The following is a 72,089-nucleotide window of genomic DNA, read 5'->3' as shown; positions in this document are numbered from 1 at the left end:
ATCCGTTCAGGGGCTCTGATGCAACCTGGATTGACCATATCTAGACCCAGAGCTGGATGAGACATAAGGCTGGACACTCTTGAGGCTGAGAGGATTGGTGAGGTTGGGTGAGCAAACGCAGACCCTTTAAAGTAATACTGCGTGGTACCCATCCCATGGGTCCCAAATCTCCAGGTTCAAGGGCATCTTCCTACATCGAAAACATGCATGGGAAACTCAGAAGTTGGTAAACCGTGTGATCGGGAAAGTTTTCTAAAACGAACCTCATTTCTCCTATCCTTGTGCTCGGGTTCGCCATTCCAGCCCCTTTAATAACAATCTCCCTAGTTGGAGAATCAGCACCGTTAACCTCCTGTTTCGTACAGGTTGCAATTTGTCCTGAGGATGAACGGGAGGAGGGGGAACCAAGGAGAGACTAGCTCTAGGTGTTGGGACAGGCACAGGTCACTCTATTTTCCCATCAGGAAGAAGAATAAACCACAGGCTCAGCCTGCCCCCCCGGAACCAGAATAGGGCCTGAAGCAATCCTGCGCTTTTGCGGCCAGCTCCCAAACAAGCGAGTTGACAAATGGAGCTCAGGGGCACTGCAATTCACAAACCTGCAGAGTTCTAAATGATAACTCTCGTCCACAAATATATTGAGGGAAGGCAACGAAGAGGATTTGAAAGCAAGGCAGAATTGCAGGAAACAGATTTCAGGAGGTAGATTCGACTCGCCTTTAAAGCACATGAAAAGCGGCAAAACGTCGACAATGATGCCCTTGGCCAAAAAGGGCGTATGCGTTTTTTCCTGAATATATTCAGGAAAAAACGCATACGCCCTTTTTGGCCAACCAAGCAAGCCTGAAAGGCAAATCAGCACTACAAAGAAGTCTCGCTTGCCATCGGTCAAAAGCGCCATGCTGAAAAAAGTGTAAAAACCAGAAATGCAGGACAGGCCATGGACACATGGGAGCCTTGCTACGCTGATGGGCGGGATGTAAATTGACAACAGCCACTCTGGAGAAGTGTACGGTGTGTCCTGAAACATGTAATAAACACAGCTTAGAGAGCATAGGGCACTTCCACTCATGGGCGTATACATTGGGAAAACTGAAAATCCACAAGACACAGGCACACCAGAGTGTAGGGCTGCTCTGTTTACAAGAATCTCCACTTCGGTACACCTTCAATAGCCCAGGAAAGAGAAAAATGGATAAAGAGGTTGTGGTACTTATGCACAATGGAATATCACTCAGCCATGAAATCAATGTCACAAGGCTAGTAGCAGCATGATGAGTGGATTTAGGTACGATGACTCAAAGTGAAATAAGTCACACAGAAAAAGACACTTATCCTAAGATATCACTTATAGAGGGAATGTCAAACTCGCTACACTTGAACTGAATTACAAAACAGAACAGAATCACACGTTTAGAAAACACACTATGGCTGCTTAACGGGAAAGATCAGGTGGGGTGATGCATAAAACAAGGGTTTGAAATTAGCTCACATACCGTTCCATAAGCCAAATATGTAATAGACAAACCTACTCCCTGCTCAGTGAACTGGACTCAACATCCCCTATTCACCGCACAAGAATATATCTGACTAGTAAGAATCTTAAAACCTATGTATTGATATCTCTCTGGAAATGAATCAATAGGGTGTAAAGCGGCATAAACACAGCAGTGAAAAGCAGCTAAACCCCATAACAAAAATAAATTACTTTAAAAAAAACCCATAAAACAAAGACAGTGAAAGAGAGAGAAATTCTTACAAAATCCGTTCAGGGGCTCTGATGCAACCTGGATTGACCATATCTACACCCACAGCTGGATGAGACATAAGGCTGGACACTCTTGGGGCTGAGAGGATTGGTGAGGTTGGGTGAGCAAACGCAGACCCTTTCAAGTAATAGTGCGTGGTACCCTTCCCATGGGTCCCAAATCTCCAGGTTCAAGGGCATCTTCCTACATCGAAAACATGCATGGGAAACCCAGAAGATGGTACACCGTGTGATCGGGAAAGGTTTCTGAAATGCACCTCATTTCTCCTCTCCTTGTGCTCGGGTTCGCCATTCCAGCCGCTTTACGAACAATCTCCCTACTTGGAGAATCAGCACCGTTAACCTCCTGTTTCGTACAGGTTGCAATTTGGCCTGAGGATGAACGGGAAGAGGGGGTACCAAGGAGAGACTAACTCTAGGTGTTGGGACAGGCACAGGTCACTCTATTTTCCCATCAGGAAGAAGAATGAACCACAGGCTCAGCCTGCCCCCCCGGAACCAGAATAGGGCCTGAAGCAATCCTGCACTTTTGCGGCCAGCTCCCAAACAAGCGAGTTGACAAATGGAGCTCAGGGGCACTGCAATTCACAAACCTGTAGAGTTCTAAATGATAACTCTCGTCCACAAATATATTGAGGGAAGGCAACGAAGAGGATTTGAAAGCAAGTCAGAATTGCAGGAAACAGATTTCAGGAGGTAGATTCGACTCGCCTTTAAAGCACATGAAAAGCGGTAAACGTCGACAATGATGCCCTTGGCCAAAAAGGGCGTATGCGTTTTTTCCTGAATATATTCAGGAAAAAACGCATACGCCCTTTTTGGCCAACCAAGCAAGCCGGAAAGGCAAATCAGCACTACAAAGAAGTCTCGCTTGCCATCGGTCAAAAGGGCCATGCTGAAAAAAGTGTAAAAACCAGAAATGCAGGACAGGCCATGGACACATGGGAGCCTTGCTACGCTGATGGGCAGGATGTAATTTGCCAACAGCCACTCTGGAGAAGTGTACGGTGTGTCCTGAAACATGTAATAAACACAGCTTAGAGAGCATAGGGCACTTCCACTCATGGGCATATACATTGGGAAAACTGAAAATCCACAAGACACAGGCACCCCAGAGTGTAGGGCTGCTCTGTTTACAAGAATCTCCACTTCGGTACACCTTCAATAGCCCAGGAAAGAGAAAAATGGATAAAGAGGTTGTGGTACTTATGCACAATGGAATATCACTCAGCCATGAAATCAATGTCACAAGGCTAGTAGCAGCATGATGAGTGGATTTAGTTACGATGACTCTAAGTGAAATAAGTCACACAGAAAAAGACACTTATCCTAAGATATCACTTATAGAGGGAATGTCAAACTCGCTACACTTGAACTGAATTACAAAACAGAACAGAATCACACGTTTAGAAAACACACTATGGCTGCTTAACGGGAAAGATCAGGTGGGGTGATGCATAAAACAAGGGTTTGAAATTAGCTCAGATACCGTTCCATAAGCCAAATATGTAATAGACAAACCTACTCCCTGCTCAGTGAACTGGACTCAACATCCCCTATTCACCGCACAAGAATATATCTGACTAGTAAGAATCTTAAAACCTATGTATTGATATCTCTCTGGAAATGAATCAATAGGGTGTAAAGCGGCATAAACACAGCAGTGAAAAGCAGCTAAACCCCATAACAAAAATAAATTACTTTAAAAAAAACCCATAAAACAAAGACAGTGAAAGAGAGAGAAATTCTTACAAAATCCGTTCAGGGGCTCTGATGCAACCTGGATTGACCATATCTACACCCACAGCTGGATGAGACATAAGGCTGGACACTCTTGGGGCTGAGAGGATTGGTGAGGTTGGGTGAGCAAACGCAGACCCTTTCAAGTAATAGTGCGTGGTACCCTTCCCATGGGTCCCAAATCTCCAGGTTCAAGGGCATCTTCCTACATCGAAAACATGCATGGGAAACCCAGAAGATGTTACACCGTGTGATCGGGAAAGGTTTCTGAAATGCACCTCATTTCTCCTCTCCTTGTGCTCGGGTTCGCCATTCCAGCCGCTTTACGAACAATCTCCCTACTTGGAGAATCAGCACCGTTAACCTCCTGTTTCGTACAGGTTGCAATTTGGCCTGAGGATGAACGGGAAGAGGGGGTACCAAGGAGAGACTAACTCTAGGTGTTGGGACAGGCACAGGTCACTCTATTTTCCCATCAGGAAGAAGAATGAACCACAGGCTCAGCCTGCCCCCCCGGAACCAGAATAGGGCCTGAAGCAATCCTGCGCTTTTGCGGCCAGCTCCCAAACAAGCGAGTTGACAAATGGAGCTCAGGGGCACTGCAATTCACAAACCTGTAGAGTTATAAATGATAACTCTCGTCCACAAATATATTGAGGGAAGGCAACGAAGAGGATTTGAAAGCAAGTCAGAATTGCAGGAAACAGATTTCAGGAGGTAGATTCGACTCGCCTTTAAAGCACATGAAAAGCGGTAAACGTCGACAATGATGCCCTTGGCCAAAAAGGGCGTATGCGTTTTTTCCTGAATATATTCAGGAAAAAACGCATACGCCCTTTTTGGCCAACCAAGCAAGCCGGAAAGGCAAATCAGCACTACAAAGAAGTCTCGCTTGCCATCGGTCAAAAGGGCCATGCTGAAAAAAGTGTAAAAACCAGAAATGCAGGACAGGCCATGGACACATGGGAGCCTTGCTACGCTGATGGGCAGGATGTAATTTGCCAACAGCCACTCTGGAGAAGTGTACGGTGTGTCCTGAAACATGTAATAAACACAGCTTAGAGAGCATAGGGCACTTCCACTCATGGGCGTATACATTGGGAAAACTGAAAATCCACAAGACACAGGCACCCCAGAGTGTAGGGCTGCTCTGTTTACAAGAATCTCCACTTCGGTACACCTTCAATAGCCCAGGAAAGAGAAAAATGGATAAAGAGGTTGTGGTACTTATGCACAATGGAATATCACTCAGCCATGAAATCAATGTCACAAGGCTAGTAGCAGCATGATGAGTGGATTTAGTTACGATGACTCTAAGTGAAATAAGTCACACAGAAAAAGACACTTATCCTAAGATATCACTTATAGAGGGAATGTCAAACTCGCTACACTTGAACTGAATTACAAAACAGAACAGAATCACACGTTTAGAAAACACACTATGGCTGCTTAACGGGAAAGATCAGGTGGGGTGATGCATAAAACAAGGGTTTGAAATTAGCTCAGATACCGTTCCATAAGCCAAATATGTAATAGACAAACCTACTCCCTGCTCAGTGAACTGGACTCAACATCCCCTATTCACCGCACAAGAATATATCTGACTAGTAAGAATCTTAAAACCTATGTATTGATATCTCTCTGTAAATGAATCAATAGGGTGTAAAGCGGCATAAACACAGCAGTGAAAAGCAGCTAAACCCCATAACAAAAATAAATTACTTTAAAAAAAACCCATAAAACAAAGACAGTGAAAGAGAGAGAAATTCTTACAAAATCCGTTCAGGGGCTCTGATGCAACCTGGATTGACCATATCTACACCCACAGCTGGATGAGACATAAGGCTGGACACTCTTGGGGCTGAGAGGATTGGTGAGGTTGGGTGAGCAAACGCAGACCCTTTCAAGTAATAGTGCGTGGTACCCTTCCCATGGGTCCCAAATCTCCAGGTTCAAGGGCATCTTCCTACATCGAAAACATGCATGGGAAACCCAGAAGATGGTACACCGTGTGATCGGGAAAGGTTTCTGAAATGCACCTCATTTCTCCTCTCCTTGTGCTCGGGTTCGCCATTCCAGCCGCTTTACGAACAATCTCCCTACTTGGAGAATCAGCACCGTTAACCTCCTGATTCGTACAGGTTGCAATTTGGCCTGAGGATGAACGGGAAGAGGGGGTACCAAGGAGAGACTAACTCTAGGTGTTGGGACAGGCACAGGTCACTCTATTTTCTCATCAGGAAGAAGAATGAACCACAGGCTCAGCCTGCCCCCCCGGAACCAGAATAGGGCCTGAAGCAATCCTGCGCTTTTGCGGCCAGCTCCCAAACAAGCGAGTTGACAAATGGAGCTCAGGGGCACTGCAATTCACAAACCTGTAGAGTTATAAATGATAACTCTCGTCCACAAATATATTGAGGGAAGGCAACGAAGAGGATTTGAAAGCAAGTCAGAATTGCAGGAAACAGATTTCAGGAGGTAGATTCGACTCGCCTTTAAAGCACATGAAAAACGGCAAAACGTCGACAATGATGCCCTTGGCCAAAAAGGGCGTATGCGTTTTTTCCTGAATATATTCAGGAAAAAACGCATACGCCCTTTTTGGCCAACCAAGCAAGCCGGAAAGGCAAATCAGCACTACAAAGAAGTCTCGCTTGCCATCGTTCAAAAGGGCCATGCTGAAAAAAGTGTAAAAACCAGAAATGCAGGACAGGCCATGGACACATGGGAGCCTTGCTACGCTGATGGGCAGGATGTAATTTGCCAACAGCCACTCTGGAGAAGTGTCCGGTGTGTCCTGAAACATGTAATAAACACAGCTTAGAGAGCATAGGGCACTTCCACTCATGGGCGTATACATTGGGAAAACTGAAAATCCACAAGACAAAGGCACACCAAAGTGTAGGGCTGCTCTGTTTACAAGAATCTCCACTTCGGAACACCTTCAATAGCCCAGGAAAGAGAAAAATGGATAAAGAGGTTGTGGTACTTATGCACAATGGAATATCACTCAGCCATGAAATCAATGTCACAAGGCTAGTAGCAGCATGACGAGTGGATTTAGGTACGATAAATCTAAGTGAAATAAGTCACACAGAAAAAGACACTTATCCTAAGATATCACTTATAGAGGGAATGTCAAAATCGCTACACTTGAACTGAATTACAAAACAGAACAGAATCACACGTTTAGAAAACACACTATGGCTGCTTAACGGGAAAGATCAGGTGGGGTGATGCATAAAACAAGGGTTTGAAATTAGCTCAGATACCGTTCCATAAGCCAAATATGTAATAGACAAACCTACTCCCTGCTCAGTGAACTGGACTCAACATCCCCTATTCACCGCACAAGAATATATCTGACTAGTAAGAATCTTAAAACCTATGTATTGATATCTCTCTGGAAATGAATCAATAGGGTGTAAAGCGGCATAAACACAGCAGTGAAAAGCAGCTAAACCCCATAACAAAAATAAATTACTTTAAAAAAAACCCATAAAACAAAGACAGTGAAAGAGAGAGAAATTCTTACAAAATCCGTTCAGGGGCTCTGATGCAACCTGGATTGACCATATCTACACCCACAGCTGGATGAGACATAAGGCTGGACACTCTTGGGGCTGAGAGGATTGGTGAGGTTGGGTGAGCAAACGCAGACCCTTTCAAGTAATAGTGCATGGTACCCTTCCCATGGGTCCCAAATCTCCAGGTTCAAGGGCATCTTCCTACATCGAAAACATGCATGGGAAACCCAGAAGATGGTACACCTTGTGATCGGGAAAGGTTTCTGAAATGCACCTCATTTCTCCTCTCCTTGTGCTCGGGTTCGCCATTCCAGCCGCTTTACGAACAATCTCCCTACTTGGAGAATCAGCACCGTTAACCTCCTGTTTCGTACAGGTTGCAATTTGGCCTGAGGATGAACGGGAAGAGGGGGTACCAAGGAGAGACTAACTCTAGGTGTTGGGACAGGCACAGGTCACTCTATTTTCCCATCAGGAAGAAGAATGAACCACAGGCTCAGCCTGCCCCCCCGGAACCAGAATAGGGCCTGAAGCAATCCTGCGCTTTTGCGGCCAGCTCCCAAACAAGCGAGTTGACAAATGGAGCTCAGGGGCACTGCAATTCACAAACCTGCAGAGTTCTAAATGATAACTCTCGTCCACAAATATATTTAGGGAAGGCAACGAAGAGGATTTAAATCAAGGCAGAGTTGCAGGAAACAGATTTCAGGAGGTAGATGCGACTCGCCTTTAAAGCACATGAAAAGCGGCAAAACGTCGACAATGATGCCCTTGGCCAAAAAGGGCGTATGCGTTTTTTCCTGAATATATTCAGGAAAAAACGCATACGCCCTTTTTGGCCAACCAAGCAAGCCGGAAAGGCAAATCAGCACTACAAAGAAGTCTCGCTTGCCATCGGTCAAAAGGGCCATGCTGAAAAAAGTGTAAAAACCAGAAATGCAGGACAGGCCATGGACACATGGGAGCCTTGTTACGCTGATGGGCGGGATGTAAATTGCCAACAGCCACTCTGGAGAAGTGTACGGTGTGTCCTGAAACATGTAATAAACACAGCTTAGAGAGCATAGGGCACATCCACTCATGGGCGTATACATTGGGAAAACTGAAAATCCACAAGACACAGGCACCCCAGAGTGTAGGGCTGCTCTGTTTACAAGAATCTCCACTTCGGTACACCTTCAATAGCCCAGGAAAGAGAAAAATGGATAAAGAGGTTGTGGTACTTATGCACAATGGAATATCACTCAGCCATGAAATCAATGTCACAAGGCTAGTAGCAGCATGACGAGTGGATTTAGGTACGATGACTCTAAGTGAAATAAGTCACACAGAAAAAGACACTTATCCTAAGATATCACTTATAGAGGGAATGTCAAAATCGCTACACTTGAACTGAATTACAAAACAGAACAGAATCACACGTTTAGAAAACACACTATGGCTGCTTAACGGGAAAGATCAGGTGGGGTGATGCATAAAACAAGGGTTTGAAATTAGCTCAGATACCGTTCCATAAGCCAAATATGTAATAGACAAACCTACTCCCTGCTCAGTGAACTGGACTCAACATCCCCTATTCACCGCACAAGAATATATCTGACTAGTAAGAATCTTAAAACCTATGTATTGATATCTCTCTGGAAGTGAATCAATAGCGTGTAAAGCGGCATAAACACAGCAGTGAAAAGCAGCTAAACCCCATAACAAAAATAAATTACTTTAAAAAAAACCCATAAAACAAAGACAGTGAAAGAGAGAGAAATTCTTACAAAATCCGTTCAGGGGCTCTGATGCAACCTGGATTGACCATATCTAGACCCAGAGCTGGATGAGACATAAGGCTGGACACTCTTGAGGCTGAGAGGATTGGTGAGGTTGGGTGAGCAAACGCAGACCCTTTAAAGTAATACTGCGTGGTACCCATCCCATGGGTCCCAAATCTCCAGGTTCAAGGGCATCTTCCTACATCGAAAACATGCATGGGAAACTCAGAAGTTGGTAAACCGTGTGATCGGGAAAGTTTTCTAAAACGAACCTCATTTCTCCTATCCTTGTGCTCGGGTTCGCCATTCCAGCCCCTTTAATAACAATCTCCCTAGTTGGAGAATCAGCACCGTTAACCTCCTGTTTCGTACAGGTTGCAATTTGTCCTGAGGATGAACGGGAAGAGGGGGAACCAAGGAGAGACTAGCTCTAGGTGTTGGGACAGGCACAGGTCACTCTATTTTCCCATCAGGAAGAAGAATGAACCACAGGCTCAGCCTGCCCCCCCGGAACCAGAATAGGGCCTGAAGCAATCCTGCGCTTTTGCGGCCAGCTCCCAAACAAGCGAGTTGACAAATGGAGCTCAGGGGCACTGCAATTCACAAACCTGCAGAGTTCTAAATGATAACTCTCGTCCACAAATATATTGAGGGAAGGCAACGAAGAGGATTTGAAAGCAAGGCAGAATTGCAGGAAACAGATTTCAGGAGGTAGATTCGACTCGCCTTTAAAGCACATGAAAAGCGGCAAAACGTCGACAATGATGCCCTTGGCCAAAAAGGGCGTATGCGTTTTTTCCTGAATATATTCAGGAAAAAACGCATACGCCCTTTTTGGCCAACCAAGCAAGCCTGAAAGGCAAATCAGCACTACAAAGAAGTCTCGCTTGCCATCGGTCAAAAGGGCCATGCTGAAAAAAGTGTAAAAACCAGAAATGCAGGACAGGCCATGGACACATGGGAGCCTTGCTACGCTGATGGGCAGGATGTAATTTGCCAACAGCCACTCTGGAGAAGTGTACGGTGTGTCCTGAAACATGTAATAAACACAGCTTAGAGAGCATAGGGCACTTCCACTCATGGGCATATACATTGGGAAAACTGAAAATCCACAAGACACAGGCACCCCAGAGTGTAGGGCTGCTCTGTTTACAAGAATCTCCACTTCGGTACACCTTCAATAGCCCAGGAAAGAGAAAAATGGATAAAGAGGTTGTGGTACTTATGCACAATGGAATATCACTCAGCCATGAAATCAATGTCACAAGGCTAGTAGCAGCATGATGAGTGGATTTAGTTACGATGACTCTAAGTGAAATAAGTCACACAGAAAAAGACACTTATCCTAAGATATCACTTATAGAGGGAATGTCAAACTCGCTACACTTGAACTGAATTACAAAACAGAACAGAATCACACGTTTAGAAAACACACTATGGCTGCTTAACGGGAAAGATCAGGTGGGGTGATGCATAAAACAAGGGTTTGAAATTAGCTCAGATACCGTTCCATAAGCCAAATATGTAATAGACAAACCTACTCCCTGCTCAGTGAACTGGACTCAACATCCCCTATTCACCGCACAAGAATATATCTGACTAGTAAGAATCTTAAAACCTATGTATTGATATCTCTCTGGAAATGAATCAATAGGGTGTAAAGCGGCATAAACACAGCAGTGAAAAGCAGCTAAACCCCATAACAAAAATAAATTACTTTAAAAAAAACCCATAAAACAAAGACAGTGAAAGAGAGAGAAATTCTTACAAAATCCGTTCAGGGGCTCTGATGCAACCTGGATTGACCATATCTACACCCACAGCTGGATGAGACATAAGGCTGGACACTCTTGGGGCTGAGAGGATTGGTGAGGTTGGGTGAGCAAACGCAGACCCTTTCAAGTAATAGTGCGTGGTACCCTTCCCATGGGTCCCAAATCTCCAGGTTCAAGGGCATCTTCCTACATCGAAAACATGCATGGGAAACCCAGAAGATGGTACACCGTGTGATCGGGAAAGGTTTCTGAAATGCACCTCATTTCTCCTCTCCTTGTGCTCGGGTTCGCCATTCCAGCCGCTTTACGAACAATCTCCCTACTTGGAGAATCAGCACCGTTAACCTCCTGTTTCGTACAGGTTGCAATTTGGCCTGAGGATGAACGGGAAGAGGGGGTACCAAGGAGAGACTAACTCTAGGTGTTGGGACAGGCACAGGTCACTCTATTTTCCCATCAGGAAGAAGAATGAACCACAGGCTCAGCCTGCCCCCCCGGAACCAGAATAGGGCCTGAAGCAATCCTGCGCTTTTGCGGCCAGCTCCCAAACAAGCGAGTTGACAAATGGAGCTCAGGGGCACTGCAATTCACAAACCTGTAGAGTTATAAATGATAACTCTCGTCCACAAATATATTGAGGGAAGGCAACGAAGAGGATTTGAAAGCAAGTCAGAATTGCAGGAAACAGATTTCAGGAGGTAGATTCGACTCGCCTTTAAAGCACATGAAAAGCGGTAAACGTCGACAATGATGCCCTTGGCCAAAAAGGGCGTATGCGTTTTTTCCTGAATATATTCAGGAAAAAACGCATACGCCCTTTTTGGCCAACCAAGCAAGCCGGAAAGGCAAATCAGCACTACAAAGAAGTCTCGCTTGCCATCGGTCAAAAGGGCCATGCTGAAAAAAGTGTAAAAACCAGAAATGCAGGACAGGCCATGGACACATGGGAGCCTTGCTACGCTGATGGGCAGGATGTAATTTGCCAACAGCCACTCTGGAGAAGTGTACGGTGTGTCCTGAAACATGTAATAAACACAGCTTAGAGAGCATAGGGCACTTCCACTCATGGGCGTATACATTGGGAAAACTGAAAATCCACAAGACACAGGCACCCCAGAGTGTAGGGCTGCTCTGTTTACAAGAATCTCCACTTCGGTACACCTTCAATAGCCCAGGAAAGAGAAAAATGGATAAAGAGGTTGTGGTACTTATGCACAATGGAATATCACTCAGCCATGAAATCAATGTCACAAGGCTAGTAGCAGCATGATGAGTGGATTTAGTTACGATGACTCTAAGTGAAATAAGTCACACAGAAAAAGACACTTATCCTAAGATATCACTTATAGAGGGAATGTCAAACTCGCTACACTTGAACTGAATTACAAAACAGAACAGAATCACACGTTTAGAAAACACACTATGGCTGCTTAACGGGAAAGATCAGGTGGGGTGATGCATAAAACAAGGGTTTGAAATTAGCTCAGATACCGTTCCATAAGCCAAATATGTAATAGACAAACCTACTCCCTGCTCAGTGAACTGGACTCTACATCCCCTATTCACCGAACAAGAATATATCTGACTAGTAAGAATCTTAAAACCTATGTATTGATATCTCTCTGTAAATGAATCAATAGGGTGTAAAGCGGCATAAACACAGCAGTGAAAAGCAGCTAAACCCCATAACAAAAATAAATTACTTTAAAAAAAACCCATAAAACAAAGACAGTGAAAGAGAGAGAAATTCTTACAAAATCCGTTCAGGGGCTCTGATGCAACCTGGATTGACCATATCTACACCCACAGCTGGATGAGACATAAGGCTGGACACTCTTGGGGCTGAGAGGATTGGTGAGGTTGGGTGAGCAAACGCAGACCCTTTCAAGTAATAGTGCGTGGTACCCTTCCCATGGGTCCCAAATCTCCAGGTTCAAGGGCATCTTCCTACATCGAAAACATGCATGGGAAACCCAGAAGATGGTACACCGTGTGATCGGGAAAGGTTTCTGAAATGCACCTCATTTCTCCTCTCCTTGTGCTCGGGTTCGCCATTCCAGCCGCTTTACGAACAATCTCCCTACTTGGAGAATCAGCACCGTTAACCTCCTGATTCGTACAGGTTGCAATTTGGCCTGAGGATGAACGGGAAGAGGGGGTACCAAGGAGAGACTAACTCTAGGTGTTGGGACAGGCACAGGTCACTCTATTTTCTCATCAGGAAGAAGAATGAACCACAGGCTCAGCCTGCCCCCCCGGAACCAGAATAGGGCCTGAAGCAATCCTGCGCTTTTGCGGCCAGCTCCCAAACAAGCGAGTTGACAAATGGAGCTCAGGGGCACTGCAATTCACAAACCTGTAGAGTTATAAATGATAACTCTCGTCCACAAATATATTGAGGGAAGGCAACGAAGAGGATTTGAAAGCAAGTCAGAATTGCAGGAAACAGATTTCAGGAGGTAGATTCGACTCGCCTTTAAAGCACATGAAAAACGGCAAAACGTCGACAATGATGCCCTTGGCCAAAAAGGGCGTATGCGTTTTTTCCTGAATATATTCAGGAAAAAACGCATACGCCCTTTTTGGCCAACCAAGCAAGCCGGAAAGGCAAATCAGCACTACAAAGAAGTCTCGCTTGCCATCGTTCAAAAGGGCCATGCTGAAAAAAGTGTAAAAACCAGAAATGCAGGACAGGCCATGGACACATGGGAGCCTTGCTACGCTGATGGGCAGGATGTAATTTGCCAACAGCCACTCTGGAGAAGTGTCCGGTGTGTCCTGAAACATGTAATAAACACAGCTTAGAGAGCATAGGGCACTTCCACTCATGGGCGTATACATTGGGAAAACTGAAAATCCACAAGACAAAGGCACACCAAAGTGTAGGGCTGCTCTGTTTACAAGAATCTCCACTTCGGAACACCTTCAATAGCCCAGGAAAGAGAAAAATGGATAAAGAGGTTGTGGTACTTATGCACAATGGAATATCACTCAGCCATGAAATCAATGTCACAAGGCTAGTAGCAGCATGACGAGTGGATTTAGGTACGATAAATCTAAGTGAAATAAGTCACACAGAAAAAGACACTTATCCTAAGATATCACTTATAGAGGGAATGTCAAAATCGCTACACTTGAACTGAATTACAAAACAGAACAGAATCACACGTTTAGAAAACACACTATGGCTGCTTAACGGGAAAGATCAGGTGGGGTGATGCATAAAACAAGGGTTTGAAATTAGCTCAGATACCGTTCCATAAGCCAAATATGTAATAGACAAACCTACTCCCTGCTCAGTGAACTGGACTCAACATCCCCTATTCACCGCACAAGAATATATCTGACTAGTAAGAATCTTAAAACCTATGTATTGATATCTCTCTGGAAATGAATCAATAGGGTGTAAAGCGGCATAAACACAGCAGTGAAAAGCAGCTAAACCCCATAACAAAAATAAATTACTTTAAAAAAAACCCATAAAACAAAGACAGTGAAAGAGAGAGAAATTCTTACAAAATCCGTTCAGGGGCTCTGATGCAACCTGGATTGACCATATCTACACCCACAGCTGGATGAGACATAAGGCTGGACACTCTTGGGGCTGAGAGGATTGGTGAGGTTGGGTGAGCAAACGCAGACCCTTTCAAGTAATAGTGCATGGTACCCTTCCCATGGGTCCCAAATCTCCAGGTTCAAGGGCATCTTCCTACATCGAAAACATGCATGGGAAACACAGAAGATGGTACACCTTGTGATCGGGAAAGGTTTCTGAAATGCACCTCATTTCTCCTCTCCTTGTGCTCGGGTTCGCCATTCCAGCCGCTTTACGAACAATCTCCCTACTTGGAGAATCAGCACCGTTAACCTCCTGTTTCGTACAGGTTGCAATTTGGCCTGAGGATGAACGGGAAGAGGGGGTACCAAGTAGAGACTAACTCTAGGTGTTGGGACAGGCACAGGTCACTCTATTTTCCCATCAGGAAGAAGAATGAACCACAGGCTCAGCCTGCCCCCCCGGAACCAGAATAGGGCCTGAAGCAATCCTGCGCTTTTGCGGCCAGCTCCCAAACAAGCGAGTTGACAAATGGAGCTCAGGGGCACTGCAATTCACAAACCTGCAGAGTTCTAAATGATAACTCTCGTCCACAAATATATTTAGGGAAGGCAACGAAGAGGATTTGAAATCAAGGCAGAGTTGCAGGAAACAGATTTCAGGAGGTAGATGCGACTCGCCTTTAAAGCACATGAAAAGCAGCAAAACGTCGACAATGATGCCCTTGGCCAAAAAGGGCGTATGCGTTTTTTCCTGAATATATTCAGGAAAAAACGCATACGCCCTTTTTGGCCAACCAAGCAAGCCGGAAAGGCAAATCAGCACTACAAAGAAGTCTCGCTTGCCATCGTTCAAAAGGGCCATGCTGAAAAAAGTGTAAAAACCAGAAATGCAGGACAGGCCATGGACACATGGGAGCCTTGCTACGCTGATGGGCAGGATGTAATTTGCCAACAGCCACTCTGGAGAAGTGTACGGTGTGTCCTGAAACATGTAATAAACACAGCTTAGAGAGCATAGGGCACTTCCACTCATGGGCGTATACATTGGGAAAACTGAAAATCCACAAGACACAGGCACCCCAGAGTGTAGGGCTGCTCTGTTTACAAGAATCTCCACTTCGGTACACCTTCAATAGCCCAGGAAAGAGAAAAATGGATAAAGAGGTTGTGGTACTTATGCACAATGGAATATCACTCAGCCATGAAATCAATGTCACAAGGCTAGTAGCAGCATGATGAGTGGATTTAGTTACGATGACTCTAAGTGAAATAAGTCACACAGAAAAAGACACTTATCCTAAGATATCACTTATAGAGGGAATGTCAAACTCGCTACACTTGAACTGAATTACAAAACAGAACAGAATCACACGTTTAGAAAACACACTATGGCTGCTTAACGGGAAAGATCAGGTGGGGTGATGCATAAAACAAGGGTTTGAAATTAGCTCAGATACCGTTCCATAAGCCAAATATGTAATAGACAAACCTACTCCCTGCTCAGTGAACTGGACTCAACATCCCCTATTCACCGCACAAGAATATATCTGACTAGTAAGAATCTTAAAACCTATGTATTGATATCTCTCTGTAAATGAATCAATAGGGTGTAAAGCGGCATAAACACAGCAGTGAAAAGCAGCTAAACCCCATAACAAAAATAAATTACTTTAAAAAAAACCCATAAAACAAAGACAGTGAAAGAGAGAGAAATTCTTACAAAATCCGTTCAGGGGCTCTGATGCAACCTGGATTGACCATATCTACACCCACAGCTGGATGAGACATAAGGCTGGACACTCTTGGGGCTGAGAGGATTGGTGAGGTTGGGTGAGCAAACGCAGACCCTTTCAAGTAATAGTGCGTGGTACCCTTCCCATGGGTCCCAAATCTCCAGGTTCAAGGGCATCTTCCTACATCGAAAACATGCATGGGAAACCCAGAAGATGGTACACCGTGTGATCGGGAAAGGTTTCTGAAATGCACCTCATTTCTCCTCTCCTTGTGCTCGGGTTCGCCATTCCAGCCGCTTTACGAACAATCTCCCTACTTGGAGAATCAGCACCGTTAACCTCCTGATTCGTACAGGTTGCAATTTGGCCTGAGGATGAACGGGAAGAGGGGGTACCAAGGAGAGACTAACTCTAGGTGTTGGGACAGGCACAGGTCACTCTATTTTCTCATCAGGAAGAAGAATGAACCACAGGCTCAGCCTGCCCCCCCGGAACCAGAATAGGGCCTGAAGCAATCCTGCGCTTTTGCGGCCAGCTCCCAAACAAGCGAGTTGACAAATGGAGCTCAGGGGCACTGCAATTCACAAACCTGTAGAGTTATAAATGATAACTCTCGTCCACAAATATATTGAGGGAAGGCAACGAAGAGGATTTGAAAGCAAGTCAGAATTGCAGGAAACAGATTTCAGGAGGTAGATTCGACTCGCCTTTAAAGCACATGAAAAACGGCAAAACGTCGACAATGATGCCCTTGGCCAAAAAGGGCGTATGCGTTTTTTCCTGAATATATTCAGGAAAAAACGCATACGCCCTTTTTGGCCAACCAAGCAAGCCGGAAAGGCAAATCAGCACTACAAAGAAGTCTCGCTTGCCATCGTTCAAAAGGGCCATGCTGAAAAAAGTGTAAAAACCAGAAATGCAGGACAGGCCATGGACACATGGGAGCCTTGCTACGCTGATGGGCAGGATGTAATTTGCCAACAGCCACTCTGGAGAAGTGTCCGGTGTGTCCTGAAACATGTAATAAACACAGCTTAGAGAGCATAGGGCACTTCCACTCATGGGCGTATACATTGGGAAAACTGAAAATCCACAAGACAAAGGCACACCAAAGTGTAGGGCTGCTCTGTTTACAAGAATCTCCACTTCGGAACACCTTCAATAGCCCAGGAAAGAGAAAAATGGATAAAGAGGTTGTGGTACTTATGCACAATGGAATATCACTCAGCCATGAAATCAATGTCACAAGGCTAGTAGCAGCATGACGAGTGGATTTAGGTACGATAAATCTAAGTGAAATAAGTCACACAGAAAAAGACACTTATCCTAAGATATCACTTATAGAGGGAATGTCAAAATCGCTACACTTGAACTGAATTACAAAACAGAACAGAATCACACGTTTAGAAAACACACTATGGCTGCTTAACGGGAAAGATCAGGTGGGGTGATGCATAAAACAAGGGTTTGAAATTAGCTCAGATACCGTTCCATAAGCCAAATATGTAATAGACAAACCTACTCCCTGCTCAGTGAACTGGACTCAACATCCCCTATTCACCGCACAAGAATATATCTGACTAGTAAGAATCTTAAAACCTATGTATTGATATCTCTCTGGAAATGAATCAATAGGGTGTAAAGCGGCATAAACACAGCAGTGAAAAGCAGCTAAACCCCATAACAAAAATAAATTACTTTAAAAAAAACCCATAAAACAAAGACAGTGAAAGAGAGAGAAATTCTTACAAAATCCGTTCAGGGGCTCTGATGCAACCTGGATTGACCATATCTACACCCACAGCTGGATGAGACATAAGGCTGGACACTCTTGGGGCTGAGAGGATTGGTGAGGTTGGGTGAGCAAACGCAGACCCTTTCAAGTAATAGTGCATGGTACCCTTCCCATGGGTCCCAAATCTCCAGGTTCAAGGGCATCTTCCTACATCGAAAACATGCATGGGAAACCCAGAAGATGGTACACCTTGTGATCGGGAAAGGTTTCTGAAATGCACCTCATTTCTCCTCTCCTTGTGCTCGGGTTCGCCATTCCAGCCGCTTTACGAACAATCTCCCTACTTGGAGAATCAGCACCGTTAACCTCCTGTTTCGTACAGGTTGCAATTTGGCCTGAGGATGAACGGGAAGAGGGGGGTACCAAGTAGAGACTAACTCTAGGTGTTGGGACAGGCACAGGTCACTCTATTTTCCCATCAGGAAGAAGAATGAACCACAGGCTCAGCCTGCCCCCCCGGAACCAGAATAGGGCCTGAAGCAATCCTGCGCTTTTGCGGCCAGCTCCCAAACAAGCGAGTTGACAAATGGAGCTCAGGGGCACTGCAATTCACAAACCTGCAGAGTTCTAAATGATAACTCTCGTCCACAAATATATTTAGGGAAGGCAACGAAGAGGATTTGAAATCAAGGCAGAGTTGCAGGAAACAGATTTCAGGAGGTAGATGCGACTCGCCTTTAAAGCACATGAAAAGCGGCAAAACGTCGACAATGATGCCCTTGGCCAAAAAGGGCGTATGCGTTTTTTCCTGAATATATTCAGGAAAAAACGCATACGCCCTTTTTGGCCAACCAAGCAAGCCGGAAAGGCAAATCAGCACTACAAAGAAGTCTCGCTTGCCATCGGTCAAAAGGGCCATGCTGAAAAAAGTGTAAAAACCAGAAATGCAGGACAGGCCATGGACACATGGGAGCCTTGTTACGCTGATGGGCGGGATGTAAATTGCCAACAGCCACTCTGGAGAAGTGTACGGTGTGTCCTGAAACATGTAATAAACACAGCTTAGAGAGCATAGGGCACATCCACTCATGGGCGTATACATTGGGAAAACTGAAAATCCACAAGACACAGGCACCCCAGAGTGTAGGGCTGCTCTGTTTACAAGAATCTCCACTTCGGTACACCTTCAATAGCCCAGGAAAGAGAAAAATGGATAAAGAGGTTGTGGTACTTATGCACAATGGAATATCACTCAGCCATGAAATCAATGTCACAAGGCTAGTAGCAGCATGACGAGTGGATTTAGGTACGATGACTCTAAGTGAAATAAGTCACACAGAAAAAGACACTTATCCTAAGATATCACTTATAGAGGGAATGTCAAAATCGCTACACTTGAACTGAATTACAAAACAGAACAGAATCACACGTTTAGAAAACACACTATGGCTGCTTAACGGGAAAGATCAGGTGGGGTGATGCATAAAACAAGGGTTTGAAATTAGCTCAGATACCGTTCCATAAGCCAAATATGTAATAGACAAACCTACTCCCTGCTCAGTGAACTGGACTCAACATCCCCTATTCACCGCACAAGAATATATCTGACTAGTAAGAATCTTAAAACCTATGTATTGATATCTCTCTGGAAGTGAATCAATAGCGTGTAAAGCGGCATAAACACAGCAGTGAAAAGCAGCTAAACCCCATAACAAAAATAAATTACTTTAAAAAAAACCCATAAAACAAAGACAGTGAAAGAGAGAGAAATTCTTACAAAATCCGTTCAGGGGCTCTGATGCAACCTGGATTGACCATATCTAGACCCAGAGCTGGATGAGACATAAGGCTGGACACTCTTGAGGCTGAGAGGATTGGTGAGGTTGGGTGAGCAAACGCAGACCCTTTAAAGTAATACTGCGTGGTACCCATCCCATGGGTCCCAAATCTCCAGGTTCAAGGGCATCTTCCTACATCGAAAACATGCATGGGAAACTCAGAAGTTGGTAAACCGTGTGATCGGGAAAGTTTTCTAAAACGAACCTCATTTCTCCTATCCTTGTGCTCGGGTTCGCCATTCCAGCCCCTTTAATAACAATCTCCCTAGTTGGAGAATCAGCACCGTTAACCTCCTGTTTCGTACAGGTTGCAATTTGTCCTGAGGATGAACGGGAAGAGGGGGAACCAAGGAGAGACTAGCTCTAGGTGTTGGGACAGGCACAGGTCACTCTATTTTCCCATCAGGAAGAAGAATGAACCACAGGCTCAGCCTGCCCCCCCGGAACCAGAATAGGGCCTGAAGCAATCCTGCGCTTTTGCGGCCAGCTCCCAAACAAGCGAGTTGACAAATGGAGCTCAGGGGCACTGCAATTCACAAACCTGCAGAGTTCTAAATGATAACTCTCGTCCACAAATATATTGAGGGAAGGCAACGAAGAGGATTTGAAAGCAAGGCAGAATTGCAGGAAACAGATTTCAGGAGGTAGATTCGACTCGCCTTTAAAGCACATGAAAAGCGGCAAAACGTCGACAATGATGCCCTTGGCCAAAAAGGGCGTATGCGTTTTTTCCTGAATATATTCAGGAAAAAACGCATACGCCCTTTTTGGCCAACCAAGCAAGCCGGAAAGGCAAATCAGCACTACAAAGAAGTCTCGCTTGCCATCGGTCAAAAGGGCCATGCTGAAAAAAGTGTAAAAACCAGAAATGCAGGAAAGGCCATGGACACATGGGAGCCTTGCTACGCTGATGGGCGGGATGTAAATTGACAACAGCCACTCTGGAGAAGTGTACGGTGTGTCCTGAAACATGTAATAAACACAGCTTAGAGAGTATAGGGCACTTCCACTCATGGGCGTATACATTGGGAAAACTGAAAATCCACAAGACACAGGCACCCCAGAGTGTAGGGCTGCTCTGTTTACAAGAATCTCCACTTCGGTACACCTTCAATAGCCCAGGAAAGAGAAAAATGGATAAAGAGGTTGTGGTACTTATGCACAATGGAATATCACTCAGCCATGAAATCAATGTCACAAGGCTAGTAGCAGCATGATGAGTGGATTTAGGTACGATGACTCTAAGTGAAATAAGTCACACAGAAAAAGACACTTATCCTAAGATATCACTTATAGAGGGAATGTCAAAATCGCTACACTTGAACTGAATTACAAAACAGAACAGAATCACACGTTTAGAAAACACACTATGGCTGCTTAACGGGAAAGGTCAGGTGGGGTGATGCATAAAACAAGGGTTTGAAATTAGCTCACATACCGTTCCATAAGCCAAATATGTAATAGACAATCCTACTCCCTGCTCAGTGATCTGGACTCAACATCCCCTATTCACCGCACAAGAATATATCTGACTAGTAAGAATCTCAAAACCTATGTATTGATATCTCTCTGGAAATGAATCAATAGGGTGTAAAGCGGCATAAACACAGCAGTGAAAAGCAGCTAAACCCCATAACAAAAATAAATTACTTTAAAAAAAACCCATAAAACAAAGACAGTGAAAGAGAGAGAAATTCTTACAAAATCCGTTCAGGGGCTCTGATGCAACCTGGATTGACCATATCTACACCCACAGCTGGATGAGACATAAGGCTGGACACTCTTGGGGCTGAGAGGATTGGTGAGGTTGGGTGAGCAAACGCAGACCCTTTCAAGTAATAGTGCGTGGTACCCTTCCCATGGGTCCCAAATCTCCAGGTTCAAGGGCATCTTCCTACATCGAAAACATGCATGGGAAACCGAGAAGATGGTACACCGTGTGATCGGGAAAGGTTTCTGAAATGCACCTCATTTCTCCTCTCCTTGTGCTCAGGTTCGCCATTCCAGCCGCTTTACGAACAATCTCCCTACTTGGAGAATCAGCACCGTTAACCTCCTGTTTCGTACAGGTTGCAATTTGGCCTGAGGATGAACGGGAAGAGGGGGGTACCAAGGAGAGACTAACTCTAGGTGTTGGGACAGGCACAGGTCACTCTATTTTCTCATCAGGAAGAAGAATGAACCACAGGCTCAGCCTGCCCCCCCGGAACCAGAATAGGGCCTGAAGCAATCCTGCGCTTTTGCGGCCAGCTCCCAAACAAGCGAGTTGACAAATGGAGCTCAGGGGCACTGCAATTCACAAACCTGTAGAGTTATAAATGATAACTCTCGTCCACAAATATATTGAGGGAAGGCAACGAAGAGGATTTGAAAGCAAGTCAGAATTGCAGGAAACAGATTTCAGGAGGTAGATTCGACTCGCCTTTAAAGCACATGAAAAACGGCAAAACGTCGACAATGATGCCCTTGGCCAAAAAGGGCGTATGCGTTTTTTCCTGAATATATTCAGGAAAAAACGCATACGCCCTTTTTGGCCAACCAAGCAAGCCGGAAAGGCAAATCAGCACTACAAAGAAGTCTCGCTTGCCATCGGTCAAAAGGGCCATGCTGAAAAAAGTGTAAAAACCAGAAATGCAGGACAGGCCATGGACACATGGGAGCCTTGCTACGCTGATGGGCAGGATGTAATTTGCCAACAGCCACTCTGGAGAAGTGTCCGGTGTGTCCTGAAACATGTAATAAACACAGCTTAGAGAGCATAGGGCACTTCCACTCATGGGCGTATACATTGGGAAAACTGAATATCCACAAGACAAAGGCACACCAAAGTGTAGGGCTGCTCTGTTTACAAGAATCTCCACTTCGGAACACCTTCAATAGCCCAGGAAAGAGAAAAATGGATAAAGAGGTTGTGGTACTTATGCACAATGGAATATCACTCAGCCATGAAATCAATGTCACAAGGCTAGTAGCAGCATGACGAGTGGATTTAGGTACGATAAATCTAAGTGAAATAAGTCACACAGAAAAAGACACTTATCCTAAGATATCACTTATAGAGGGAATGTCAAAATCGCTACACTTGAACTGAATTACAAAACAGAACAGAATCACACGTTTAGAAAACACACTATGGCTGCTTAACGGGAAAGATCAGGTGGGGTGATGCATAAAACAAGGGTTTGAAATTAGCTCAGATACCGTTCCATAAGCCAAATATGTAATAGACAAACCTACTCCCTGCTCAGTGAACTGGACTCAACATCCCCTATTCACCGCACAAGAATATATCTGACTAGTAAGAATCTTAAAACCTATGTATTGATATCTCTCTGGAAATGAATCAATAGGGTGTAAAGCGGCATAAACACAGCAGTGAAAAGCAGCTAAACCCCATAACAAAAATAAATTACTTTAAAAAAAACCCATAAAACAAAGACAGTGAAAGAGAGAGAAATTCTTACAAAATCCGTTCAGGGGCTCTGATGCAACCTGGATTGACCATATCTAGACCCAGAGCTGGATGAGACATAAGGCTGGACACTCTTGAGGCTGAGAGGATTGGTGAGGTTGGGTGAGCAAACGCAGACCCTTTAAAGTAATACTGCGTGGTACCCATCCCATGGGTCCCAAATCTCCAGGTTCAAGGGCATCTTCCTACATCGAAAACATGCATGGGAAACTCAGAAGTTGGTAAACCGTGTGATCGGGAAAGTTTTCTAAAACGAACCTCATTTCTCCTATCCTTGTGCTCGGGTTCGCCATTCCAGCCCCTTTAATAACAATCTCCCTAGTTGGAGAATCAGCACCGTTAACCTCCTGTTTCGTACAGGTTGCAATTTGTCCTGAGGATGAACGGGAAGAGGGGGAACCAAGGAGAGACTAGCTCTAGGTGTTGGGACAGGCACAGGTCACTCTATTTTCCCATCAGGAAGAAGAATGAACCACAGGCTCAGCCTGCCCCCCCGGAACCAGAATAGGGCCTGAAGCAATCCTGCGCTTTTGCGGCCAGCTCCCAAACAAGCGAGTTGACAAATGGAGCTCAGGGGCACTGCAATTCACAAACCTGCAGAGTTCTAAATGATAACTCTCGTCCACAAATATATTGAGGGAAGGCAACGAAGAGGATTTGAAAGCAAGGCAGAATTGCAGGAAACAGATTTCAGGAGGTAGATTCGACTCGCCTTTAAAGCACATGAAAAGCGGCAAAACGTCGACAATGATGCCCTTGGCCAAAAAGGGCGTATGCGTTTTTTCCTGAATATATTCAGGAAAAAACGCATACGCCCTTTTTGGCCAACCAAGCAAGCCTGAAAGGCAAATCAGCACTACAAAGAAGTCTCGCTTGCCATCGGTCAAAAGGGCCATGCTGAAAAAAGTGTAAAAACCAGAAATGCAGGACAGGCCATGGACACATGGGAGCCTTGCTACGCTGATGGGCAGGATGTAATTTGCCAACAGCCACTCTGGAGAAGTGTACGGTGTGTCCTGAAACATGTAATAAACACAGCTTAGAGAGCATAGGGCACTTCCACTCATGGGCATATACATTGGGAAAACTGAAAATCCACAAGACACAGGCACCCCAGAGTGTAGGGCTGCTCTGTTTACAAGAATCTCCACTTCGGTACACCTTCAATAGCCCAGGAAAGAGAAAAATGGATAAAGAGGTTGTGGTACTTATGCACAATGGAATATCACTCAGCCATGAAATCAATGTCACAAGGCTAGTAGCAGCATGATGAGTGGATTTAGTTACGATGACTCTAAGTGAAATAAGTCACACAGAAAAAGACACTTATCCTAAGATATCACTTATAGAGGGAATGTCAAACTCGCTACACTTGAACTGAATTACAAAACAGAACAGAATCACACGTTTAGAAAACACACTATGGCTGCTTAACGGGAAAGATCAGGTGGGGTGATGCATAAAACAAGGGTTTGAAATTAGCTCAGATACCGTTCCATAAGCCAAATATGTAATAGACAAACCTACTCCCTGCTCAGTGAACTGGACTCAACATCCCCTATTCACCGCACAAGAATATATCTGACTAGTAAGAATCTTAAAACCTATGTATTGATATCTCTCTGGAAATGAATCAATAGGGTGTAAAGCGGCATAAACACAGCAGTGAAAAGCAGCTAAACCCCATAACAAAAATAAATTACTTTAAAAAAAACCCATAAAACAAAGACAGTGAAAGAGAGAGAAATTCTTACAAAATCCGTTCAGGGGCTCTGATGCAACCTGGATTGACCATATCTACACCCACAGCTGGATGAGACATAAGGCTGGACACTCTTGGGGCTGAGAGGATTGGTGAGGTTGGGTGAGCAAACGCAGACCCTTTCAAGTAATAGTGCGTGGTACCCTTCCCATGGGTCCCAAATCTCCAGGTTCAAGGGCATCTTCCTACATCGAAAACATGCATGGGAAACCCAGAAGATGGTACACCGTGTGATCGGGAAAGGTTTCTGAAATGCACCTCATTTCTCCTCTCCTTGTGCTCGGGTTCGCCATTCCAGCCGCTTTACGAACAATCTCCCTACTTGGAGAATCAGCACCGTTAACCTCCTGTTTCGTACAGGTTGCAATTTGGCCTGAGGATGAACGGGAAGAGGGGGTACCAAGGAGAGACTAACTCTAGGTGTTGGGACAGGCACAGGTCACTCTATTTTCCCATCAGGAAGAAGAATGAACCACAGGCTCAGCCTGCCCCCCCGGAACCAGAATAGGGCCTGAAGCAATCCTGCGCTTTTGCGGCCAGCTCCCAAACAAGCGAGTTGACAAATGGAGCTCAGGGGCACTGCAATTCACAAACCTGTAGAGTTATAAATGATAACTCTCGTCCACAAATATATTGAGGGAAGGCAACGAAGAGGATTTGAAAGCAAGTCAGAATTGCAGGAAACAGATTTCAGGAGGTAGATTCGACTCGCCTTTAAAGCACATGAAAAGCGGTAAACGTCGACAATGATGCCCTTGGCCAAAAAGGGCGTATGCGTTTTTTCCTGAATATATTCAGGAAAAAACGCATACGCCCTTTTTGGCCAACCAAGCAAGCCGGAAAGGCAAATCAGCACTACAAAGAAGTCTCGCTTGCCATCGGTCAAAAGGGCCATGCTGAAAAAAGTGTAAAAACCAGAAATGCAGGACAGGCCATGGACACATGGGAGCCTTGCTACGCTGATGGGCAGGATGTAATTTGCCAACAGCCACTCTGGAGAAGTGTACGGTGTGTCCTGAAACATGTAATAAACACAGCTTAGAGAGCATAGGGCACTTCCACTCATGGGCGTATACATTGGGAAAACTGAAAATCCACAAGACACAGGCACCCCAGAGTGTAGGGCTGCTCTGTTTACAAGAATCTCCACTTCGGTACACCTTCAATAGCCCAGGAAAGAGAAAAATGGATAAAGAGGTTGTGGTACTTATGCACAATGGAATATCACTCAGCCATGAAATCAATGTCACAAGGCTAGTAGCAGCATGATGAGTGGATTTAGTTACGATGACTCTAAGTGAAATAAGTCACACAGAAAAAGACACTTATCCTAAGATATCACTTATAGAGGGAATGTCAAACTCGCTACACTTGAACTGAATTACAAAACAGAACAGAATCACACGTTTAGAAAACACACTATGGCTGCTTAACGGGAAAGATCAGGTGGGGTGATGCATAAAACAAGGGTTTGAAATTAGCTCAGATACCGTTCCATAAGCCAAATATGTAATAGACAAACCTACTCCCTGCTCAGTGAACTGGACTCAACATCCCCTATTCACCGCACAAGAATATATCTGACTAGTAAGAATCTTAAAACCTATGTATTGATATCTCTCTGTAAATGAATCAATAGGGTGTAAAGCGGCATAAACACAGCAGTGAAAAGCAGCTAAACCCCATAACAAAAATAAATTACTTTAAAAAAAACCCATAAAACAAAGACAGTGAAAGAGAGAGAAATTCTTACAAAATCCGTTCAGGGGCTCTGATGCAACCTGGATTGACCATATCTACACCCACAGCTGGATGAGACATAAGGCTGGACACTCTTGGGGCTGAGAGGATTGGTGAGGTTGGGTGAGCAAACGCAGACCCTTTCAAGTAATAGTGCGTGGTACCCTTCCCATGGGTCCCAAATCTCCAGGTTCAAGGGCATCTTCCTACATCGAAAACATGCATGGGAAACCCAGAAGATGGTACACCGTGTGATCGGGAAAGGTTTCTGAAATGCACCTCATTTCTCCTCTCCTTGTGCTCGGGTTCGCCATTCCAGCCGCTTTACGAACAATCTCCCTACTTGGAGAATCAGCACCGTTAACCTCCTGATTCGTACAGGTTGCAATTTGGCCTGAGGATGAACGGGAAGAGGGGGTACCAAGGAGAGACTAACTCTAGGTGTTGGGACAGGCACAGGTCACTCTATTTTCTCATCAGGAAGAAGAATGAACCACAGGCTCAGCCTGCCCCCCCGGAACCAGAATAGGGCCTGAAGCAATCCTGCGCTTTTGCGGCCAGCTCCCAAACAAGCGAGTTGACAAATGGAGCTCAGGGGCACTGCAATTCACAAACCTGTAGAGTTATAAATGATAACTCTCGTCCACAAATATATTGAGGGAAGGCAACGAAGAGGATTTGAAAGCAAGTCAGAATTGCAGGAAACAGATTTCAGGAGGTAGATTCGACTCGCCTTTAAAGCACATGAAAAACGGCAAAACGTCGACAATGATGCCCTTGGCCAAAAAGGGCGTATGCGTTTTTTCCTGAATATATTCAGGAAAAAACGCATACGCCCTTTTTGGCCAACCAAGCAAGCCGGAAAGGCAAATCAGCACTACAAAGAAGTCTCGCTTGCCATCGTTCAAAAGGGCCATGCTGAAAAAAGTGTAAAAACCAGAAATGCAGGACAGGCCATGGACACATGGGAGCCTTGCTACGCTGATGGGCAGGATGTAATTTGCCAACAGCCACTCTGGAGAAGTGTCCGGTGTGTCCTGAAACATGTAATAAACACAGCTTAGAGAGCATAGGGCACTTCCACTCATGGGCGTATACATTGGGAAAACTGAAAATCCACAAGACAAAGGCACACCAAAGTGTAGGGCTGCTCTGTTTACAAGAATCTCCACTTCGGAACACCTTCAATAGCCCAGGAAAGAGAAAAATGGATAAAGAGGTTGTGGTACTTATGCACAATGGAATATCACTCAGCCATGAAATCAATGTCACAAGGCTAGTAGCAGCATGACGAGTGGATTTAGGTACGATAAATCTAAGTGAAATAAGTCACACAGAAAAAGACACTTATCCTAAGATATCACTTATAGAGGGAATGTCAAAATCGCTACACTTGAACTGAATTACAAAACAGAACAGAATCACACGTTTAGAAAACACACTATGGCTGCTTAACGGGAAAGATCAGGTGGGGTGATGCATAAAACAAGGGTTTGAAATTAGCTCAGATACCGTTCCATAAGCCAAATATGTAATAGACAAACCTACTCCCTGCTCAGTGAACTGGACTCAACATCCCCTATTCACCGCACAAGAATATATCTGACTAGTAAGAATCTTAAAACCTATGTATTGATATCTCTCTGGAAATGAATCAATAGGGTGTAAAGCGGCATAAACACAGCAGTGAAAAGCAGCTAAACCCCATAACAAAAATAAATTACTTTAAAAAAAACCCATAAAACAAAGACAGTGAAAGAGAGAGAAATTCTTACAAAATCCGTTCAGGGGCTCTGATGCAACCTGGATTGACCATATCTACACCCACAGCTGGATGAGACATAAGGCTGGACACTCTTGGGGCTGAGAGGATTGGTGAGGTTGGGTGAGCAAACGCAGACCCTTTCAAGTAATAGTGCATGGTACCCTTCCCATGGGTCCCAAATCTCCAGGTTCAAGGGCATCTTCCTACATCGAAAACATGCATGGGAAACACAGAAGATGGTACACCTTGTGATCGGGAAAGGTTTCTGAAATGCACCTCATTTCTCCTCTCCTTGTGCTCGGGTTCGCCATTCCAGCCGCTTTACGAACAATCTCCCTACTTGGAGAATCAGCACCGTTAACCTCCTGTTTCGTACAGGTTGCAATTTGGCCTGAGGATGAACGGGAAGAGGGGGTACCAAGTAGAGACTAACTCTAGGTGTTGGGACAGGCACAGGTCACTCTATTTTCCCATCAGGAAGAAGAATGAACCACAGGCTCAGCCTGCCCCCCCGGAACCAGAATAGGGCCTGAAGCAATCCTGCGCTTTTGCGGCCAGCTCCCAAACAAGCGAGTTGACAAATGGAGCTCAGGGGCACTGCAATTCACAAACCTGCAGAGTTCTAAATGATAACTCTCGTCCACAAATATATTTAGGGAAGGCAACGAAGAGGATTTGAAATCAAGGCAGAGTTGCAGGAAACAGATTTCAGGAGGTAGATGCGACTCGCCTTTAAAGCACATGAAAAGCAGCAAAACGTCGACAATGATGCCCTTGGCCAAAAAGGGCGTATGCGTTTTTTCCTGAATATATTCAGGAAAAAACGCATACGCCCTTTTTGGCCAACCAAGCAAGCCGGAAAGGCAAATCAGCACTACAAAGAAGTCTCGCTTGCCATCGTTCAAAAGGGCCATGCTGAAAAAAGTGTAAAAACCAGAAATGCAGGACAGGCCATGGACACATGGGAGCCTTGCTACGCTGATGGGCAGGATGTAATTTGCCAACAGCCACTCTGGAGAAGTGTACGGTGTGTCCTGAAACATGTAATAAACACAGCTTAGAGAGCATAGGGCACTTCCACTCATGGGCGTATACATTGGGAAAACTGAAAATCCACAAGACACAGGCACCCCAGAGTGTAGGGCTGCTCTGTTTACAAGAATCTCCACTTCGGTACACCTTCAATAGCCCAGGAAAGAGAAAAATGGATAAAAAGGTTGTGGTACTTATGCACAATGGAATATCACTCAGCCATGAAATCAATGTCACAAGGCTAGTAGCAGCATGATGAGTGGATTTAGTTACGATGACTCTAAGTGAAATAAGTCACACAGAAAAAGACACTTATCCTAAGATATCACTTATAGAGGGAATGTCAAACTCGCTACACTTGAACTGAATTACAAAACAGAACAGAATCACACGTTTAGAAAACACACTATGGCTGCTTAACGGGAAAGATCAGGTGGGGTGATGCATAAAACAAGGGTTTGAAATTAGCTCAGATACCGTTCCATAAGCCAAATATGTAATAGACAAACCTACTCCCTGCTCAGTGAACTGGACTCAACATCCCCTATTCACCGCACAAGAATATATCTGACTAGTAAGAATCTTAAAACCTATGTATTGATATCTCTCTGTAAATGAATCAATAGGGTGTAAAGCGGCATAAACACAGCAGTGAAAAGCAGCTAAACCCCATAACAAAAATAAATTACTTTAAAAAAAACCCATAAAACAAAGACAGTGAAAGAGAGAGAAATTCTTACAAAATCCGTTCAGGGGCTCTGATGCAACCTGGATTGACCATATCTACACCCACAGCTGGATGAGACATAAGGCTGGACACTCTTGGGGCTGAGAGGATTGGTGAGGTTGGGTGAGCAAACGCAGACCCTTTCAAGTAATAGTGCGTGGTACCCTTCCCATGGGTCCCAAATCTCCAGGTTCAAGGGCATCTTCCTACATCGAAAACATGCATGGGAAACCCAGAAGATGGTACACCGTGTGATCGGGAAAGGTTTCTGAAATGCACCTCATTTCTCCTCTCCTTGTGCTCGGGTTCGCCATTCCAGCCGCTTTACGAACAATCTCCCTACTTGGAGAATCAGCACCGTTAACCTCCTGATTCGTACAGGTTGCAATTTGGCCTGAGGATGAACGGGAAGAGGGGGTACCAAGGAGAGACTAACTCTAGGTGTTGGGACAGGCACAGGTCACTCTATTTTCTCATCAGGAAGAAGAATGAACCACAGGCTCAGCCTGCCCCCCCGGAACCAGAATAGGGCCTGAAGCAATCCTGCGCTTTTGCGGCCAGCTCCCAAACAAGCGAGTTGACAAATGGAGCTCAGGGGCACTGCAATTCACAAACCTGTAGAGTTATAAATGATAACTCTCGTCCACAAATATATTGAGGGAAGGCAACGAAGAGGATTTGAAAGCAAGTCAGAATTGCAGGAAACAGATTTCAGGAGGTAGATTCGACTCGCCTTTAAAGCACATGAAAAACGGCAAAACGTCGACAATGATGCCCTTGGCCAAAAAGGGCGTATGCGTTTTTTCCTGAATATATTCAGGAAAAAACGCATACGCCCTTTTTGGCCAACCAAGCAAGCCGGAAAGGCAAATCAGCACTACAAAGAAGTCTCGCTTGCCATCGTTCAAAAGGGCCATGCTGAAAAAAGTGTAAAAACCAGAAATGCAGGACAGGCCATGGACACATGGGAGCCTTGCTACGCTGATGGGCAGGATGTAATTTGCCAACAGCCACTCTGGAGAAGTGTCCGGTGTGTCCTGAAACATGTAATAAACACAGCTTAGAGAGCATAGGGCACTTCCACTCATGGGCGTATACATTGGGAAAACTGAAAATCCACAAGACAAAGGCACACCAAAGTGTAGGGCTGCTCTGTTTACAAGAATCTCCACTTCGGAACACCTTCAATAGCCCAGGAAAGAGAAAAATGGATAAAGAGGTTGTGGTACTTATGCACAATGGAATATCACTCAGCCATGAAATCAATGTCACAAGGCTAGTAGCAGCATGACGAGTGGATTTAGGTACGATAAATCTAAGTGAAATAAGTCACACAGAAAAAGACACTTATCCTAAGATATCACTTATAGAGGGAATGTCAAAATCGCTACACTTGAACTGAATTACAAAACAGAACAGAATCACACGTTTAGAAAACACACTATGGCTGCTTAACGGGAAAGATCAGGTGGGGTGATGCATAAAACAAGGGTTTGAAATTAGCTCAGATACCGTTCCATAAGCCAAATATGTAATAGACAAACCTACTCCCTGCTCAGTGAACTGGACTCAACATCCCCTATTCACCGCACAAGAATATATCTGACTAGTAAGAATCTTAAAACCTATGTATTGATATCTCTCTGGAAATGAATCAATAGGGTGTAAAGCGGCATAAACACAGCAGTGAAAAGCAGCTAAACCCCATAACAAAAATAAATTACTTTAAAAAAAACCCATAAAACAAAGACAGTGAAAGAGAGAGAAATTCTTACAAAATCCGTTCAGGGGCTCTGATGCAACCTGGATTGACCATATCTACACCCACAGCTGGATGAGACATAAGGCTGGACACTCTTGGGGCTGAGAGGATTGGTGAGGTTGGGTGAGCAAACGCAGACCCTTTCAAGTAATAGTGCATGGTACCCTTCCCATGGGTCCCAAATCTCCAGGTTCAAGGGCATCTTCCTACATCGAAAACATGCATGGGAAACCCAGAAGATGGTACACCTTGTGATCGGGAAAGGTTTCTGAAATGCACCTCATTTCTCCTCTCCTTGTGCTCGGGTTCGCCATTCCAGCCGCTTTACGAACAATCTCCCTACTTGGAGAATCAGCACCGTTAACCTCCTGTTTCGTACAGGTTGCAATTTGGCCTGAGGATGAACGGGAAGAGGGGGTACCAAGTAGAGACTAACTCTAGGTGTTGGGACAGGCACAGGTCACTCTATTTTCCCATCAGGAAGAAGAATGAACCACAGGCTCAGCCTGCCCCCCCGGAACCAGAATAGGGCCTGAAGCAATCCTGCGCTTTTGCGGCCAGCTCCCAAACAAGCGAGTTGACAAATGGAGCTCAGGGGCACTGCAATTCACAAACCTGCAGAGTTCTAAATGATAACTCTCGTCCACAAATATATTTAGGGAAGGCAACGAAGAGGATTTGAAATCAAGGCAGAGTTGCAGGAAACAGATTTCAGGAGGTAGATGCGACTCGCCTTTAAAGCACATGAAAAGCGGCAAAACGTCGACAATGATGCCCTTGGCCAAAAAGGGCGTATGCGTTTTTTCCTGAATATATTCAGGAAAAAACGCATACGCCCTTTTTGGCCAACCAAGCAAGCCAGAAAGGCAAATCAGCACTACAAAGAAGTCTCGCTTGCCATCGGTCAAAAGGGCCATGCTGAAAAAAGTGTAAAAACCAGAAATGCAGGACAGGCCATGGACACATGGGAGCCTTGTTACGCTGATGGGCGGGATGTAAATTGCCAACAGCCACTCTGGAGAAGTGTACGGTGTGTCCTGAAACATGTAATAAACACAGCTTAGAGAGCATAGGGCACATCCACTCATGGGCGTATACATTGGGAAAACTGAAAATCCACAAGACACAGGCACCCCAGAGTGTAGGGCTGCTCTGTTTACAAGAATCTCCACTTCGGTACACCTTCAATAGCCCAGGAAAGAGAAAAATGGATAAAGAGGTTGTGGTACTTATGCACAATGGAATATCACTCAGCCATGAAATCAATGTCACAAGGCTAGTAGCAGCATGACGAGTGGATTTAGGTACGATGACTCTAAGTGAAATAAGTCACACAGAAAAAGACACTTATCCTAAGATATCACTTATAGAGGGAATGTCAAAATCGCTACACTTGAACTGAATTACAAAACAGAACAGAATCACACGTTTAGAAAACACACTATGGCTGCTTAACGGGAAAGATCAGGTGGGGTGATGCATAAAACAAGGGTTTGAAATTAGCTCAGATACCGTTCCATAAGCCAAATATGTAATAGACAAACCTACTCCCTGCTCAGTGAACTGGACTCAACATCCCCTATTCACCGCACAAGAATATATCTGACTAGTAAGAATCTTAAAACCTATGTATTGATATCTCTCTGGAAGTGAATCAATAGCGTGTAAAGCGGCATAAACACAGCAGTGAAAAGCAGCTAAACCCCATAACAAAAATAAATTACTTTAAAAAAAACCCATAAAACAAAGACAGTGAAAGAGAGAGAAATTCTTACAAAATCCGTTCAGGGGCTCTGATGCAACCTGGATTGACCATATCTAGACCCAGAGCTGGATGAGACATAAGGCTGGACACTCTTGAGGCTGAGAGGATTGGTGAGGTTGGGTGAGCAAACGCAGACCCTTTAAAGTAATACTGCGTGGTACCCATCCCATGGGTCCCAAATCTCCAGGTTCAAGGGCATCTTCCTACATCGAAAACATGCATGGGAAACTCAGAAGTTGGTAAACCGTGTGATCGGGAAAGTTTTCTAAAACGAACCTCATTTCTCCTATCCTTGTGCTTGGGTTCGCCATTCCAGCCCCTTTAATAACAATCTCCCTAGTTGGAGAATCAGCACCGTTAACCTCCTGTTTCGTACAGGTTGCAATTTGTCCTGAGGATGAACGGGAAGAGGGGGAACCAAGGAGAGACTAGCTCTAGGTGTTGGGACAGGCACAGGTCACTCTATTTTCCCATCAGGAAGAAGAATGAACCACAGGCTCAGCCTGCCCCCCCGGAACCAGAATAGGGCCTGAAGCAATCCTGCGCTTTTGCGGCCAGCTCCCAAACAAGCGAGTTGACAAATGGAGCTCAGGGGCACTGCAATTCACAAACCTGCAGAGTTCTAAATGATAACTCTCGTCCACAAATATATTGAGGGAAGGCAACGAAGAGGATTTGAAAGCAAGGCAGAATTGCAGGAAACAGATTTCAGGAGGTAGATTCGACTCGCCTTTAAAGCACATGAAAAGCGGCAAAACGTCGACAATGATGCCCTTGGCCAAAAAGGGCGTATGCGTTTTTTCCTGAATATATTCAGGAAAAAACGCATACGCCCTTTTTGGCCAACCAAGCAAGCCTGAAAGGCAAATCAGCACTACAAAGAAGTCTCGCTTGCCATCGGTCAAAAGGGCCATGCTGAAAAAAGTGTAAAAACCAGAAATGCAGGACAGGCCATGGACACATGGGAGCCTTGCTACGCTGATGGGCGGGATGTAAATTGACAACAGCCACTCTGGAGAAGTGTACGGTGTGTCCTGAAACATGTAATAAACACAGCTTAGAGAGCATAGGGCACTTCCACTCATGGGCGTATACATTGGGAAAACTGAAAATCCACAAGACACAGGCACACCAGAGTGTAGGGCTGCTCTGTTTACAAGAATCTCCACTTCCGTACACCTTCAATAGCCCAGGAAAGAGAAAAATGGATAAAGAGGTTGTGGTACTTATGCACAATGGAATATCACTCAGCCATGAAATCAATGTCACAAGGCTAGTAGCAGCATGATGAGTGGATTTAGTTACGATGACTCTAAGTGAAATAAGTCACACAGAAAAAGACACTTATCCTAAGATATCACTTATAGAGGGAATGTCAAACTCGCTACACTTGAACTGAATTACAAAACAGAACAGAATCACACGTTTAGAAAACACACTATGGCTGCTTAACGGGAAAGATCAGGTGGGGTGATGCATAAAACAAGGGTTTGAAATTAGCTCAGATACCGTTCCATAAGCCAAATATGTAATAGACAAACCTACTCCCTGCTCAGTGAACTGGACTCAACATCCCCTATTCACCGCACAAGAATATATCTGACTAGTAAGAATCTTAAAACCTATGTATTGATATCTCTCTGTTAATGAATCAATAGGGTGTAAAGCGGCATAAACACAGCAGTGAAAAGCAGCTAAACCCCATAACAAAAATAAATTACTTTAAAAAAACCCCATAAAACAAAGACAGTGAAAGAGAGAGAAATTCTTACAAAATCCGTTCAGGGGCTCTGATGCAACCTGGATTGACCATATCTACACCCACAGCTGGATGAGACATAAGGCTGGACACTCTTGGGGCTGAGAGGATTGGTGAGGTTGGGTGAGCAAACGAAGACCCTTTCAAGTAATAGTGCGTGGTACCCTTCCCATGGGTCCCAAATCTCCAGGTTCAAGGGCATCTTCCTACATCGAAAACATGCATGGGAAACCCAGAAGATGGTACACCGTGTGATCGGGAAAGGTTTCTAAAACGCACCTCAATTCTCCTATCCTTGTGCTCGGGTTCGCCATTCCAGCCACTTTAATAACAATCTCCCTACTTGGAGAATCAGCACCGTTAACCTCCTGTTTCGTACAGGTTGCAATTTGTCCTGAGGATAAACGGGAAGAGGGGGAACCAAGTAGAGACTAGCTCTAGGTGTGGGGACAGGCACAGGTCACTCTATTTTCCCATCAGGAAGAAGAATGAACCACAGGCTCAGCCTGCCCCCCCGGAACCAGAATAGGGCCTGAAGCAATCCTGCGCTTTTGCGGCCAGCTCCCAAACAAGCGAGTTGACAAATGGAGCTCAGCGGCACTGCAATTCACAAACCTGCAGAGTTCTAAATGATAACTCTCGTCCACAAATATATTGAGGGAAGGCAACGAAGAGGATTTGAAAGCAAGGCAGAATTGCAGGAAACAGATTTCAGGAGGTAGATTCGACTCGCCTTTAAAGCACATGAAAAGCGGCAAAACGTCAACAATGATGCCCTTGGCCAAAAAGGGCGTATGCGTTTTTTCCTGAATATATTCAGGAAAAAACGCATACGCCCTTTTTGGCCAACCAAGCAAGCCGGAAAGGCAAATCAGCACTACAAAGAAGTCTCGCTTGCCATCGGTCAAAAGGGCCATGCTGAAAAAAGTGTAAAAACCAGAAATGCAGGAAAGGCCATGGACACATGGGAGCCTTGCTACGCTGATGGGCGGGATGTAAATTGCCAACAGCCACTCTGGAGAAGTGTACGGTGTGTCCTGAAACATGTAATAAACACAGCTTAGAGAGTATAGGGCACTTCCACTCATGGGCGTATACATTGGGAAAACTGAAAATCCACAAGACACAGGCACCCCAGAGTGTAGGGCTGCTCTGTTTACAAGAATCTCCACTTCGGTACACCTTCAATAGCCCAGGAAAGAGAAAAATGGATAAAGAGGTTGTGGTACTTATGCACAATGGAATATCACTCAGCCATGAAATCAATGTCACAAGGCTAGTAGCAGCATGATGAGTGGATTTAGGTACGATGACTCTAAGTGAAATAAGTCACACAGAAAAAGACACTTATCCTAAGATATCACTTATAGAGGGAATGTCAAAATCGCTACACTTGAACTGAATTACAAAACAGAACAGAATCACACGTTTAGAAAACACACTATGGCTGCTTAACGGGAAAGGTCAGGTGGGGTGATGCATAAAACAAGGGTTTGAAATTAGCTCACATACCGTTCCATAAGCCAAATATGTAATAGACAATCCTACTCCCTGCTCAGTGATCTGGACTCAACATCCCCTATTCACCGCACAAGAATATATCTGACTAGTAAGAATCTCAAAACCTATGTATTGATATCTCTCTGGAAATGAATCAATAGGGTGTAAAGCGGCATAAACACAGCAGTGAAAAGCAGCTAAACCCCATAACAAAAATAAATTACTTTAAAAAAAACCCATAAAACAAAGACAGTGAAAGAGAGAGAAATTCTTACAAAATCCGTTCAGGGGCTCTGATGCAACCTGGATTGACCATATCTACACCCACAGCTGGATGAGACATAAGGCTGGACACTCTTGGGGCTGAGAGGATTGGTGAGGTTGGGTGAGCAAACGCAGACCCTTTCAAGTAATAGTGCGTGGTACCCTTCCCATGGGTCCCAAATCTCCAGGTTCAAGGGCATCTTCCTACATCGAAAACATGCATGGGAAACCGAGAAGATGGTACACCGTGTGATCGGGAAAGGTTTCTGAAATGCACCTCATTTCTCCTCTCCTTGTGCTCAGGTTCGCCATTCCAGCCGCTTTACGAACAATCTCCCTACTTGGAGAATCAGCACCGTTAACCTCCTGTTTCGTACAGGTTGCAATTTGGCCTGAGGATGAACGGGAAGAGGGGGTACCAAGGAGAGACTAACTCTAGGTGTTGGGACAGGCACAGGTCACTCTATTTTCTCATCAGGAAGAAGAATGAACCACAGGCTCAGCCTGCCCCCCCGGAACCAGAATAGGGCCTGAAGCAATCCTGCGCTTTTGCGGCCAGCTCCCAAACAAGCGAGTTGACAAATGGAGCTCAGGGGCACTGCAATTCACAAACCTGTAGAGTTATAAATGATAACTCTCGTCCACAAATATATTGAGGGAAGGCAACGAAGAGGATTTGAAAGCAAGTCAGAATTGCAGGAAACAGATTTCAGGAGGTAGATTCGACTCGCCTTTAAAGCACATGAAAAACGGCAAAACGTCGACAATGATGCCCTTGGCCAAAAAGGGCGTATGCGTTTTTTCCTGAATATATTCAGGAAAAAACGCATACGCCCTTTTTGGCCAACCAAGCAAGCCGGAAAGGCAAATCAGCACTACAAAGAAGTCTCGCTTGCCATCGTTCAAAAGGGCCATGCTGAAAAAAGTGTAAAAACCAGAAATGCAGGACAGGCCATGGACACATGGGAGCCTTGCTACGCTGATGGGCAGGATGTAATTTGCCAACAGCCACTCTGGAGAAGTGTCCGGTGTGTCCTGAAACATGTAATAAACACAGCTTAGAGAGCATAGGGCACTTCCACTCATGGGCGTATACATTGGGAAAACTGAATATCCACAAGACAAAGGCACACCAAAGTGTAGGGCTGCTCTGTTTACAAGAATCTCCACTTCGGAACACCTTCAATAGCCCAGGAAAGAGAAAAATGGATAAAGAGGTTGTGGTACTTATGCACAATGGAATATCACTCAGCCATGAAATCAATGTCACAAGGCTAGTAGCAGCATGACGAGTGGATTTAGGTACGATAAATCTAAGTGAAATAAGTCACACAGAAAAAGACACTTATCCTAAGATATCACTTATAGAGGGAATGTCAAAATCGCTACACTTGAACTGAATTACAAAACAGAACAGAATCACACGTTTAGAAAACACACTATGGCTGCTTAACGGGAAAGATCAGGTGGGGTGATGCATAAAACAAGGGTTTGAAATTAGCTCAGATACCGTTCCATAAGCCAAATATGTAATAGACAAACCTACTCCCTGCTCAGTGAACTGGACTCAACATCCCCTATTCACCGCACAAGAATATATCTGACTAGTAAGAATCTTAAAACCTATGTATTGATATCTCTCTGGAAATGAATCAATAGGGTGTAAAGCGGCATAAACACAGCAGTGAAAAGCAGCTAAACCCCATAACAAAAATAAATTACTTTAAAAAAAACCCATAAAACAAAGACAGTGAAAGAGAGAGAAATTCTTACAAAATCCGTTCAGGGGCTCTGATGCAACCTGGATTGACCATATCTACACCCACAGCTGGATGAGACATAAGGCTGGACACTCTTGGGGCTGAGAGGATTGGTGAGGTTGGGTGAGCAAACGCAGACCCTTTCAAGTAATAGTGCATGGTACCCTTCCCATGGGTCCCAAATCTCCAGGTTCAAGGGCATCTTCCTACATCGAAAACATGCATGGGAAACCCAGAAGATGGTACACCTTGTGATCGGGAAAGGTTTCTGAAATGCACCTCATTTCTCCTCTCCTTGTGCTCGGGTTCGCCATTCCAGCCGCTTTACGAACAATCTCCCTACTTGGAGAATCAGCACCGTTAACCTCCTGTTTCGTACAGGTTGCAATTTAGCCTGAGGATGAACGGGAAGAGGGGGTACCAAGTAGAGACTAACTCTAGGTGTTGGGACAGGCACAGGTCACTCTATTTTCCCATCAGGAAGAAGAATGAACCACAGGCTCAGCCTGCCCCCCCGGAACCAGAATAGGGCCTGAAGCAATCCTGCGCTTTTGCGGCCAGCTCCCAAACAAGCGAGTTGACAAATGGAGCTCAGGGGCACTGCAATTCACAAACCTGCAGAGTTCTAAATGATAACTCTCGTCCACAAATATATTTAGGGAAGGCAACGAAGAGGATTTGAAAGCAAGGCAGAGTTGCAGGAAACAGATTTCAGGAGGTAGATTCGACTCGCCTTTAAAGCACATGAAAAGCGGCAAAACGTCGACAATGATGCCCTTGGCCAAAAAGGGCGTATGCGTTTTTTCCTGAATATATTCAGGAAAAAACGCATACGCCCTTTTTGGCCAACCAAGCAAGCCGGAAAGGCAAATCAGCACTACAAAGAAGTCTCGCTTGCCATCGGTCAAAAGGGCCATGCTGAAAAAAGTGTAAAAACCAGAAATGCAGGACAGGCCATAGACACATGGGAGCCTTGCTACGCTGATGGGCAGGATGTAATTTGCCAACAGCCACTCTGGAGAAGTGTACGGTGTGTCCTGAAACATGTAATAAACACAGCATAGAGAGCATTGGGCACTTCCACTCATGGGCGTATACATTGGGTAAACTGAAAATCCACAAGACAAAGGCACACCAAAGTTTAGGGCTGCTCTGTTTACAAGAATCTCCACTTCGGTACACCTTCAATAGCCCAGGAAAGAGAAAAATGGATAAAGCGGTTGTGGTACTTATGCACAATGGAATATCACTCAGCCATGAAATCAATGTCACAAGGCTAGTAGCAGCATGACGAGTGGATTTAGGTACGATGACTCTAAGTGAAATAAGTCACACAGAAAAAGACACTTATCCTAAGATATCACTTATAGAGGCAATGTCAAAATCGCTACACTTGAACTGAATTACAAAACAGAACAGAGTCACACGTTTAGAAAACACACTATGGCTGCTTAACGGGAAATATCAGGTGGGGTGATGCATAAAACAAGGGTTTGAAATTAGCTCAGATACCATTCCATAAGCCAAATATGTAATAGACAAACCTACTCCCTGCTCAGTGAACTGTACTCAACCTTCCCTATTCACCGCACAAGAGTATATCTGACTAGTAAGAATCTTAAAACCTATGTATTGATATCTCTCTGGAAGTGAATCAATAGGGTGTAAAGCGGCATAAACACAGCAGTGAAAAGCAGCTAAACCCCATAACAGAAATAAATTACTTTTAAAAAAACCCATAAAACAAAGACAGTGAAAGAGAGAGAAATTCTTACAAAATCTGTTCAGGGGCTATGATGCAACCTGGATTCACCATATCTACACCCACAGCTGGATGAGACATAAGGCTGGACACTCTTGGGGCTGAGAGGATTGGTGAGGTTGGGTGAGCAAACGCAGACCCTTTCAAGTAATAGTGCGTGGTACCCGTCCCATGGGTCCCAAATCTCCAGGTTCAAGGGCATCTTCCTACATCGAAAACATGCATGGGAAACCCAGAAGATGGTACACCGTGTGATCGGGAAAGGTTTCTGAAATGCACCTCATTTCTCCTCTCCTTGTGCTCGGGTTCGCCATTCCAGCCGCTTTACGAACAATCTCCCTACTTGGAGAATCAGCACCGTTAACCTCCTGTTTCGTACAGGTTGCAATTTGTCCTGAGGATAAATGGGAAGAGGGGGAACCAAGTAGAGACTAGCTCTAGGTGTGGGGACAGGCACAGGTCACTCTATTTTCCAATCAGGAAGAAGAATGAACCACAGGCTCAGCCTGCCCCCCCGGAACCAGAATAGGGCCTGAAGCAATCCTGCGCTTTTGCGGCCAGCTCCCAAACAAGCGAGTTGACAAATGGAGCTCAGGGGCACTGCAATTCACAAACCTGCAGAGTTCTAAATGATAACTCTCGTCCACAAATATATTGAGGGAAGGCAACGAAGAGGATTTGAAAGCAAGGCAGAATTGCAGGAAACAGATTTCAGGAGGTAGATTCGACTCGCCTTTAAAGCACATGAAAAGCGGCAAAACGTCGACAATGATGCCCTTGGCCAAAAAGGGCGTATGCGTTTTTTCCTGAATATATTCAGGAAAAAACGCATACGCCCTTTTTGGCCAACCAAGCAAGCCAGAAAGGCAAATCAGCACTACAAAGAAGTCTCGCTTGCCATCGGTCAAAAGGGCCATGCTGAAAAAAGTGTAAAAACCAGAAATGCAGGACAGGCCATGGACACATGGGAGCCTTGCTACGCTGATGGGCGGGATGTAAATTGCCAAAAGCCACTCTGGAGAAGTGTACGGTGTGTCCTGAAACATGTAATAAACACAGCTTAGAGAGCATAGGGCACTTCCACTCATGGGCGTATACATTGGGAAAACTGAAAATCCACAAGACACAGGCACCCCAGAGTGTAGGGCTGCTCTGTTTACAAGAATCTCCACTTCGGTACACCTTCAATAGCCCAGGAAAGAGAAAAATGGATAAAGAGGTTGTGGTACTTATGCACAATGGAATATCACTCAGCCATGAAATCAATGTCACAAGGCTAGTAGCAGCATGACGAGTGGATTTAGGTACGATGACTCTAAGTGAAATAAGTCACACAGAAAAAGACACTTATCCTAAGATATCACTTATAGAGGGAATGTTAAACTCGCTACACTTGAACTGAATTACAAAACAGAACAGAGTCACACGTTTAGAAAACACACTATGGCTGCTTAACGGGAAAGATCAGGTGGGGTGATGCATAAAACAAGGGTTTGAAATTAGCTCAGATACCGTTCCATAAGCCAAATATGTAATAGACAAACCTACTCCCTGCTCAGTGAACTGGACTCAACATCCCCTATTCACCGCACAGTAATATATCTGACTAGTAAGAATCTTAAAACCTATGTATTGATATCTCTCTGGAAATGAATCAATAGGGTGTAAAGCGGCATAAACACAGCAGTGAAAAGCAGCTAAACCCCATAACAAAAATAAATTACTTTAAAAAAAACCCATAAAACAAAGACAGTGAAAGAGAGATAAATTCTTACAAAATCCGTTCAGGGGCTCTGATGCAACCTGGATTCACCATATCTACAACCAGAGCTGGATGAGACATAAGGCTGGACACTCTTGGGGCTGAGAGGATTGGTGAGGTTGGGTGAGCAAACGCAGACCCTTTCAAGTAATAGTGCGTGGTACCCGTCCCATGGGTCCCAAATCTCCAGGTTCAAGGGCATCTTCCTACATCGAAAACATGCATGGGAAACCCAGAAGATGGTACACCGTGTGATCGGGAAAGGTTTCTGAAATGCACCTCATTTCTCCTCTCCTTGTGCTCGGGTTCGCCATTCCAGCCGCTTTACGAACAATCTCCCTACTTGGAGAATCAGCACCGTTAACCTCCTGTTTCGTACAGGTTGCAATTTGTCCTGAGGATAAATGGGAAGAGGGGGAACCAAGTAGAGACTAGCTCTAGGTGTGGGGACAGGCACAGGTCACTCTATTTTCCAATCAGGAAGAAGAATGAACCACAGGCTCAGCCTGCCCCCCCGGAACCAGAATAGGGCCTGAAGCAATCCTGCGCTTTTGCGGCCAGCTCCCAAACAAGCGAGTTGACAAATGGAGCTCAGGGGCACTGCAATTCACAAACCTGCAGAGTTCTAAATGATAACTCTCGTCCACAAATATATTGAGGGAAGGCAACGAAGAGGATTTGAAAGCAAGGCAGAATTGCAGGAAACAGATTTCAGGAGGTAGATTCGACTCGCCTTTAAAGCACATGAAAAGCGGCAAAACGTCGACAATGATGCCCTTGGCCAAAAAGGGCGTATGCGTTTTTTCCTGAATATATTCAGGAAAAAACGCATACGCCCTTTTTGGCCAACCAAGCAAGCCAGAAAGGCAAATCAGCACTACAAAGAAGTCTCGCTTGCCATCGGTCAAAAGGGCCATGCTGAAAAAAGTGTAAAAACCAGAAATGCAGGACAGGCCATGGACACATGGGAGCCTTGCTACGCTGATGGGCGGGATGTAAATTGCCAAAAGCCACTCTGGAGAAGTGTACGGTGTGTCCTGAAACATGTAATAAACACAGCTTAGAGAGCATAGGGCACTTCCACTCATGGGCGTATACATTGGGAAAACTGAAAATCCACAAGACACAGGCACCCCAGAGTGTAGGGCTGCTCTGTTTACAAGAATCTCCACTTCGGTACACCTTCAATAGCCCAGGAAAGAGAAAAATGGATAAAGAGGTTGTGGTACTTATGCACAATGGAATATCACTCAGCCATGAAATCAATGTCACAAGGCTAGTAGCAGCATGACGAGTGGATTTAGGTACGATGACTCTAAGTGAAATAAGTCACACAGAAAAAGACACTTATCCTAAGATATCACTTATAGAGGGAATGTTAAACTCGCTACACTTGAACTGAATTACAAAACAGAACAGAGTCACACGTTTAGAAAACACACTATGGCTGCTTAACGGGAAAGATCAGGTGGGGTGATGCATAAAACAAGGGTTTGAAATTAGCTCAGATACCGTTCCATAAGCCAAATATGTAATAGACAAACCTACTCCCTGCTCAGTGAACTGGACTCAACATCCCCTATTCACCGCACAGTAATATATCTGACTAGTAAGAATCTTAAAACCTATGTATTGATATCTCTCTGGAAATGAATCAATAGGGTGTAAAGCGGCATAAACACAGCAGTGAAAAGCAGCTAAACCCCATAACAAAAATAAATTACTTTAAAAAAAACCCATAAAACAAAGACAGTGAAAGAGAGATAAATTCTTACAAAATCCGTTCAGGGGCTCTGATGCAACCTGGATTCACCATATCTACACCCACAGCTGGATGAGACATAAGGCTGGACACTCTTGGGGCTGAGAGGATTGGTGAGGTTGGGTGAGCAAACGCAGACCCTTTCAAGTAATAGTGCGTGGTACCCGTCCCATGGGTCCCAAATCTCCAGGTTCAAGGGCATCTTCCTACATCGAAAACATGCATGGGAAACCCAGAAGATGGTACACCGTGTGATCGGGAAAGGTTTCTGAAATGCACCTCATTTCTCCTCTCCTTGTGCTCGGGTTCGCCATTCCAGCCGCTTTACGAACAATCTCCCTACTTGGAGAATCAGCACCGTTAACCTCCTGTTTCGTACAGGTTGCAATTTGTCCTGAGGATAAATGGGAAGAGGGGGAACCAAGTAGAGACTAGCTCTAGGTGTGGGGACAGGCACAGGTCACTCTATTTTCCAATCAGGAAGAAGAATGAACCACAGGCTCAGCCTGCCCCCCCGGAACCAGAATAGGGCCTGAAGCAATCCTGCGCTTTTGCGGCCAGCTCCCAAACAAGCGAGTTGACAAATGGAGCTCAGGGGCACTGCAATTCACAAACCTGCAGAGTTCTAAATGATAACTCTCGTCCACAAATATATTGAGGGAAGGCAACGAAGAGGATTTGAAAGCAAGGCAGAATTGCAGGAAACAGATTTCAGGAGGTAGATTCGACTCGCCTTTAAAGCACATGAAAAGCGGCAAAACGTCGACAATGATGCCCTTGGCCAAAAAGGGCGTATGCGTTTTTTCCTGAATATATTCAGGAAAAAACGCATACGCCCTTTTTGGCCAACCAAGCAAGCCAGAAAGGCAAATCAGCACTACAAAGAAGTCTCGCTTGCCATCGGTCAAAAGGGCCATGCTGAAAAAAGTGTAAAAACCAGAAATGCAGGACAGGCCATGGACACATGGGAGCCTTGCTACGCTGATGGGCGGGATGTAAATTGCCAAAAGCCACTCTGGAGAAGTGTACGGTGTGTCCTGAAACATGTAATAAACACAGCTTAGAGAGCATAGGGCACTTCCACTCATGGGCGTATACATTGGGAAAACTGAAAATCCACAAGACACAGGCACCCCAGAGTGTAGGGCTGCTCTGTTTACAAGAATCTCCACTTCGGTACACCTTCAATAGCCCAGGAAAGAGAAAAATGGATAAAGAGGTTGTGGTACTTATGCACAATGGAATATCACTCAGCCATGAAATCAATGTCACAAGGCTAGTAGCAGCATGACGAGTGGATTTAGGTACGATGACTCTAAGTGAAATAAGTCACACAGAAAAAGACACTTATCCTAAGATATCACTTATAGAGGGAATGTTAAACTCGCTACACTTGAACTGAATTACAAAACAGAACAGAGTCACACGTTTAGAAAACACACTATGGCTGCTTAACGGGAAAGATCAGGTGGGGTGATGCATAAAACAAGGGTTTGAAATTAGCTCAGATACCGTTCCATAAGCCAAATATGTAATAGACAAACCTACTCCCTGCTCAGTGAACTGGACTCAACATCCCCTATTCACCGCACAGTAATATATCTGACTAGTAAGAATCTTAAAACCTATGTATTGATATCTCTCTGGAAATGAATCAATAGGGTGTAAAGCGGCATAAACACAGCAGTGAAAAGCAGCTAAACCCCATAACAAAAATAAATTACTTTAAAAAAAACCCATAAAACAAAGACAGTGAAAGAGAGATAAATTCTTACAAAATCCGTTCAGGGGCTCTGATGCAACCTGGATTCACCATATCTACACCCACAGCTGGATGAGACATAAGGCTGGACACTCTTGGGGCTGAGAGGATTGGTGAGGTTGGGTGAGCAAACGCAGACCCTTTCAAGTAATAGTGCGTGGTACCCGTCCCATGGGTCCCAAATCTCCAGGTTCAAGGGCATCTTCCTACATCGAAAACATGCATGGGAAACCCAGAAGATGGTACACCGTGTGATCGGGAAAGGTTTCTGAAATGCACCTCATTTCTCCTCTCCTTGTGCTCGGGTTCGCCATTCCAGCCGCTTTACGAACAATCTCCCTACTTGGAGAATCAGCACCGTTAACCTCCTGTTTCGTACAGGTTGCAATTTGTCCTGAGGATAAATGGGAAGAGGGGGAACCAAGTAGAGACTAGCTCTAGGTGTGGGGACAGGCACAGGTCACTCTATTTTCCAATCAGGAAGAAGAATGAACCACAGGCTCAGCCTGCCCCCCCGGAACCAGAATAGGGCCTGAAGCAATCCTGCGCTTTTGCGGCCAGCTCCCAAACAAGCGAGTTGACAAATGGAGCTCAGGGGCACTGCAATTCACAAACCTGCAGAGTTCTAAATGATAACTCTCGTCCACAAATATATTGAGGGAAGGCAACGAAGAGGATTTGAAAGCAAGGCAGAATTGCAGGAAACAGATTTCAGGAGGTAGATTCGACTCGCCTTTAAAGCACATGAAAAGCGGCAAAACGTCGACAATGATGCCCTTGGCCAAAAAGGGCGTATGCGTTTTTTCCTGAATATATTCAGGAAAAAACGCATACGCCCTTTTTGGCCAACCAAGCAAGCCAGAAAGGCAAATCAGCACTACAAAGAAGTCTCGCTTGCCATCGGTCAAAAGGGCCATGCTGAAAAAAGTGTAAAAACCAGAAATGCAGGACAGGCCATGGACACATGGGAGCCTTGCTACGCTGATGGGCGGGATGTAAATTGCCAACAGCCACTCTGGAGAAGTGTACGGTGTGTCCTGAAACATGTAATAAACACAGCTTAGAGAGCATAGGGCACTTCCACTCATGGGCGTATACATTGGGAAAACTGAAAATCCACAAGACACAGGCACCCCAGAGTGTAGGGCTGCTCTGTTTACAAGAATCTCCACTTCGGTACACCTTCAATAGCCCAGGAAAGAGAAAAATGGATAAAGAGGTTGTGGTACTTATGCACAATGGAATATCACTCAGCCATGAAATCAATGTCACAAGGCTAGTAGCAGCATGATGAGTGGATTTAGGTACGATGACTCTAAGTGAAATAAGTCACACAGAAAAAGACACTTATCCTAAGATATCACTTATAGAGGGAATGTCAAAATCGCTACACTTGAACTGAATTACAAAACAGAACAGAATTACACGTTTAGAAAACACACTATGGCTGCTTAACGGGAAAGATCAGGTGGGGTGATGCATAAAACAAGGGTTTGAAATTAGCTCAGATACCGTTCCATAAGCCAAATATGTAATAGACAATCCTACTCCCTGCTCAGTGAACTGGACTCAACATCCCCTATTCACCGCACAAGAATATATCTGACTAGTAAGAATCTCAAAACCTATGTATTGATATCTCTCTGGAAATGAATCAATAGGGTGTAAAGCGGCATAAACACAGCAGTGAAAAGCAGCTAAACCCCATAACAAAAATAAATTACTTTAAAAAAAACCCATAAAACAAAGACAGTGAAAGAGAGAGAAATTCTTACAAAATCCGTTCAGGGGCTCTGATGCAACCTGGATTGACCATATCTAGACCCAGAGCTGGATGAGACATAAGGCTGGACACTCTTGAGGCTGAGAGGATTGGTGAGGTTGGGTGAGCAAACGCAGACCCTTTAAAGTAATACTGCGTGGTACCCATCCCATGGGTCCCAAATCTCCAGGTTCAAGGGCATCTTCCTACATCGAAAACATGCATGGGAAACTCAGAAGTTGGTAAACCGTGTGATCGGGAAAGGTTTGTAAAACGAACCTCATTTCTCCTATCCTTGTGCTCGGGTTCGCCATTCCAGCCCCTTTAATAACAATCTCCCTAGTTGGAGAATCAGCACCGTTAACCTCCTGTTTCGTACAGGTTGCAATTTGTCCTGAGGATGAACGGGAAGAGGGGGAACCAAGGAGAGACTAGCTCTAGGTGTTGGGACAGGCACAGGTCACTCTATTTTCCCATCAGGAAGAAGAATGAACCACAGGCTCAGCCTGCCCCCCCCCGGAACCAGAATAGGGCCTGAAGCAATCCTGCGCTTTTGCGGCCAGCTCCCAAACAAGCGAGTTGACAAATGGAGCTCAGGGGCACTGCAATTCACAAACCTGCAGAGTTATAAATGATAACTCTCGTCCACAAATATATTGAGGGAAGGCAACGAAGAGGATTTGAAAGCAAGGCAGAATTGCAGGAAACAGATTTCAGGAGGTAGATTCGACTCGCCTTTAAAGCACATGAAAAGCGGCAAAACCTCGACAATGATGCCCTTGGCCAAAAAGGGCGTATGCGTTTTTTCCTGAATATATTCAGGAAAAAACGCATACGCCCTTTTTGGCCAACCAAGCAAGCCGGAAAGGCAAATCAGCACTACAAAGAAGTCTCGCTTGCCATCGGTCAAAAGGGCCATGCTGAAAAAAGTGTAAAAACCAGAAATGCAGGACAGGCCATGGACACATGGGAGCCTTGCTACGCTGATGGGCGGGATGTAAATTGCCAACAGCCACTCTGGAGAAGTGTACGGTGTGTCCTGAAACATTTAATAAACACAGCTTAGAGAGCATAGGGCACATCCACTCATGGGCGTATACATTGGGAAAACTGAAAATCCACAAGACACAGGCACCCCAGAGTGTAGGGCTGCTCTGTTTACAAGAATCTCCACTTCGGTACACCTTCAATAGCCCAGGAAAGAGAAAAATGGATAAAGAGGTTGTGGTACTTATGCACAATGGAATATCACTCAGCCATGAAATCAATGTCACAAGGCTAGTAGCAGCATGATGAGTGGATTTAGTTACCATGACTCTAAGTGAAATAAGTCACACAGATAAAGACACTTATCCTAATATATCACTTATAGAGGGAATGTCAAAATCGCTACACTTGAACTGAATTACAAAACAGAACAGAATCACACGTTTAGAAAACACACTATGGCTGCTTAACGGGAAAGATCAGGTGGGGTGATGCATAAAACAAGGGTTTGAAATTAGCTCAGATACCGTTCCATAAGCCAAATATGTAATAGACAAACCTACTCCCTGCTCAGTGAACTGGACTCAACATCCCCTATTCACCGCACAAGAATATATCTGACTAGTAAGAATCTTAAAACCTATGTATTGATATCTCTCTGGAAGTGAATCAATAGGGTGTAAAGCGGCATAAACACAGCAGTGAAAAGCAGCTAAACCCCATTATAAAAAGAAATTACTCAAAAATAAACCCATAAAACAAAGACAGTGAAAGAGACAGAAATTCTTACAAAATCTGTTCAGGGGCTATGATGCAACCTGGATTGACCATATCTAGACCCACAGCTGGATGAGACATAAGGCTGGACACTCTTGGGGCTGAGAGGATTGGTGAGGTTGGGTGAGCAAACGCAGACTCTTTAAAGTAATACTGCGTGGTACCCATCCCATGGGTCCCAAATCTCCAGGTTCAAGGGCATCTTCCTACATCGAAAACATGCATGGGAAACTCAGAAGTTGGTAAACCGTGTGATCGGGAAAGGTTTCTAAAACGCACCTCAATTCTCCTATCCTTGTGCTCGGGTTCGCCATTCCAGCCACTTTAATAACAATCTCCCTACTTGGAGAATCAGCACCGTTAACCTCCTGTTTCGTACAGGTTGCAATTTGGCCTGAGGATGAACGGGAAGAGGGGGTACCAAGGAGAGACTAACTCTAGGTGTTGGGACAGGCACAGGTCACTCTATTTTCCCATCAGGAAGAAGAATGAACCACAGGCTCAGCCTGCCCCCCCGGAACGAGAATAGGGCCTGAAGCAATCCTGCGCTTTTGCGGCCAGCTCCCAAACAAGCGAGTTGACAAATGGAGCTCAGGGGCACTGCAATTCACAAACCTGTAGAGTTATAAATGATAACTCTCGTCCACAAATATATTGAGGGAAGGCAACGAAGAGGATTTGAAAGCAAGTCAGAATTGCAGGAAACAGATTTCAGGAGGTAGATTCGACTCGCCTTTAAAGCACATGAAAAGCGGTAAACGTCGACAATGATGCCCTTGGCCAAAAAGGGCGTATGTGTTTTTTCCTGAATATATTCAGGAAAAAACGCATACGCCCTTTTTGGCCAACCAAGCAAGCCGGAAAGGCAAATCAGCACTACAAAGAAGTCTCGCTTGCCATCGGTCAAAAGGGCCATGCTGAAAAAAGTGTAAAAACCAGAAATGCAGGACAGGCCATGGACACATGGGAGCCTTGCTACGCTGATGGGCAGGATGTAATTTGCCAACAGCCACTCTGGAGAAGTGTACGGTGTGTCCTGAAACATGTAATAAACACAGCTTAGAGAGCATAGGGCACTTCCACTCATGGGCATATACATTGGGAAAACTGAAAATCCACAAGACACAGGCACCCCAGAGTGTAGGGCTGCTCTGTTTACAAGAATCTCCACTTCGGTACACCTTCAATAGCCCAGGAAAGAGAAAAATGGATAAAGAGGTTGTGGTACTTATGCACAATGGAATATCACTCAGCCATGAAATCAATGTCACAAGGCTAGTAGCAGCATGATGAGTGGATTTAGTTACGATGACTCTAAGTGAAATAAGTCACACAGAAAAAGACACTTATCCTAAGATATCACTTATAGAGGGAATGTCAAACTCGCTACACTTGAACTGAATTACAAAACAGAACAGAATCACACGTTTAGAAAACACACTATGGCTGCTTAACGGGAAAGATCAGGTGGGGTGATGCATAAAACAAGGGTTTGAAATTAGCTCAGATACCGTTCCATAAGCCAAATATGTAATAGACAAACCTACTCCCTGCTCAGTGAACTGGACTCAACATCCCCTATTCACCGCACAAGAATATATCTGACTAGTAAGAATCTTAAAACCTATGTATTGATATCTCTCTGTAAATGAATCAATAGGGTGTAAAGCGGCATAAACACAGCAGTGAAAAGCAGCTAAACCCCATAACAAAAATAAATTACTTTAAAAAAAACCCATAAAACAAAGACAGTGAAAGAGAGAGAAATTCTTACAAAATCCGTTCAGGGGCTCTGATGCAACCTGGATTGACCATATCTACACCCACAGCTGGATGAGACATAAGGCTGGACACTCTTGGGGCTGAGAGGATTGGTGAGGTTGGGTGAGCAAACGCAGACCCTTTCAAGTAATAGTGCGTGGTACCCTTCCCATGGGTCCCAAATCTCCAGGATCAAGGGCATCTTCCTACATCGAAAACATGCATGGGAAACCCAGAAGATGGTACACCGTGTGATCGGGAAAGGTTTCTGAAATGCACCTCATTTCTCCTCTCCTTGTGCTCGGGTTCGCCATTCCAGCCGCTTTACGAACAATCTCCCTACTTGGAGAATCAGCACCGTTAACCTCCTGTTTCGTACAGGTTGCAATTTGGCCTGAGGATGAACGGGAAGAGGGGGTACCAAGGAGAGACTAACTCTAGGTGTTGGGACAGGCACAGGTCACTCTATTTTCCCATCAGGAAGAAAAATGAACCACAGGCTCAGCCTGCCCCCCCCCCCCCGGAACCAGAATAGGGCCTGAAGCAATCCTGCGCTTTTGCGGCCAGCTCCCAAACAAGCGAGTTGACAAATGGAGCTCAGGGGCACTTCAATTCACAAACCTGTAGAGTTACAACTGATAACTCTCGTCCACAAATATATTCAGGGAAGGCAACGAAGAGGATTTGAAAACAAGTCAGAATTGCAGGAAACAGATTTCAGGAGGTAGATTCGACTCGCCTTTAAAGCACATGAAAAGCGGCAAAAGGTCGACAATGATGCCCTTGGCCAAAAAGGGCGTATGCGTTTTTTCCTGAATATATTCAGGAAAAAACGCATACGCCCTTTTTGGCCAACCAAGCAAGCCGGAAAGGCAAATCAGCACTACAAAGAAGTCTCGCTTGCCATCGGTCAAAAGGGCCATGCTGAAAAATGTGTAAAAACCAGAAATGCAGGACAGGCCATGGACACATGGGAGCCTTGCTACGCTGATGGGCAGGATGTAATTTGCCAACAGCCACTCTGGAGAAGTGTACGGTGTGTCCTGAAACATGTAATAAACACAGCATAGAGAGCATTGGGCACTTCCACTCATGGGCGTATACATTGGGTAAACTGAAAATCCACAAGACAAAGGCACACCAAAGTTTAGGGCTGCTCTGTTTACAAGAATCTCCACTTCGGTACACCTTCAATAGCCCAGGAAAGAGAAAAATGGATAAAGAGGTTGTGGTACTTATGCACAATGGAATATCACTCAGCCATGAAATCAATGTCACAAGGCTAGTAGCAGCATGACGAGTGGATTTAGGTACGATGACTCTAAGTGAAATAAGTCACACAGAAAAAGACACTTATCCTAAGATATCACTTATAGAGGCAATGTCAAAATCGCTACACTTGAACTGAATTACAAAACAGAACAGAGTCACACGTTTAGAAAACACACTATGGCTGCTTAACGGGAAAGATCAGGTGGGGTGATGCATAAAACAAGGGTTTGAAATTAGCTCAGATACCATTCCATAAGCCAAATATGTAATAGACAAACCTACTCCCTGCTCAGTGAACTGTACTCAACCTTCCCTATTCACCGCAAAAGAGTATATCTGACTAGTAAGAATCTTAAAACCTATGTATTGATATCTCTCTGGAAGTGAATCAATAGGGTGTAAAGCGGCGTAAACACAGCAGTGAAAAGCAGCTAAACCCCATAACAAAAATAAATTACTTTTAAAAAAACCCATAAAACAAAGACAGTGAAAGAGAGAGAAATTCTTACAAAATCTGTTCAGGGGCTATGATGCAACCTGGATTGACCAAATCTACACCCAGAGCTAGATGAGACATAAGGCTGGACACTCCTGAGGCTGAGAGGATTGGTGAGGTTGGGTGAGCAAACGCAGACCCTTTAAAGTAATACTGCGTGGTACCCATCCCATGGGTCCCAAATCTCCAGGTTCAAGGGCATCTTCCTACATCGAAAACATGCATGGGAAACTCAGAAGTTGGTAAACCGTGTGATCGGGAAAGGTTTCTAAAACGAACCTCATTTCTCCTATCCTTGTGCTCGGGTTCGCCATTCCAGCCACTTTAATAACAATCTCCCTAGTTGGAGAATCAGCACCGTTAACCTCCTGTTTCGTACAGGTTGCAATTTGTCCTGAGGATGAACGGGAAGAGGGGGAACCAAGGATAGACTAGCTCTAGGTGTTGGGACAGGCACAGGTCACTCTATTTTCCCATCAGGAAGAAAAATGAACCACAGGCTCAGCCTGCCCACCCCCCCCGGAACCAGAATAGGGCCTGAAGCAATCCTGCGCTTTTGCGGCCAGCTCCCAAACAAGCGAGTTGACAAATGGAGCTCAGGGGCACTTCAATTCACAAACCTGTAGAGTTACAACTGATAACTCTCGTCCACAAATATATTCAGGGAAGGCAACGAAGAGGATTTGAAAACAAGTCAGAATTGCAGGAAACAGATTTCAGGAGGTAGATTCGACTCGCCTTTAAAGCACATGAAAAGCGGCAAAAGGTCGACAATGATGCCCTTGGCCAAAAAGGGCGTATGCGTTTTTTCCTGAATATATTCAGGAAAAAACGCATACGCCCTTTTTGGCCAACCAAGCAAGCCGGAAAGGCAAATCAGCAGTACAAAGAAGTCTCGCTTGCCATCGGTCAAAAGGGCCATGCTGAAAAAAGTGTAAAAACCAGAAATGCAGGACAGGCCATGGACACATGGGAGCCTTGCTACGCTGATGGGCAGGATGTAATTTGCCAACAGCCACTCTGGAGAAGTGTACGGTGTGTCCTGAAACATGTAATAAACACAGCTTAGAGAGCATAGGGCACTTCCACTCATGGGCGTATACATTGGGAAAACTGAAAATCCACAAGACACAGGCACCCCAGAGTGTAGGGCTGCTCTGTTTACAAGAATCTCCACTTCGGTACACCTTCAATAGCCCAGGAAAGAGAAAAATGGATAAAGAGGTTGTGGTACTTATGCACAATGGAATATCACTCAGCCATGAAATCAATGTCACAAGGCTAGTAGCAGCATGACGAGTGGATTTAGGTACGATGACTCTAAGTGAAATAAGTCACACAGAAAAAGACACTTATCCTAAGATATCACTTATAGAGGCAATGTCAAAATCGCTACACTTGAACTGAATTACAAAACAGAACAGAGTCACACGTTTAGAAAACACACTATGGCTGCTTAACGGGAAAGATCAGGTGGGGTGATGCATAAAACAAGGGTTTGAAATTAGCTCAGATACCATTCCATAAGCCAAATATGTAATAGACAAACCTACTCCCTGCTCAGTGAACTGTACTCAACCTTCCCTATTCACCGCACAAGAGTATATCTGACTAGTAAGAATCTTAAAACCTATGTATTGATATCTCTCTGGAAGTGAATCAATAGGGTGTAAAGCGGCATAAACACAGCAGTGAAAAGCAGCTAAACCCCATAACAAAAATAAATTACTTTTAAAAAAACCCATAAAACAAAGACAGTGAAAGAGAGAGAAATTCTTACAAAATCTGTTCAGGGGCTATGATGCAACCTGGATTGACCAAATCTACACCCAGAGCTGTATGAGACATAAGGCTGGACACTCTTGAGGCTGAGAGGATTGGTGAGGTTGGGTGAGCAAACGCAGACCCTTTAAAGTAATACTGCGTGGTACCCATCCCATGGGTCCCAAATCTCCAGGTTCAAGGGCATCTTCCTACATCGAAAACATGCATGGGAAACTCAGAAGTTGGTAAACCGTGTGATCGGGAAAGGTTTCTAAAACGCACCTCATTTCTCCTATCCTTGTGCTCGGGTTCGCCATTCCAGCCACTTTAATAACAATCTCCCTACTTGGAGAATCAGCACCGTTAACCTCCTGTTTCGTACAGGTTGCAATTTGTCCTGAGGATGAACGGGAAGAGGGGGAACCAAGGAGAGACTAGCTCTAGGTGTTGGGACAGGCACAGGTCACTCTATTTTCCCATCAGGAAGAAGAATGAACCACAGGCTCAGCCTGCCCCCCCGGAACCAGAATAGGGCCTGAAGCAATCCTGCGCTTTTGCGGCCAGCTCCCAAACAAGCGAGTTGACACATGGAGCTCAGGGGCACTGCAATTCACAAACCTGCAGAGTTATAAATGATAACTCTCGTCCACAAATATATTGAGGGAAGGCAACGAAGAGGATTTGAAAGCAAGGCAGAATTGCAGGAAACAGATTTCAGGAGGTAGATTCGACTCGCCTTTAAAGCACATGAAAAGCGGCAAAACGTCGACAATGATGCCCTTGGCCAAAAAGGGCGTATGCGTTTTTTCCTGAATATATTCAGGAAAAAACGCATACGCCCTTTTTGGCCAACCAAGCAAGCCGGAAAGGCAAATCAGCACTACAAAGAAGTCTCGCTTGCCATCGGTCAAAAGGGCCATGCTGAAAAATGTGTAAAAACCAGAAATGCAGGACAGGCCATGGACACATGGGAGCCTTGCTACGCTGATGGGCGGGATGTAAATTGCCAAAAGCCACTCTGGAGAAGTGTACGGTGTGTCCTGAAACATGTAATAAACACAGCTTAGAGAGCATAGGGCACTTCCACTCATGGGCGTATACATTGGGAAAACTGAAAATCCACAAGACACAGGCACCCCAGAGTGTAGGGCTGCTCTGTTTACAAGAATCTCCACTTCGGTACACCTTCAATAGCCCAGGAAAGAGAAAAATGGATAAAGAGGTTGTGGTACTTATGCACAATGGAATATCACTCAGCCATGAAATCAATGTCACAAGGCTAGTAGCAGCATGACGAGTGGATTTAGTTACGATGACTCTAAGTGAAATAAGTCACACAGAAAAAGACACTTATCCTAAGATATCACTTATAGAGGGAATGTTAAACTCGCTACACTTGAACTGAATTACAAAACAGAACAGAGTCACACGTTTAGAAAACACACTATGGCTGCTTAACGGGAAAGATCAGGTGGGGTGATGCATAAAACAAGGGTTTGAAATTAGCTCAGATACCGTTCCATAAGCCAAATATGTAATAGACAAACCTACTCCCTGCTCAGTGAACTGGACTCAACATCCCCTATTCACCGCACAGGAATATATCTGACTAGTAAGAATCTTAAAACCTATGTATTGATATCTCTCTGGAAATGAATCAATAGGGTGTAAAGCGGCATAAACACAGCAGTGAAAAGCAGCTAAACCCCATAACAAAAATAAATTACTTTAAAAAAAACCCATAAAACAAAGACAGTGAAAGAGAGATAAATTCTTACAAAATCCGTTCAGGGGCTCTGATGCAACCTGGATTGACCATATCTACACCCACAGCTGGATGAGACATAAGGCTGGACACTCTTGGGGCTGAGAGGATTGGTGAGGTTGGGTGAGCAAACGCAGACCCTTTCAAGTAATAGTGCGTGGTACCCGTCCCATGGGTCCCAAATCTCCAGGTTCAAGGGCATCTTCCTACATCGAAAACATGCATGGGAAACCCAGAAGATGGTACACCGTGTGATCGGGAAAGGTTTCTGAAATGCACCTCATTTCTCCTCTCCTTGTGCTCGGTTTCGCCATTCCAGCCGCTTTACGAACAATCTCCCTACTTGGAGAATCAGCACCGTTAACCTCCTGTTTCGTACAGGTTGCAATTTGTCCTGAGGATAAACGGGAAGAGGGGGAACCAAGTAGAGACTAGCTCTAGGTTTGGGGACAGGCACAGGTCACTCTATTTTCCAATCAGGAAGAAGAATGAACCACAGGCTCAGCCTGTCCCCCCGGAACCAGAATAGGGCCTGAAGCAATCCTGCGCTTTTGCGGCCAGCTCCCAAACAAGCGAGTTGACAAATGGAGCTCAGGGGCACTGCAATTCACAAACCTGCAGAGTTCTAAATGATAACTCTCGTCCACAAATATATTGAGGGAAGGCAACGAAGAGGATTTGAAAGCAAGGCAGAATTGCAGGAAACAGATTTCAGGAGGTAGATTCGACTCGCCTTTAAAGCACATGAAAAGCGGCAAAACGTCGACAATGATGCCCTTGGCCAAAAAGGGCGTATGCGTTTTTTCCTGAATATATTCAGGAAAAAACGCATACGCCCTTTTTGGCCAACCAAGCAAGCCGGAAAGGCAAATCAGCACTACAAAGAAGTCTCGCTTGCCATCGGTCAAAAGGGCCATGCTGAAAAAAGTGTAAAAACCAGAAATGCAGGACAGGCCATGGACACATGGGAGCCTTGCTACGCTGATGGGCGGGATGTAAATTGCCAACAGCCACTCTGGAGAAGTGTACGGTGTGTCCTGAAACATGTAATAAACACAGGTTAGAGAGCATAGGGCACTTCCACTCATGGGCATATACATTGGGAAAACTGAAAATCCACAAGACACAGGCACCCCAGAGTGTAGGGCTGCTCTGTTTACAAGAATCTCCACTTCGGTACACCTTAAATAGCCCAGGAAAGAGAAAAATGGATAAAGAAGTTGTGGTACTTATGCACAATGGAATATCACTCAGCCATGAAATCAATGTCACAAGGCTAGTAGCAGCATGATGAGTGGATTTAGTTACGATGACTCTAAGTGAAATAAGTCACACAGAAAAAGACACTTATCCTAAGATATCACTTATAGAGGGAATGTCAAAATCGTTACACTTGAACTGAATTACAAAACAGAACAGAATCACACGTTTAGAAAACACACTATGGCTGCTTAACGGGAAAGATCAGGTGGGGTGATGCATAAAACAAGGGTTTGAAATTTGCTCAGATACCGTTCCATAAGCCAAATATGTAATAGACAAACCTACTCCCTGCTCAGTGAACTGGACTCAACATCCCCTATTCACCGCACAAGAATATATCTGACTAGTAAGAATCTTAAAACCTATGTATTGATATCTCTCTGGAAATGAATCAATAGGGTGTAAAGCGGCATAAACACAGCAGTGAAAAGCAGCTAAACCCCATAACAAAAATAAATTACTTTTAAAAAAACCCATAAAACAAAGACAGTGAAAGAGAGAGAAATTCTTACAAAATCTGTTCAGGGGCTGTGATGCAACCTGGATTGACCATATCTAGACCCAGAGCTGTATGAGACATAAGGCTGGACACTCTTGAGGCTGAGAGGATTGGTGAGGTTGGGTGAGCAAACGCAGACCCTTTAAAGTAATACTGCGTGGTACCCATCCCATGGGTCCCAAATCTCCAGGTTCAAGGGCATCTTCCTACATCGAAAACATGCATGGGAAACTCAGAAGTTGGTAAACCGTGTGATCGGGAAAGGTTTCTAAAACGAACCTCATTTCTCCTATCCTTGTGCTCGGGTTCGCCATTCCAGCCACTTTAATAACAATCTCCCTAGTTGGAGAATCAGCACCGTTAACCTCCTGTTTCGTACAGGTTGCAATTTGTCCTGAGGATGAACGGGAAGAGGGGGAACCAAGGATAGACTAGCTCTAGGTGTTGGGACAGGCACAGGTCACTCTATTTTCCCATCAGGAAGAAGAATGAACCACAGGCTCAGCCTGCCCCCCCGGAACCAGAATAGGGCCTGAAGCAATCCTGCGCTTTTGCGGCCAGCTCCCAAACAAGCGAGTTGACACATGGAGCTCAGGGGCACTGCAATTCACAAACCTGCAGAGTTCTAAATGATAACTCTCGTCCACAAATATATTCAGGGAAGGCAACGAAGAGGATTTGAAAACAAGTCAGAATTGCAGGAAACAGATTTCAGGAGGTAGATTCGACTCGCCTTTAAAGCACATGAAAAGCGGCAAAACGTCGACAATGATGCCCTTGGCCAAAAAGGGCGTATGCGTTTTTTCCTGAATATATTCAGGAAAAAACGCATACGCCCTTTTTGGCCAACCAAGCAAGCCGGAAAGGCAAATCAGCACTACAAAGAAGTCTCGCTTGCCATCGGTCAAAAGGGCCATGCTGAAAAAAGTGTAAAAACCAGAAATGCAGGACAGGCCATGGACACATGGGAGCCTTGCTACGCTGATGGGCAGGATGTAATTTGCCAACAGCCACTCTGGAGAAGTGTCCGGTGTGTCCTGAAACATGTAATAAACACAGCATAGAGAGCATTGGGCACTTCCACTCATGGGCGTATACATTGGGTAAACTGAAAATCCACAAGACAAAGGCACACCAAAGTTTAGGGCTGCTCTGTTTACAAGAATCTCCACTTCGGTACACCTTCAATAGCCCAGGAAAGAGAAAAATGGATAAAGAGGTTGTGGTACTTATGCACAATGGAATATCACTCAGCCATGAAATCAATGTCACAAGGCTAGTAGCAGCATGACGAGTGGATTTAGGTACGATGACTCTAAGTGAAATAAGTCACACAGAAAAAGACACTTATCCTAAGATATCACTTATAGAGGGAATGTCAAAATCGCTACACTTGAACTGAATTACAAAACAGAACAGAGTCACACGTTTAGAAAACACACTATGGCTGCTTAACGGGAAAGATCAGGTGGGGTGATGCATAAAACAAGGGTTTGAAATTAGCTCAGATACCATTCCATAAGCCAAATATGTAATAGACAAACCTACTCCCTGCTCAGTGAACTGTACTCAACCTCCCCTATTCACCGCACAAGAGTATATCTGACTAGTAAGAATCTTAAAACCTATGTATTGATATCTCTCTGGAAGTGAATCAATAGGGTGTAAAGCGGCATAAACACAGCAGTGAAAAGCAGCTAAACCCCATTATAAAAAGAAATTACTCAAAAAAAACCCCATAAAACAAAGACAGTGAAAGAGAGAGAAATTCTTACAAAATCTGTTCAGGGGCTATGATGCAACCTGGATTGACCATATCTAGACCCAGAGCTGGATGAGACATAAGGCTGGACACTCTTGAGGCTGAGAGGATTGGTGAGGTTGGGTGAGCAAACGCAGACCCTTTAAAGTAATACTGCGTGGTACCCATCCCATGGGTCCCAAATCTCCAGGTTCAAGGGCATCTTCCTACATCGAAAACATGCATGGGAAACTCAAAAGTTGGTAAACCATGTGATCGGGAAAGGTTTCTAAAACGCACCTCATTTCTCCTATCCTTGTGCTCGGGTTCGCCATTCCAGCCACTTTAATAACAATCTCCCTACTTGGAGAATCAGCACCGTTAACCTCCTGTTTCGTACAGGTTGCAATTTGTCCTGAGGATGAACGGGAAGAGGGGGAACCAAGGAGAGACTAGCTCTAGGTGTTGGGACAGGCACAGGTCACTCTATTTTCCCATCAGGAAGAAGAATGAACCACAGGCTCAGCCTGCCCCCCCGGAACCAGAATAGGGCCTGAAGCAATCCTGCGCTTTTGCGGCCAGCTCCCAAACAAGCGAGTTGACAAATGGAGCTCAGGGGCACTGCAATTCACAAACCTGCAGAGTTCTAAATGATAACTCTCGTCCACAAATATATTGAGGGAAGGCAACGAAGAGGATTTGAAAGCAAGGCAGAATTGCAGGAAACAGATTTCAGGAGGTAGATGCGACTCGCCTTTAAAGCACATGAAAAGCGGCAAGACGTCGACAATGATGCCCTTGGCCAAAAAGGGCGTATGCGTTTTTTCCTGAGTATATTCAGGAAAAAACGCATACGCCCTTTTTGGCCAACCAAGCAATCCAGAAAGGCAAATCAGCACTACAAAGAAGTCTCGCTTGCCATCGGTCAAAAGGGCCATGCTGAAAAAAGTGTAAAAACCAGAAATGCAGGACAGGCCATGGACACATGGGAGCCTTGCTACGCTGATGGGCGGGATGTAAATTGCCAACAGCCACTCTGGAGAAGTGTACGGTGTGTCCTGAAACATGTAATAAACACAGCTTAGAGAGCATAGGGCACTTCCACTCATGGGCGTATACATTGGGAAAACTGAAACTCCAGAAGACAAAGGCACACCAAAATGTAGGGCTGCTCTGTTTACAAGAATCTCCACTTCGGTACACATTCAATAGCCCAGGAAAGAGAAAAATGGATAAAGAGGTTGTGATACTTATGCACAATGGAATATCACTCAGCCATGAAATCAATGTCACAAGGCTAGTAGCAGCATGACGAGTGGATTTAGTTACGATGACTCTAAGTGAAATAAGTCACACAGAAAAAGACACTTATCCTAAGGTATCACTTATAGACGGAATGTCAAAATCGCTACACTTGAACTGAATTACAAAACAGAACAGAATCACACGTTTAGAAAACACACTATGGCTGCTTAACGGGAAAGATCAGGTGGGGTGATGCATAAAACAAGGGTTTGAAATTAGCTCAGATACCGTTCCATAAGCCAAATATGTAATAGACAAAAATACTCCCTGCTCAGTGAACTGGACTCAACATCCCCTATTCACCGCACAAGAATATATCTGACTAGTAAGAATCTTAAAACCTATGTATTGATATCTCTCTGGAAATGAATCAATAGGGTGTAAAGCGGCATAAACACAGCAGTGAAAAGCAGCTAAACCCCATAACAAAAATAAATTACTTTTAAAAAGACCCATAAAACAAAGACAGTGAAAGAGAGAGAAATTCTTACAAAATCTGTTCAGGGGCTATGATGCAACCTGGATTAACCATATCTAGACCCAGAGCTGGATGAGACATAAGGCTGGACACTCTTGAGGCTGAGAGGATTGGTGAGGTTGGGTGAGCAAACGCAGACCCTTTAAAGTAATACTGCGTGGTACCCATCCCATGGGTCCCAAATCTCCAGGTTCAAGGGCATCTTCCTACATCGAAAACATGCATGGGAAACTCAGAAGTTGGTAAACCGTGTGATCGGGAAAGGTTTCTAAAACGAACCTCATTTCTCCTATCCTTGTGCTCGGGTTCGCCATTCCAGCCACTTTAATAACAATCTCCCTAGTTGGAGAATCAGCACCGTTAACCTCCTGTTTCGTACAGGTTGCAATTTGTCCTGAGGATGAACGGGAAGAGGGGGGAACCAAGGAGAGACTAGCTCTAGGTGTTGGGACAGGCACAGGTCACTCTATTTTCCCATCAGGAAGAAGAATGAACCACAGGCTCAGCCTGCCCCCCCGGAACCAGAATAGGGCCTGAAGCAATCCTGCGCTTTTGCGGCCAGCTCCCAAACAAGCGAGTTGACAAATGGAGCTCAGGGGCACTGCAATTCACAAACCTGTAGAGTTATAAATGATAACTCTCGTCCACAAATATATTGAGGGAAGGCAACGAAGAGGATTTGAAAGCAAGGCAGAATTGCAGGAAACAGATTTCAGGAGGTAGATTCGACTCGCCTTTAAAGCACATGAAAAGCGGCAAAACGTCGACAATGATGCCCTTGGCCAAAAAGGGCGTATGCGTTTTTTCCTGAATATATTCAGGAAAAAACGCATACGCCCTTTTTGGCCAACCAAGCAAGCCGGAAAGGCAAATCAGCACTACAAAGAAGTCTCGCTTGCCATCGGTCAAAAGGGCCATGCTGAAAAAAGTGTAAAAACCAGAAATGCAGGACAGGCCATGGACACATGGGAGCCTTGCTACGCTGATGGGCGGGATGTAAATTGCCAACAGCCACTCTGGAGAAGTGTACGGTGTGTCCTGAAACATGTAATAAACACAGCTTAGAGAGCATAGGGCACTTCCACTCATGGGCGTATACATTGGGAAAACTGAAAATCCACAAGACACAGGCACCCCAGAGTGTAGGGCTGCTCTGTTTACAAGAATCTCCACTTCGGTACACCTTCAATAGCCCAGGAAAGAGAAAAATGGATAAAGAGGTTGTGGTACTTATGCACAATGGAATATCACTCAGCCATGAAATCAATGTCACAAGGCTAGTAGCAGCATGATGAGTGGATTTAGTTACCATGACTCTAAGTGAAATAAGTCACACAGAAAAAGACACTTATCCTAAGATATCACTTATAGAGGGAATGTCAAAATCGCTACACTTGAACTGAATTACAAAACAGAACAGAATCACACGTTTAGAAAACACACTATGGCTGCTTAACGGAAAGATCAGGTTGGGTGATGCATAAAACAAGGGTTTGAAATTAGCTCAGATACCGTTCCATAAGCCAAATATGTAATAGACAAACCTACTCCCTGCTCAGTGAACTGGACTCAACATCCCCTATTCACTGCACAAGAATATATCTGACTAGTAAGAATCTTAAAACCTATGTATTGATATCTCTCTGGAAATGAATCAATAGGGTGTAAAGCGGCATAAACACAGCAGTGAAAAGCAGCTAAACCCCATAACAAAAATAAATTACTTTAAAAAAAACCCATAAAACAAAGACAGTGAAAGAGAGAGAAATTCTTACAAGATCCGTTCAGGGGCTATGATGCAACCTGGATTGACCATATCTAGACCCAGAGCTGGATGAGACATAAGGCTGGACACTCTTGGGGCTGAGAGGATTGGTGAGGTTGGGTGAGCAAACGCAGACCCTTTCAAGTAATAGTGCATGGTACCCATCCCATGAGTCCTAAATCTCCAGGTTCAAGGGCATCTTCCTACATCGAAAACATGCATGGGAAACCCAGAAGATGGTACACCGTGTGATCGGGAAAGCTTTCTGAAATGCACCTCATTTCTCCTCTCCTTGTGCTCGGGTTCGCCATTCCAGCCGCTTTACGAACAATCTCCCTATTGGAGAATCAGCACCGTTAACCTCCTGTTTCGTACAGGTTGCAATTTGTCCTGAGGATGAACGGGAAGAGGGGGGAACCAAGGATAGACTAGCTCTAGGTATTGGGACAGGCACAGGTCACTCTATTTTCCCATCAGGAAGAAGAATGAACCACAGGCTCAGCCTGCCCCCCCGGAACCAGAATAGGGCCTGAAGCAATCCTGCGCTTTTGCGGCCAGCTCCCAAACAAGCGAGTTGACAAATGGAGCTCAGGGGCACTTCAATTCACAAACCTGTAGAGTTACAACTGATAACTCTCGTCCACAAATATATTCAGGGAAGGCAACGAAGAGGATTTGAAAACAAGTCAGAATTGCAGGAAACAGATTTCAGGAGGTAGATTCGACTCGCCTTTAAAGCACATGAAAAGCGGCAAAAGGTCGACAATGATGCCCTTGGCCAAAAAGGGCGTATGCGTTTTTTCCTGAATATATTCAGGAAAAAACGCATACGCCCTTTTTGGCCAACCAAGCAAGCCGGAAAGGCAAATCAGCACTACAAAGAAGTCTCGCTTGCCATCGGTCAAAAGGGCCATGCTGAAAAAAGTGTAAAAACCAGAAATGCAGGACAGGCCATGGACACATGGGAGCCTTGCTACGCTGATGGGCAGGATGTAATTTGCCAACAGCCACTCTGGAGAAGTGTACGGTGTGTCCTGAAACATGTAATAAACACAGCATAGAGAGCATTGGGCACTTCCACTCATGGGCGTATACATTGGGTAAACTGAAAATCCACAAGACAAAGGCACACCAAAGTTTAGGGCTGCTCTGTTTACAAGAATCTCCACTTCGGTACACCTTCAATAGCCCAGGAAAGAGAAAAATGGATAAAGAGGTTGTGGTACTTATGCACAATGGAATATCACTCAGCCATGAAATCAATGTCACAAGGCTAGTAGCAGCATGACGAGTGGATTTAGGTACGATGACTCTAAGTGAAATAAGTCACACAGAAAAAGACACTTATCCTAAGATATCACTTATAGAGGGAATGTCAAAATCGCTACACTTGAACTGAATTACAAAACAGAACAGAGTCACACGTTTAGAAAACACACTATGGCTGCTTAACGGGAAAGATCAGGTGGGGTGATGCATAAAACAAGGGTTTGAAATTAGCTCAGATACCATTCCATAAGCCAAATATGTAATAGACAAACCTACTCCCTGCTCAGTGAACTGTACTCAACCTCCCCTATTCACCGCACAAGAGTATATCTGACTAGTAAGAATCTTAAAACCTATGTATTGATATCTCTCTGGAAGTGAATCAATAGGGTGTAAAGCGGCATAAACACAGCAGTGAAAAGCAGCTAAACCCCATTATAAAAAGAAATTACTCAAAAAAAACCCCATAAAACAAAGACAGTGAAAGAGAGAGAAATTCTTACAAAATCTGTTCAGGGGCTATGATGCAACCTGGATTGACCATATCTAGACCCAGAGCTGGATGAGACATAAGGCTGGACACTCTTGAGGCTGAGAGGATTGGTGAGGTTGGGTGAGCAAACGCAGACCCTTTAAAGTAATACTGCGTGGTACCCATCCCATGGGTCCCAAATCTCCAGGTTCAAGGGCATCTTCCTACATCGAAAACATGCATGGGAAACTCAAAAGTTGGTAAACCATGTGATCGGGAAAGGTTTCTAAAACGCACCTCATTTCTCCTATCCTTGTGCTCGGGTTCGCCATTCCAGCCACTTTAATAACAATCTCCCTAGTTGGAGAATGAGCACCGTTAACCTCCTGTTTCGTACAGGTTGCAATTTGTCCTGAGGATGAACGGGAAGAGGGGGAACCAAGTAGAGACTAGCTCTAGGTGTTGGGACAGGCACAGGTCACTCTATTTTCCCATCAGGAAGAAGAATGAACCACAGGCTCAGCCTGCCCCCCCGGAACCAGAATAGGGCCTGAAGCAATCCTGCGCTTTTGCGGCCAGCTCCCAAACAAGCGAGTTGACAAATGGAGCTCAGGGGCACTGCAATTCACAAACCTGCAGAGTTCTAAATGATAACTCTCGTCCACAAATATATTGAGGGAAGGCAACGAAGAGGATTTGAAAGCAAGGCAGAATTGCAGGAAACAGATTTCAGGAGGTAGATGCGACTCGCCTTTAAAGCACATGAAAAGCGGCAAGACGTCGACAATGATGCCCTTGGCCAAAAAGGGCGTATGCGTTTTTTCCTGAGTATATTCAGGAAAAAACGCATACGCCCTTTTTGGCCAACCAAGCAATCCAGAAAGGCAAATCAGCACTACAAAGAAGTCTCGCTTGCCATCGGTCAAAAGGGCCATGCTGAAAAAAGTGTAAAAACCAGAAATGCAGGACAGGCCATGGACACATGGGAGCCTTGCTACGCTGATGGGCGGGATGTAAATTGCCAACAGCCACTCTGGAGAAGTGTACGGTGTGTCCTGAAACATGTAATAAACACAGCTTAGAGAGCATAGGGCACTTCCACTCATGGGCATATACATTGGGAAAACTGAAAATCCACAAGACACAGGCACCCCAGAGTGTAGGGCTGCTCTGTTTACAAGAATCTCCACTTCGGTACACCTTCAATAGCCCAGGAAAGAGAAAAATGGATAAAGAAGTTGTGGTACTTATGCACAATGGAATATCACTCAGCCATGAAATCAATGTCACAAGGCTAGTAGCAGCATGATGAGTGGATTTAGTTACGATGACTCTAAGTGAAATAAGTCACACAGAAAAAGACACTTATCCTAAGATATCACTTATAGAGGGAATGTCAAAATTGCTACACTTGAACTGAATTACAAAACAGAACAGAATCACACGTTTAGAAAACACACTATGGCTGCTTAACGGGAAAGATCAGGTGGGGTGATGCATAAAACAAGGGTTTGAAATTAGCTCAGATACCGTTCCATAAGCCAAATATGTAATAGACAAACCTACTCCCTGCTCAGTGAACTGGACTCAACATCCCCTATTCACCGCACAAGAATATATCTGACTAGTAAGAATCTTAAAACCTATGTATTGATATCTCTCTGTAAATGAATCAATAGGGTGTAAAGCGGCATAAACACAGCAGTGAAAAGCAGCTAAACCCCATAACAAAAATAAATTACTTTAAAAAAAACCCATAAAACAAAGACAGTGAAAGAGAGAGAAATTCTTACAAAATCCGTTCAGGGGCTCTGATGCAACCTGGATTGACCATATCTACACCCACAGCTGGATGAGACATAAGGCTGGACACTCTTGGGGCTGAGAGGATTGGTGAGGTTGGGTGAGCAAACGCAGACCCTTTCAAGTAATAGTGCGTGGTACCCTTCCCATGGGTCCCAAATCTCCAGGTTCAAGGGCATCTTCCTACATCGAAAACATGCATGGGAAACCCAGAAGATGGTACACCGTGTGATCGGGAAAGGTTTCTGAAATGCACCTCATTTCTCCTCTCCTTGTGCTCGGGTTCGCCATTCCAGCCGCTTTACGAACAATCTCCCTACTTGGAGAATCAGCACCGTTAACCTCCTGATTCGTACAGGTTGCAATTTGGCCTGAGGATGAACGGGAAGAGGGGGTACCAAGGAGAGACTAACTCTAGGTGTTGGGACAGGCACAGGTCACTCTATTTTCTCATCAGGAAGAAGAATGAACCACAGGCTCAGCCTGCCCCCCCGGAACCAGAATAGGGCCTGAAGCAATCCTGCGCTTTTGCGGCCAGCTCCCAAACAAGCGAGTTGACAAATGGAGCTCAGGGGCACTGCAATTCACAAACCTGTAGAGTTATAAATGATAACTCTCGTCCACAAATATATTGAGGGAAGGCAACGAAGAGGATTTGAAAGCAAGTCAGAATTGCAGGAAACAGATTTCAGGAGGTAGATTCGACTCGCCTTTAAAGCACATGAAAAACGGCAAAACGTCGACAATGATGCCCTTGGCCAAAAAGGGCGTATGCGTTTTTTCCTGAATATATTCAGGAAAAAACGCATACGCCCTTTTTGGCCAACCAAGCAAGCCGGAAAGGCAAATCAGCACTACAAAGAAGTCTCGCTTGCCATCGTTCAAAAGGGCCATGCTGAAAAAAGTGTAAAAACCAGAAATGCAGGACAGGCCATGGACACATGGGAGCCTTGCTACGCTGATGGGCAGGATGTAATTTGCCAACAGCCACTCTGGAGAAGTGTCCGGTGTGTCCTGAAACATGTAATAAACACAGCTTAGAGAGCATAGGGCACTTCCACTCATGGGCGTATACATTGGGAAAACTGAAAATCCACAAGACAAAGGCACACCAAAGTGTAGGGCTGCTCTGTTTACAAGAATCTCCACTTCGGAACACCTTCAATAGCCCAGGAAAGAGAAAAATGGATAAAGAGGTTGTGGTACTTATGCACAATGGAATATCACTCAGCCATGAAATCAATGTCACAAGGCTAGTAGCAGCATGACGAGTGGATTTAGGTACGATAAATCTAAGTGAAATAAGTCACACAGAAAAAGACACTTATCCTAAGATATCACTTATAGAGGGAATGTCAAAATCGCTACACTTGAACTGAATTACAAAACAGAACAGAATCACACGTTTAGAAAACACACTATGGCTGCTTAACGGGAAAGATCAGGTGGGGTGATGCATAAAACAAGGGTTTGAAATTAGCTCAGATACCGTTCCATAAGCCAAATATGTAATAGACAAACCTACTCCCTGCTCAGTGAACTGGACTCAACATCCCCTATTCACCGCACAAGAATATATCTGACTAGTAAGAATCTTAAAACCTATGTATTGATATCTCTCTGGAAATGAATCAATAGGGTGTAAAGCGGCATAAACACAGCAGTGAAAAGCAGCTAAACCCCATAACAAAAATAAATTACTTTAAAAAAAACCCATAAAACAAAGACAGTGAAAGAGAGAGAAATTCTTACAAAATCCGTTCAGGGGCTCTGATGCAACCTGGATTGACCATATCTACACCCACAGCTGGATGAGACATAAGGCTGGACACTCTTGGGGCTGAGAGGATTGGTGAGGTTGGGTGAGCAAACGCAGACCCTTTCAAGTAATAGTGCATGGTACCCTTCCCATGGGTCCCAAATCTCCAGGTTCAAGGGCATCTTCCTACATCGAAAACATGCATGGGAAACCCAGAAGATGGTACACCTTGTGATCGGGAAAGGTTTCTGAAATGCACCTCATTTCTCCTCTCCTTGTGCTCGGGTTCGCCATTCCAGCCGCTTTACGAACAATCTCCCTACTTGGAGAATCAGCACCGTTAACCTCCTGTTTCGTACAGGTTGCAATTTGGCCTGAGGATGAACGGGAAGAGGGGGTACCAAGGAGAGACTAACTCTAGGTGTTGGGACAGGCACAGGTCACTCTATTTTCCCATCAGGAAGAAGAATGAACCACAGGCTCAGCCTGCCCCCCCGGAACCAGAATAGGGCCTGAAGCAATCCTGCGCTTTTGCGGCCAGCTCCCAAACAAGCGAGTTGACAAATGGAGCTCAGGGGCACTGCAATTCACAAACCTGCAGAGTTCTAAATGATAAATCTCGTCCACAAATATATTTAGGGAAGGCAACGAAGAGGATTTGAAATCAAGGCAGAGTTGCAGGAAACAGATTTCAGGAGGTAGATGCGACTCGCCTTTAAAGCACATGAAAAGCGGCAAAACGTCGACAATGATGCCCTTGGCCAAAAAGGGCGTATGCGTTTTTTCCTGAATATATTCAGGAAAAAACGCATACGCCCTTTTTGGCCAACCAAGCAAGCCGGAAAGGCAAATCAGCACTACAAAGAAGTCTCGCTTGCCATCGGTCAAAAGGGCCATGCTGAAAAAAGTGTAAAAACCAGAAATGCAGGACAGGCCATGGACACATGGGAGCCTTGTTACGCTGATGGGCGGGATGTAAATTGCCAACAGCCACTCTGGAGAAGTGTACGGTGTGTCCTGAAACATGTAATAAACACAGCTTAGAGAGCATAGGGCACATCCACTCATGGGCGTATACATTGGGAAAACTGAAAATCCACAAGACACAGGCACCCCAGAGTGTAGGGCTGCTCTGTTTACAAGAATCTCCACTTCGGTACACCTTCAATAGCCCAGGAAAGAGAAAAATGGATAAAGAGGTTGTGGTACTTATGAACAATGGAATATCACTCAGCCATGAAATCAATGTCACAAGGCTAGTAGCAGCATGACGAGTGGATTTAGGTACGATGACTCTAAGTGAAATAAGTCACACAGAAAAAGACACTTATCCTAAGATATCACTTATAGAGGGAATGTCAAAATCGCTACACTTGAACTGAATTACAAAACAGAACAGAATCACACGTTTAGAAAACACACTATGGCTGCTTAACGGGAAAGATCAGGTGGGGTGATGCATAAAACAAGGGTTTGAAATTAGCTCAGATACCGTTCCATAAGCCAAATATGTAATAGACAAACCTACTCCCTGCTCAGTGAACTGGACTCAACATCCCCTATTCACCGCACAAGAATATATCTGACTAGTAAGAATCTTAAAACCTATGTATTGATATCTCTCTGGAAGTGAATCAATAGCGTGTAAAGCGGCATAAACACAGCAGTGAAAAGCAGCTAAACCCCATAACAAAAATAAATTACTTTAAAAAAAACCCATAAAACAAAGACAGTGAAAGAGAGAGAAATTCTTACAAAATCCGTTCAGGGGCTCTGATGCAACCTGGATTGACCATATCTAGACCCAGAGCTGGATGAGACATAAGGCTGGACACTCTTGAGGCTGAGAGGATTGGTGAGGTTGGGTGAGCAAACGCAGACCCTTTAAAGTAATACTGCGTGGTACCCATCCCATGGGTCCCAAATCTCCAGGTTCAAGGGCATCTTCCTACATCGAAAACATGCATGGGAAACTCAGAAGTTGGTAAACCGTGTGATCGGGAAAGTTTTCTAAAACGAACCTCATTTCTCCTATCCTTGTGCTCGGGTTCGCCATTCCAGCCCCTTTAATAACAATCTCCCTAGTTGGAGAATCAGCACCGTTAACCTCCTGTTTCGTACAGGTTGCAATTTGTCCTGAGGATGAACGGGAAGAGGGGGAACCAAGGAGAGACTAGCTCTAGGTGTTGGGACAGGCACAGGTCACTCTATTTTCCCATCAGGAAGAAGAATGAACCACAGGCTCAGCCTGCCCCCCCGGAACCAGAATAGGGCCTGAAGCAATCCTGCGCTTTTGCGGCCAGCTCCCAAACAAGCGAGTTGACAAATGGAGCTCAGGGGCACTGCAATTCACAAACCTGCAGAGTTCTAAATGATAACTCTCGTCCACAAATATATTGAGGGAAGGCAACGAAGAGGATTTGAAAGCAAGTCAGAATTGCAGGAAACAGATTTCAGGAGGTAGATTCGACTCGCCTTTAAAGCACATGAAAAGCGGTAAACGTCGACAATGATGCCCTTGGCCAAAAAGGGCGTATGCGTTTTTTCCTGAATATATTCAGGAAAAAACGCATACGCCCTTTTTGGCCAACCAAGCAAGCCGGAAAGGCAAATCAGCACTACAAAGAAGTCTCGCTTGCCATCGGTCAAAAGGGCCATGCTGAAAAAAGTGTAAAAACCAGAAATGCAGGACAGGCCATGGACACATGGGAGCCTTGCTACGCTGATGGGCAGGATGTAATTTGCCAACAGCCACTCTGGAGAAGTGTACGGTGTGTCCTGAAACATGTAATAAACACAGCTTAGAGAGCATAGGGCACTTCCACTCATGGGCGTATACATTGGGAAAACTGAAAATCCACAAGACACAGGCACCCCAGAGTGTAGGGCTGCTCTGTTTACAAGAATCTCCACTTCGGTACACCTTCAATAGCCCAGGAAAGAGAAAAATGGATAAAGAGGTTGTGGTACTTATGCACAATGGAATATCACTCAGCCATGAAATCAATGTCACAAGGCTAGTAGCAGCATGATGAGTGGATTTAGTTACGATGACTCTAAGTGAAATAAGTCACACAGAAAAAGACACTTATCCTAAGATATCACTTATAGAGGGAATGTCAAACTCGCTACACTTGAACTGAATTACAAAACAGAACAGAATCACACGTTTAGAAAACACACTATGGCTGCTTAACGGGAAAGATCAGGTGGGGTGATGCATAAAACAAGGGTTTGAAATTAGCTCAGATACCGTTCCATAAGCCAAATATGTAATAGACAAACCTACTCCCTGCTCAGTGAACTGGACTCAACATCCCCTATTCACCGCACAAGAATATATCTGACTAGTAAGAAT

Source organism: Eubalaena glacialis, chromosome 3, assembly GCF_028564815.1.
Source record: "Eubalaena glacialis isolate mEubGla1 chromosome 3, mEubGla1.1.hap2.+ XY, whole genome shotgun sequence".
NCBI classification, from domain to species: domain Eukaryota; kingdom Metazoa; phylum Chordata; class Mammalia; order Artiodactyla; family Balaenidae; genus Eubalaena; species Eubalaena glacialis.
Note: the sequence above shows the minus strand (reverse complement) of the source record.